Raw genomic sequence first — 72,089 nt, forward strand, 5'->3', positions numbered from 1 at the left:
TTCCATTTTTCCAAATCTGAGAGTCACCGGCCACGTCGGTGCACTATCGTGTGTGGAGAGGCATAACTTTGATAGCAACAGAATGAAACTTGGATCTTGATTCATGTGGGGTTCTCATATCTAAACTATTATGGTGGTGGTGATTTGTCATGTGTGAGGAGGCAAAACTCTGATAAAGGTGCAAAGGAACTCAAATCTTGACGTGGTTTTCTTAGATTTGGATTCGTGTGGATCTTAGACTGAACTCAAAGGGGTTGGGTGGAAGAAGTTCATGAGGATCTGAGTTAACATTGATGTTAAGGTTCTGCTTGTCAAGGAGAAGCAAGTTTGAAAAGCTCTAGGTTTATTTCAAGGGAAATTGATGATGATGGAGTGCGTCAATGTGGTGTCGAGGTTCACGCAGACTTGTAGAGGAACGGGAATTAATGGTGGAAGATGTTGAAAAATTATATTTATTTTATTTTGTTAATTTTAAAATAATAATGCATATAGTGGTGTGGTTTCAAACTGTCACTACTTGTAATTGATAACTGGCAGGATTCATGACCTAATGGACATCCACTCAATTTGACAAAAAAAGACCCAATTATATAAAATTAGAAACAAAAAAAAACCCAATTGCATACTCAAAAAACTAAGGGACCTAATTGAGCACTTACAATAAACTAAGGTACAAATTAAGTATTAAACCATTTAGTTGCTTTTAAATAAATAAAAAAGTGGTTTCACTTAAGCAATTAATTCAGATCAATCCACATGTATAGATAATTGGGATAACATCACAAGTCTAATAGGTGCCAACTTGCTCATCAATTATGCTATGATATAAATTAAATTAATGAAATTATACTTTTTCAAGAGAAAAAACTTGAGAAAAGATGAATAAATTAATTAATTTTTACATCATTTGAATCCAAAAAGGATCTTGATTACACAATGATTAAAGGAAATGAGAAATAGTTTTATAAAGTTTTTATAGTTATATACGATGATAAATTTAAGAGTTCTTTAGAATATGATTCTCAGAAGTGTTCTTAAATTTAATAATATTCACTAATAGAAAATTTATGCATTAAATTTTATTGATTAAAATAGAAATTTTTATCCTTCATCTATATTTTAAGTTTTAATTTAGTCTTTTATGTTTAAATGGTTTCATTTTAATTTTTTATATTATTTTTATTAGATCAAATTGATTCTTTTGTTAGTTTTTTTGGTACTAGCAATGTTAAGTTTGATTCAAATACTATTTCTCATAATTTACCCATATGTGAATAAGTGAGTCAAGTTTGTATCAAAAGTTAAAGAAAAGACCAATTTAACTTAAAGAAAAAAATAGTTTGTTATATATATAATAATAAAACTTTTTAAACCTAAAAGATCAAACTAAAACTTAAAATATAATAACCTTCATTTTCTGTTGAAGTTCCGCTTGCTCGCAATCACTATTAGTTTGACCGTGACAGACTAGTTATCGAATACGGAAAATTTTGAATTGAAATCGCAAATATTAGTAGCAATTTAAAAAACAAAATTTTCTTTTAGTATTTCAGGTATTTTTTCTGCTCTAACAAGACAACATGACAAAACTACAATCACGTCAAATAATTTGAAGATGCAATTCTTATTTGCAATTTCATGCACTTTTTTCTGCATCATTTGAAAAGCAGGCGTGTCACATAGCTTGAAGCTGCCATTTATAATTGCAACTTTAGTTGAACTAAGGAGCAGTTTGGTTGCATATAAATAAGTGAGAAGAGAACGAAATGGGGAGAAGAGCAAAGCATTGGAGAGATTGGAGTGATTTGGTTGCACATAAGTGTGCTGAATTTTTTTTTCATGTGGTTTTTTAACACACTGCACCTTCTCTCTTGATTTTTTTTTTTAAAATACACCGGTTGAAAAATTATTTTCCAAACTACACTAGGTGCACACTACAGTAAGAAAGTCGGGTTTGATCATCCTGATTTTTATGTTTGATGTTTTTTTGTTAAATTTAAATTATTAAAATAATATAAATGTATTTTTAATTGGTGTTAAAAATACTTTTTTATTAAATTAATTTTTTTAAGAGTTGATTAAATTAATTTTTTTAATAAGAAAATAATATTATTAAATATAATTATTTCTTATATTATTTAATTTACTTAAGATATTTTGTAAGTGAATATTTTTTAAAAAAAATCTGAATTTTGTCTAATAATATATTTATTTTAGTAAAAAAAAATTTAAAAATTATATTATTATTTTACTAAATATAATTTGTTTATTTATGTTATTAAATTTATTTAAAAATGATAATACTTTTTGTTTAACAATTTATTTATAGAAAAATATTATACTATGTTATCAATAAAATACTTAAATAATCATATTTGATTAAAGAAAAATTTAGATGAAGATATGTTAAAAGAATTATTTTTGTTATCATCATAATATCGATAAATTTCATATTTTTTTTTCCAAATTTCATATGGCAAAAAAAATATTCACCTAAAAAATGTCTTAAGTAAATTAAATAATATAAGAAAAAAATTATATTTAATAACATTATTTTTTTTAATTAAAAAATTGATTTAATCAATTCTTAAAAAAATTTAAAAAATTAAGTTGATAAAAAAGTATTTTTAAAACCAATTAAAAATATATTTATAAAATATAATATTTATATTATTTTAATAATTTAAATGAAAAAAACATCAAACAGTGAAGTCTAGGTGAACCTCCACATGTTTTTGTTTCCTCTCTCTTATGAGGAGATTGGAAAAGAATTTTGCAATGTACAATTGTTTTTACTGTCTTGCCCTTTAGTTACACATGGTGGGTAGGTATTGAATGAAACCTATTGGATAAGTATATATGATTTTAATATAATATACTTTTACAAAACGAAAGTTCATTTATCATTCCAATTTTGTCGAAAGTATTTGTACAGTTAGCGTAGGTAGTAGTTATTGAGTTGTAGTATGACTTTGCAGGGTTGACAATGCTCATAAGCCCCTTTCGATCTGTCTGTTATTGTGACTGCATTTTGGTCATTTTGACATTGTTTTAAACTTGACAATATCGCTAATTGTTAGATACTTATTTACTCCAAAATGCTAATTCAATAAGGAAATGTTAAAACTATGAATAAATTAAAAATGACATGGAAAATCTCATATAAAATAGAGAAAATAGTTGAGACATTCGCTAGTTGTTCAACACCACTACCTGTCATTTCAAGTTTGAGCAACTATAATTTTCCTACTGTATCAATAAACTATGAATAAATAAAAAATGTTAAAACTTTGAAGTTTGAACAACTATAAGTTTCCTACTGTATCAATAATTCATATATCTTATTTAATCTAGATTCTGTTCACTGAAATCATTTTACTTAAATAATACATTTAAATTAACTAATTTTAAAGTAAATTAATTAAGAGTTTTTTTTTTAGAAAAGAATATAAATAGAACTTTTTGTAAACTAAAACAAGTACTTTCTCAATTCCTATGAATTTTAATTTGCCACTTTGTTTGACCGAAATTAGATTTTGAACCTGTATGAATACCAATATGTATTTCTCTATAATTACAACATCTGTATTAAATTATTGTAGATGGTACATGTAATCTTTAAAGAAAAAGCTTTATATTATTATAAATTAATATTTTTCCCACGCTTATTATAAAATTCATATTAAATAAGCGTTCAACGCCATAGGCGATTCACGTTATTGCAGCTAGCAGTCCCTGTTATTTATTTAGGATGTATTAGTATATAATTAATTAAAATATTTATTAAATAAAAACTCTTATTATATTATGTTTCTGTAAATTAGGAGTTAGGACAGCCTGTGGGTAGAAACTTAATATAATATAGTGAGAACATCAAGCTTATCCACAAGGACCGGAAGGAGTAGAACCAAGTAATAAGTCATAATGATTTGAAAAATAATAATATAAGTTTAACTTAGTTATTCATACGAGTTAAATTTAAAGTTTGAATTTAATTCATTAAAAAATTATGAAAACCCTCAACTTGATTTTTCAACATATTACTGTTTTAATTATTCATTGCACGATATAAATATTTATTCTCATGCAATTATAATTAATAATAAATAAATATTTTTAAATATATAAATTATAGATAATTAAATTCAAAATAAATAAACACTTTTGAATATATAATTATATTTTAGGTTTATGATAAATAAATTAAATTATGATCTAAAATTATTTTTAACCACTGATATTTTTTTTAAAAAAATTATTGAAATTTAATTTAGAAAAGAAATAAAAGATGATTGATTAAAACAAATATGCGATTAAAAAGATTAAATTAATAGATAGATAAAGATAAAATGAGGATAGTTTAAGATGTTTGGGAGATATATTTTTTATCTTGTTGCAAAAATATTGTATGAAAGTAACACATTTTTTAACACTTATTAGTAATAAATATTTCAAAGTTAGAAAATATGACAAAAGTAAAGGACTTAAAACCCTATATAAAAAACTCAGTTACCCCCTTCCCCCAAATAAATATTATTAGATGCCTCTTAAGCAGATTTTGTTGCATAATATTTTATAGATAAAAATATAGATTAACCACTTTCTTAGCACTGGTAATATTAATATAACTTTGGATAAGAAATTTATAATAACTCATACTTTTATTTCTCAAGAGAATACTTTATTTTAAAAGAGTTCAATCCATAATTATTGTAGTTCTGTTTGAATGTTTTTATTAGGTACTAAAAGAAGAACTTCAACAAGTATTTGTATACATGCATCAGATTGAAATCATAATTTAAGAAAGAGAGTTACTTGGTGCATCTAGTATTTTTGTTGAGGCATCCAACAGGTAGGATGAAATGGTAAAAATGTTCATCACCCTAATAACATAAATAAAGCTACAGTATCCATACAACCTTCTTCTTCCTCCTGTCCCCACCGTCACCGCCACCGTGTGCACATCCTTCTTCTTGTTCATACGGTCACCGCTGGCCCATTCATCTTTTTCTTCTTCCTCTTCTTATGGCCTTCTTTATCCACTTCTTGTTCGTCTTCCTCTTCTTATGACACCTCTTCTTTCTGTCACCATTCGTGTTCATGGTTATTCCTAGTCGTTCTTCTTCTTCCTCTGCTTCCTGTGCCGTTGTAATTCTTCTTCTTTGTCTATGTTTTTTTTTTGTTGAATAATTTTTTTTTCAATTTTTCTTCGTCTAAGTTTATTTTTTTTCAAAATTTTTTTATTTGTCAATTATTATTTAAATTGTTTCATAGTGTAATGTTATTTTGTAATGTTAGTGAAATTTTATAATTTTTTCTGATATATATGTTAAATATTGATTTTATTTACAAAAAATATATTAGTTATTACTAAGATTAGATTAGATTGTTATAATTAAGATTAGATTGGTGAAATAATTAATTTTCAATATTGTTATATTATATTTGTCTAACTTTTTTAAAAAATTGAAACAAATATATAAAAGATATTGAATTTTTTACTTATGAAATATTGAAATCATAATTAAAAATAATTTAAATTTTTTAGTTACAATAAATATTTAAATGAAAAATTGTAATAATTAAAATTTGTTATAAAAATATTGAAACATAATTTTTAATTGTACAATAGATCTGTTAGTTATAAAAATTATGAAACTAAAATTTAAAATTTAAAATATGATAAGAGTGTTAGTTTAAGATAACGATTAAAATTAAATTCAAAAATATATTAAATTTGTTAGTTATAGAAAACAAAAAATTAAAATATATTATTAGCTTAAGCAAATTAAATTTAATCATATAACAAATATTGTATCCTGTTGATATTTTGTCTATTTTCTCTTCCATCCTTCTAAGTTTTAACGGAAGCCATCGTAACAAAAAAGAAAAAGAAAAAAAGAAAAGCCACTGTAAAGGAAAGGGTTTTAACTTCTAAGTGGATCAAATTTCTTGTGAATTGTTTCATCGCGCAGTCCATGTCCCAATTGCCCTAGCCGCGCTACCACACAATACTCAATACCTTTGTTAACAACGGCGATAGTTATTCTTCCCTCCCTCGTCGCTTGCAACTTATCTCTCATTATTTCTCAAATCTAAAAGGTACTCCAATTATTTGTCCTTTTTATCAATCAATAGCAACTACTACATGCTATACAGTTTATTCTTAATTTCCGGAGTAACGATAATATTGTTGATGTTTTATATTTTTCACAGGTTGAGTTTTCGTTACGATGAAAGTGATGAAGAAGGGGAAAAGACCCTCACATAGTGGGGAAAAGAAGAAGAATAAGAGGAACAGGGAACAAAACCCTGATGTTGAGATAATTGTTGCCACGCAGAACGGTAACGGTAAACTATGCTCATATTATGCTTTCATATTCATCGCATTTTGTTGAGCTGTCCCTGAAATAAAGTGGTTGTTTTGTTTCAGTGGATAGTGCCAATGGAATGCATGTTAGAGAGGCAAAAAAGGAGAAAACTTCCATCAACAAAAAGAGAAAGAGCAAGGACAAGAATCTAGTTAGGAAACGAAAACCGAAAGGCCAAGAGGTTGATTTGGATGAGCAAAGTGGTGAGTGATGATTATTAGGTGTTGGCTTGTAGAACTGTTCATTACTTTTCTAATGCTATATTGTATTAATTTTGTTTTTGCTGTTATTGTTTCTCCCTGTTCTGGCATCTAGTATACACCTCTTTTATAAAATTTAAGTAAACTAATGTTCATTCTCAACATCTTTGTTTTTTTAACCAATGGTGTCAGATGGAGTAGTGGACAATCCTCATTCTAAAGCTGAGGAGATCCAAGGGTTAGATGGGCACATAGATTCTGATTCTGGAGCAGCTATCAAACCATGTAATAAAATACATTTTCTGGTGGATTCCACTCTTGCATTTGGAAACTATACATTCGTTTTCACATGAAATTTGTCCTGCTTTTGTAGGTAGGTCAAAGAAAGACAAGAAGAAAAGAAAGGAGGTTCAAGATTCACCGGAAAAGGAGGGAGAAGGGTGCAATCAGGAGGAAGTTTATATTATTTCCTCTGTTGATGATGACTGCTCAAAAGGAATGAAAAGTATGAATTATTTGTTTAGCTGTAGTGCATTGCTTTTTTGTTTGCTTTTAAAACTCCAAACATTATTCATTTAAAACTTTTATTTAAATGTATAGTTTCTGTATTGAGTCTATTTAAATGTATGATTTTTATGTTAACTTTCATCTATAGATCTCTTTCATCATTTGCCAATTACCATCCACCCCTACCTTCTAAGTGTGAGCATTTAGACAGATTTTTTAAATTTATTCTTTCAATCTGTTGACAGAATGGATTGTGATGCATCCTTGTACTTTCTCCATATTTGTAACCTATTTCTACTGTCTATTAATGATCATATATGAGATAGTTTCTGACTGGGGACTACTCAAACTACAGAATGGATTATGGAATACCATCAAAGCAGACCAGGATTGGATGTATTGCAAAATCAAATCGATGACTTTATAACTGCTCAAGAGGTGAAACTGGAAGAGGTAAGTGTGTTGACGTGCACAAGATCAAAACAGAATGATTGGATGCTCATGTTAAATTAAACCATTACTTCGAAATTTGGCTACTTTATGCATTTTGTTTGCTAAATTGAAGTGTCAGTGAACATTTATCTGTGGTTTTGATTGACTTGGAAAAGGCCTATAATGCTAAGAGAAGTTTAGCCAAAGGCTCTCAGGGAGAAAAGAGTTTTTATTGCTTATCAAGCTTATTTATGCTGGGGGTTACAACTAGTATCAGGATACATGGTGGGTAATTGAGGATTTTATTATAACTAGGTTTACATCAAGGGTCTACTTTGAGCCCTTATCCTTTTACCTTGTTTTTGGATATGCTTATTAAACATATCCCAAAGCTAGTGCTACAATGTGTGCTTTTTACAAATGGTATAGTTTTAGTGTGCAAGTGGAGATCGATTATGGTAACGAGTAGTGTAGAAAAGATTTGGAAGCACATTACTTCTGATTATGTATGAACAAAATGAAGCATGTAAAATGGAAGTTCAGGAAGACAAACACTAGTGCCAATGTAGAGGTGAAAATTGAAGATCACACCATTCCACTAGTCTCAAAGTATCTTGGATCTATTATACAAGATATTGAAGAAATATAGACTTCAAGTTGGGTGAATGAAATGATGATATGTCTTAGACTCTTAGTTGTTATTTGTGATTCAAAAGTGCTTCTCAAGCTTAATGAAAATTTTATGGCACAATCACAAAATCTGTGATATTGTATGGTATTATATGTTGAGTGGTAGAGAGCCAACAAGAGAAGCCCAGTTAGTGTGGCAAACAGGATTGTGGTTGTAGTGAATAAGTGGGCATAAAAGACAATAGAATCTATAATGAATACTTTAGAATTTAGATAGAAAGCAAGGGTAGCATCTATTGAGGAAAAAATGGTAGAATATTGCCAAAGGTTGTTTGAATGTGGGAGAAGACAATAGAAGCCCCACTAAGGAGAGTGGATCAGAAGCAAAGTAGCCCCTATAGTTAGAGGTGGAAAGAAATCACAAAAAACTTTAGGCAAAACCATTAAAAAAGGCTTAAATCTAAATGGAATTTTTGAGGTTTTGAGTGATAAAATAGAATGGCATCATTTGATCCATATATCAGGGGGGGCTCTGTTGAATTTGAATTCCCTTTTCAGTGTCTGACTGAAACAAGTTGTCTGTGACTATTGTGTCCCATTATATCAAAATAGCCTCTTTTTGTGATTTTTAAATGTTTAGCCTTTTATTTCGTAACTTATGAATGATCCCACATATTTTATGTTTTTATTTTGGTTTTACATATAATGATTTTTTTTATCAATGCAGGAAAGAAAAGAAAAAGAAGCCCTTGCTGCAGAAGGGGGGTGGACAGTTGTTGTGCACCATAAGGGTAGAAAGAAAACTACTGATTCTGAGAGTGGAATTGCAGTGGGCTCTGTTGCTCAAGCTGCTGTAGAGAATAAAATGACCAAAAAGAAACATAAAGAAGTTGGTCAAGATTTCTATCGCTTTCAAAGAAGAGAAGCACAGAGAAATGGTATAATTCCTTTTATGAAATTGACCTCAATTTTTTTTGTGTCAACACAAATGTCTAATTAAATATGGATCCATAATGTTAGTATATATTGAAAGAAAAGCATAAAGATGTTATTTTAAGAGCTTTCTATCAAAGTTTGGATTTTTTTTTTAGCCTCTTTGCATATGCAAGGGTAAGGCTGCGTACAATATCCCTCCCCCATACCTTCGCATAGCGAAGAGCCTCTGGGCAATGGGGTACGAAGTTTTTATGTCATTTGCTTTTCTTTTGTTTCTAATGAATTCCTTAATCCATAAAAAAAGGAAAACTAAGATGTTTTTCCATGTCTATTCCCACGAACAGATATTTTTTTACTGTCCCTTCTGTTGTGCCTAAGATTCACAACTCATTTTGTCAGTAAACTAAAATTTTATACATGAAAACACTACCTGTTTCTGGATGTTCATGAACAAATGTGATGTTTCTGTGGGTGGGAACACCACTTAAGGAATTATATGAATTTTTGTAGAAATCTTGTGCTTTACCCGAATGTCATGTTTCTGTTGTGTATAAGATTTTAAACGCATGTTTTTGCTCAGTTAAGATTTTATGCACAAATGTGTGCCATAAAAGAATGTTTCTGGATGTCAATGAAAGGGATGTCATGTTTCTGTTGGTTGGAATTGCATAAGGAATTGTACGATTTTATGTAAAAGTATCATGCTTTATACCTCATTTTGCTTCTTAACTCTAGTTTTTCTGAATTAAAACTTAGTAACTTTCTATATTGATTTTGATTAGATTTTGTTATTGTTAGCTGTCAAACTGAGATAAACCATTTTTGTTTTTCTTGCAGAAATCATGACACTGCAGAGCAAATTTGAGGAGGATAAAAAACGTCTGCAGCAGATGAGAGCTGCCAGGAAATTTAGACCTTATTAGACAATGTTTTTGGCGTACAAGGTTCACAGTAGTTTTTTTGGTGGATTTGGCGTACAAGGTACTTATGTAGTCTTGAACTTGAGTTATGCCATTGCTCTTAAATTCAAAACGAAAGTTCATTTATCATTCCAATTTTGTCGAAAGTATTTGTACAATTAGCGTAGGTAGTAGTTATTGAGTTGTAGTATGACTTTGCAGGGTTGACAATGCTCATAAGCCCCTTTCGATCTGTCTGTTATTGTGACTGCATTTTGGTCATTTTGATATTGTTTTAAACTTGACAATATCGCTAATTGTTAGATACTTATTTACTCCAAAATGCTAATTCAATAAGGAAATGTTAAAACTATGAATAAATTAAAAATGACATGGAAAAATTCATATAAAATAGAGAAAATAGTTGAGACATTCGCTAGTTGTTCAACACCACTACCTGTCATTTTCAAGTTTGAGCAACTATAATTTTCCTACTGTATCCATAAACTATGAATAAATTAAAATAGAGAAAATAGACTTTGCCATTGTAAACTAGAAGTTTTATATTATTGTATTATCATATCATGTATGATATAGATTTATTGACTTTTACACAAAATCTTAAAAGTCATATAAACTAATTTATCTTTTGTGATTGTTTGATGTAAATTTTTTTTACATTGACAATGCATAATTATTAACTTCATTAAAATATATCGTCAAAAGATGGTGAGCGTTAGTTTTTATCTTTTAGTTTTGATTTCTTTTGAGGATACAAAATTTAAGAGGGGATTAAAAGTTGGCCAAAAATATTTATCATTTATCTATTTTTAGTGGTCACAAATATTTTTTATTAGATAGAATTGAATAAGATTATTATAAGCTACAAAACTATTCCTTCTGGTGGGGTGATTTATTATTGGTCTTTGAACACTACACTGATGCTTTTTAAATTTAATATAAACTATACCAATAAAGCACTGTTTCAAAAGGATTTAATCGGCAGTAAAGAAAACACAGATTTAATCGGGTTAATCAGACCCATTAAATTGTAAGACGAATTATATTTTCAAACTTAAATTTTTGTGCCAGTTCATCGATTCAAAATAAATGACAACTTGTAGTTCTTAGGTTAATGCATGATAACGTTAATTTTTTTAGAGAAATGATAACGATAATTATGTATATAAATATTTGACACTTGTTTTAAGTCGTTGACCATTCGGATATGTTTGATAAAATTAACCTAAACTGAAAGATTAGCGGACACTTATAAGTTAGCAAAAAAGCAAAAAATTTATAGGCTAATGGATTATTGTGTACTTCTTTCAACACGTTTTTTTTGTATATTATTTGTTGAAGTTTATTAAAACTATAAAATTCTAAGATAATGAATTTTTGTGTTGTTTTTTTTAAACTGTAATTAATGAATAGTTGCAAGTAAACGACCAAATAAATTAAAATTAAAAATTGGAGACAAAGGGAATGAAATTGTCTCACTTTTTTTTTTATCGAATTAAAGATAATATTAAAATTTTTTATAATAATTCATATATCTTATTTAATTAATTGAATTAGATCCTCTTTACTGAAATCATCTCACTTAAATGATACATTTAAATTAACTAATTTTAAAGTAAATTAATTAAGAGTTTTTTTTTAAGAAAAGAATATAAATAGAACTTTTTGTAAACTAAAAGAAGTACTTTCTCAATTCCTATGAACTTTAATTTGACACTTTGTTTGACCGAAATTAGATTTTGAACCTGTATGAATAGGGGTGGGAATAGACCAGGCCGGCCTACAGGGGCCTACGACTTGGCCTACATAAAGCCTGACCTGGATTGACCTATTTAATTAAAAGGCTAGGCTCAGGCTTTTTTAAAAGTCTATTTAATTAAATAGGCCAGGCTTAGGCTTATTAAAAAGCCTTATAAGTCTGATAGGCCGGCCTATATATATATATATATATATTATTTTTTGGGTATAATTAATATTTTTTTTAAACTAGCAGATTCCATTCCTATAATTAAGTAAAACTTTAATTACAAGGTGTATTCTAGAGAAAATAAAAATCATATCCTACGTTCCTATACAAATCATATCTTATCATATCCAATTACGTTCTTATACAAAAATTATATCCTATCATATTTACGTTCCTATGCAAAAATTATATCCTTTTTCTATCAGGTTTCCTTTTTTTTTAATTCTCCTATTACGTTCATAAATAAAAGATTTATTGTAAAAAAGCTTTTAAAAAGTCTATCAGGGCAGACCAGGCTTTTAAAAAGGCCAGGCCGAGCCAAAATAAAAGTCTTTGATAGTCTATAGGTCAGGCTCATGCCTCAAAGATTCATCGTAGGCTAAGCTCAGGCCTTTCAAAGCCTGGCCTGGCCTATTCTCACCCCTATGTATGAATACGAATATGTATTTCTCTATAATTACATGTGTATTAAATTATTGTAGATGGTACATGTAATCTTTAAAGAAAAACTTTATATTATTATAAATTATATTTTTCCCACGCTTATTATAAAATTCATATTAAATAAGCGTTCAACGCCATAGGCGATTCTAATGTAGCAGGCATCCAACAATATCCATTCTTCATCGACACACGTTATTGCAGCTAGCAGTCCCTGTTACTTATTTAGGATGTATTAGTATATAATTAATTAAAATATTTATTAAATAAAAACTCTTATTATATTATGTTTCTGTAAATTAGGAGTTAGGACAGCCTGTGGGTAGAAACTTAATATAATATAGTGAGAACATCAAGCTTATCCACAAGGACTGGAAGGAGTAGAACCAAGTAATAAGTCATAATGATTTGAAAAATAATAATATAAGTTTAACTTAGTTATTCATACGAGTTAAATTTAAAGTTTGAATTTAATTCATTAAAAAATTATGAAAACCCTGAACTTGATTTTTCAACATATTACTGTTTTAATTATTCATTGCACGATATAAATATTTATTCTCATGCAATTATAATTTATAATAAATAAATATTTTTAAATATATAAATTATAGATAATTAAATTCAAAATAAATAAACACTTTTGAGTATATAATTGTATTTTAGGTTTATGATAAATAAATTAAATTATGATCTAAAATTATTTTTACCACTGATATTTAAAAAAAACCATTGAAATTTAATTTAGAAAAAGAAATAAAAGATGATTGATTAAAACAAATACGCGATTAAAAAGATTAAATTAATAGATAGATAAAGATAAAATGAGGATAGTTTAAGATGTTTGGGAGATATATTTTTTATCTTGTTGCAAAGATATTGTATGAAAGTAACACATTTTTTTAACACTTATTAGTAATAAATATTTCAAAGTTAGAAAATATGACAAAAGTAAAGGAATTAAAACCCTATATAAATATTATTAGATGCATGCCTCTTAAGCAGATTTTGTTGTATAATATTTTATAGATAAAAATATATATTGACCACTTTCTTAATTTGCACTGATAATGTTAATATAACTTTTAATAAGAAAATTATAATAACTCACACTTTTATTTCTCAAAAGAATACTTTATTTTAAAAGAGTTCAATTCATGATTATTGTAGTTCTGTTTGAATACTTTTTTTTTAGGTACTAAAAGAAGAACTTCAACAAGTATTTCTAATTAGATCGAAACCATAATTTAAGAAAAGACTAAGTCCATTTGAGGCAAATCCTTACCACCAGCTTCTCGCAAGTATTGCGTAATGAATCAGATCAAGACAAATAAACCATCATTTAAGAAAAGACCAAGTCCATTAGACGTCTTCTTACCAACATCACAAGTAGTGCGTTTGAATATCTATTCGAGAAAATAGACAGATAGTAACAGTTGTAAAACAGTTCTATGTTATTGTTTAATAAAAAAATTACTTGTATGCTTGCTTAGTAATTTTTACAATTAAATTATAACCTTAAAAGTCATATATCGGTAATTTTTTTATTAGAGGATAGTATAAATTTTTTACACCGTAAGTAATAATGCATTATGGTTAGACTCAAGAAAAGCACTAAAAACATGCTTTCTTAAACATATTTTTTAATTTTTATGATTGATTAAAATTTATTAAAAATTATAAAATCTAATGAGAACTATTATTAAATATAATGTGAAAATCATAAAATTTTATCATTTTTAATAAGTTTCAATGTGTTTAAAACTTTCTAGCATTTCTCTAAGACATTAATCATTTATTTAATAGTGTAATGATGATATATACTGTTAGTAACAAAAATACTTTTATCAATAACTTATTCTTTCTTTATTTTAACATAAAAAAATTAAAATATATTTTCATCTCTAATAAATACTTGAATTTTTTGGTTGTTCTCACATAAATTTTTCCATTACATTAAATTTTTAATAAAATAATACTTTATTTTGATTGTTGATACTTTTTTTTTTAATTTTTGATAAATTAAAAAAATTTATATTTGAAAAATATTTTTCATACCATATTATAGTCTTTTTAAAAATTATTAAAAATCAAGCATAAAAATCAGTCAGGTATTTAATTAAAGATCATAAACATATATATTTTAGGGAAAAAAATTCACTTAACAACGAATCAAACAGACAGTAGCGTGAATGAATTAAAATAAGACAAGGTGAACAAGGTCCTCATTTTTTAAAGAGGAGCTAAATGTAAGTTCATTCATATATATATAGGTCAGCATGCAATAGAGTTGTAAACAAAACCTACTCATCTTAATCACTTATCATAGCTAGGTTTGAAAAAAAAGTAGATGGCAGGTAACATAGCAAGAAAATGGAGAGACCTCAGTGGCAGAAGCAACTGGAAAGGTCTGCTAGATCCTCTAGACATTGATCTTCGCCCTTACATAATACACTACGGACAACTTGCTCAAGCTACATATGATGCTTTCAACTCAGAAAAAACATCAAAGTATGCCGGCAACAGCCGATACCCTAAGAAAGATTTCTTTTCCAAAGTAGGTTTGGAAAACGGAAACCCTTTCAGATACGACGTGAAGAAGTTCCTCTACGCAACTTCCAAAGCCAGCGACGCAGAAGCGTTTCTGCTCAAGTCCTTTTCGAAGGACTCGTGGAGCAAGCAATCGAACTGGATAGGGTATGTTGCTGTGGCCACTGATGCAGGGAAAGAAGCGTTGGGGAGGAGGGACATAGTGGTTGCTTGGAGAGGAACCATTCAGGCTGCGGAATGGGTTAAGGATTTTCATTTCCATTTGGATCTTGCGCCTGAGATTTTTGGTGGTGATTCTTCTGCTCAAGTGCACCATGGTTTTTATTCACTTTACACCTCGAGTAACCCGGGTTCGAAATTCACTGATACCAGTGCTAGAAATCAGGTAACATTTGTTAAATGTTTTTTTTTTTACCATCTTATTCATATAAAATATCCAATTCAATAATTAATCTCCATTCAAAAATCTGATAATAGTTATCTTTAGAAGAATTCTTTCATCTTAATTATATTTTTTTTATCTACAAGATTCTAATTGAGAGCTTATTATTTAAGAAAACCAAATCTTATACCATGTTTTTTTTTAATGTTTAATGATATGGATCTAAGGGGGGACGAGTACGGACCTTTGGCTTTCCCTATTTTTTTTAAAGAATTGTATAAGTCAACTATGTTTCTTATAAGCATTATTTGCCAACTATATATCAATTTAATTTATTTTGCAAACAGAGTATTTTAATAACTTATGGCTTTGATTTCCTTAAAATATGTTTAAAATGTACTTTGTTAAAATACTATTTGAAAAAGTAGGTAGGTGTGTATTAAAAAAAATACTTTCCCTTGTCCTTATTAAAGGTTTTATAACATATATTCTTACTTGTAGTGAGTTATTATTTCAATTTTAAAAAAATACGATTTAAGAAATAGTTAACTAAACTATGTTAAATTTTATTATTTTATTTCTCCTTAAATATATTTTAAAGGGAAATATTACATCCGTACAATATATTTTACAACATAACCGAAAGAGAAAAAAAAGAAGGAAATAAGAGAAAGATTAAGAAAAGATGCCATCAATATTATAATAGAGTAAAATCAAGAAAGAAAAGTATTGTTGTATAAATTGTTTTAGATTTAATTACCATTTTAGTTTTTACAGTTATAATAACTTTTTCTTTTGATTCTTATAGTGTAAAGTATTATATTTTGTTTCTTATAGTTGTAATTTTTTAAACCTTTCTAATTCTGACCATCAAGTTTTGACTAATGCGGTTTGGAGAAATATGAACAAAATTAAGAAAAATGGATAAGCAAGTTCAAGTGTAGCTAAAAGCCATAAAGTTTCAACTAATGCCATTTATGTTTCTTCAAATGACGTTAATCGAAACTTAGACAACAAGAATAAAAGAATAAAATCAGTTGTAACTATATAAACTAAAATGAGATGTTTTAAATGACAGGAACTAAAAAAAAGTTATTACAAATATAGAGATCAAAAGCATTATATGCGCCTTAACCCCTTCCTTATATGGAAATTCTGCCTACACGCATTACTTCTCAATCTAGCTATATAGCACTTATTTTAATCAGATGATAAACATTGTGTATTATGAAAACTTTACATAACCATGTTTCAATGTTCTTTTTCAAGTATTTCTAGCTAGTTCTGACAACTGTTTTAAATTATATGTATGATGAAAAAATTATGTAGGTCCTTGGCGAGGTTGGAAGACTCGTGGAGGAATACACTAGCAAGAATGAAGAAATTAGCATAAGTGTAACAGGGCACAGCTTAGGTGCTGCATTAGCAACCCTAAATGCAGTGGACATAGCTGCTCAAGGCTTGAACATACCAAAAAACCAACCACAGAAAGCATTTCCAGTCACAGCATTTGCATACGCTTGCCCTCGTGTTGGAGACTCCAGCTTCGAAGAAACCTTCAATGGATACAAAGATTTGCGCTCATTGCGAATTCGTAACGTAACAGATATTGTCCCAATTACTCCTTTTCTGGGCTTTTCGGATGTTGGAGAGGAACTGGTGATCGACACAAGAAAATCAAAGTACTTGAAGAGCGGTGTCAGTGCGCATAACTTGGAGGCTTACTTGCATGGAGTTGCTGGAACACAAGGGGAGAAGGGAGGGTTCAATTTGGAGGTGAATCGTGACATTGCACTTGTGAACAAGAGCATGGATGCTTTGAAAGATGAGTATCTTGTTCCCGTGGCGTGGAGGGTTCAGGAGAACAAGGGTATGGTTCAACAATCAGATGGTAGTTGGAAGATTGTGGATCAAGTTCACGACGATATGGAGTCTATACACTCCAACTTATAAGTTGTTTTCATGAACCATGTTAAGGATTGTTTTGTTTTGTTTATGTTCTGTGCTAATAACCTATTTGCTACTTGTTACTTTAATATGCATACGCCCAAACATATGTTTATGTTCGTAAAGGGTGATGTGATGTGATATAAAAGTTTCAATGAAACATGTATTGTTTTGTATATTTCACCTTCTCTGGTCTGGGCCAATGTTAGGCTCTGCATTAACACCTTGACTAAGCATGAACTCCCTAAATTGCTACCTTTTAGTAATGGTGTGGCGAATATCCTACCTAATTTTGTGAACCATACCCTATGGACTTGAGCATTTCCCATGGCTGCAACAGAGGTAACAAAGAACTCAATTTTGAGATTGGCTTATCACCTAGGACTCAATTTTGACTAAAGCATTTTGGTGTCCACTATGGGATCTTCGATGAAACGATTCTCGTCATCCTTTATTGTTTTTAAGAAGCATGGTGATGATAAGGAGTCGCTCAAATTCGCACTAAGGCGAAGAAGGAATCATAGTCCTTTATAGCTGATGATGAATGTACCGGCTAAACTATGAGAACAAAATGAAGTCTTGTTACACTAGATAAAGATGTTAAAATCGAACCTAGACGAAGACAAGGCAACATAAGGGACATGGGCACCCCAAAAGGTTTCCAACCTTTCCCTTAGGAGATTTTGAGGCTACAATCATGGTCTCTGGCATTGTCGATTCAGTTTCCAACCAACTCCCCTGCAAGTTAATCGTTGACACTGCCCTCTAGCCATGTCACAAGGCCATGATAAATATTCTTGATACCACCACTCTGAGGGCACGCCTTGTAAGATTATGTTTTCGTAATTGTTTTTACAAGTGATTTAATTAAATTACAAGAGGAATTAATTTTAATTTAAGCTTTATAATTTATTAATTATTATGAGATGATGTTGTGTAGTGCTTGTATGTATGTTTATATTTACATATGCGAAAAACCTTGTTTTAGGTGTAAATAGTAAGTCTTAGAGTGTTTGGGTTGAAATGAATGAGCCTTGAGTTGTAGGAATGAAGTCGGTGAATTTAGGAAATAGTGAGGTGCAAATAGAGAGAGAAGCAGAAGAGTCATAGACTGTTACTTGTATTCCAAAGCTGAAACAAAACACCCATGCTTATTTCATTCTCTTCTTTCTCTCCAAGAAAACCCTCCATTGGAGAATTTAAAGCTTTGATTCCCTTGCACAGCACAAAGGACCTTGTTGCTTAATTTCTTTTTTGAAATTGGACTAATTTCAATGGTAAGAGACCATTCTCTTTTCCCTCTCATTTTCCATTTTCGTTTCCTCCATAGTTACTCTTCAAAACTTCATAAAAAATGTTCATTTTCAAGGTTTTAATGTGTTTTCTGTTGATTTTGGGGTGATGTGGATGATGCGGAATTGTTGTAGGAGTGAGAGAAAATTTTCATCTTGGACCTAAAGTCTCCTCCTTTATTCCTCTTTTTCATCTCAAAGCTAATTCATTGAGTTTGATAGGTAAGGAAAGCTTAAACTATCTTTAATCTTATGTTTTATGTGTTGAATAATTGTTTTTGGTTCCTTAAATGTGTTTTAATTCGATGTTCATGTTTGGAAATGAAAGATTTGAGTTGAAATTCAATTTGGGATCCATTAGAGGAGATTTGTCAGCAAACACACAAACTTGCAGACCTGTCACACTTAAGCACACCCAAGGTGACACTTTTGCGAGACAAGGGAGCTAGCTATTGGAAGTTGGCGCTTAAGCGCAAGCTAATAGAAAGGAGAAAAAAATACCATTCTTAAATGCATGGTAAGTCGTGCTTAAGCGTGGGTGACTGCCAAGTTTTGTTTTGTGCATTTCATTTGAATTCCAATCTTAAATGCTTCTAGAAGTGTATGTGAACCTTAAATGGAATGAATGAAGTTGATATGTCTTGTTATTATCATGTAATTCACATTCAAATGTTGACATTAGTGTTGGATATTATGGGAAATTTTCTTATGAAAAGTTTCATGATGTTTAGATGAACTATGTGAGAGTTCATGATTGGTGAGAATGATATGAATGATGAATTGATGATGAATTGAACAAGATGTGAATAATGAATTGATTATATGTTGAATGAGATATGCATGATGAGTTGGTGATGGATTGAATTGTTGATGAAATGAATTATATTGATGACGATTGATGAATGTATTGATGATGTGATATAATGTATGATCACAACATACATGAGTTGATGAATGACATTGGATGTGAGTAGGCATGTAAGTTAGGGGTGCCAAGAAGACCCTCAACCTAGTATAAGAGGTTGTTGTGGTGGCTAACACTGAATGAACTTTATAATGGATGAGTGGACAAGTCCCTATGTAGGTTAAGATCATTGCAGCCTTATCAAGGTAAACCACCACCCATACTCATCTATTTTCGATAAAATCACACTTCCTTCACAGGGTTAACTCGAGTCTCCTTGAATGATCAAATCATAAAGTGCGATTATGTTAAGAGATGTACTTGAGTTAAACTCAAAAGGTAAAATCTTCTGGAAATAAAGAGTCAGCATGGCATAACATGATAATTAGACATGTGCATTGATAATTGTGGCTTGAGAATGATATGTGTTACTTGAGAAGTAATATTAGTCCATGGTTGTTGGAAAAATGGAAGATTTCTATATATCTCTTTTAACATGGTGATCCTATATTTCTCTTATATGTTGTTTTCTTATAAAATGAGTTTACTCTTGCATTTTCTGTTGAATTGTGATGATCCTGCCATTTGACACAGGAAAAGATTATGATGTAGCTTTTGAGGAGCATGTCACTCGTGATTGATATGGACTTTGTGGTGGACTTGGGGACAAGATTCGATCTTTGACCTTTTATTTATGTTTTGTCTTAGTGGGGACCTACTTAGGGTTCATATATATATATATATATATATATATTCATGGATTTATATTGTATTTATTCCCTTAGTGGAATCCTTGAGATTTCTTAGAGATTTGTTTATGATGTTTGATGATGTAGCATTAGGGCACAACTACCTTTATGTTTTGGAACTTGAGTATCTTTCATGGGTGATATTTATATGACATGTTTGTATTCACAAAAAATACTAATTATATGTGTCTTCGTTAACTAAACTAATTTAAGAGTTTCATAAGGAATAAAAGTGAATCCTTCTACATTAAAATCTTAATGCTTCATGTAATGACATTTGGGGTCGGTGCATACCCAAGAATCTCTGGATGACAATTGGATCAGATATGAGAGGCCATTTCTGAAATATCGAGACTCAACCTAATATAGTTGAGGGTATGTAACCCAACATTTTACTTAAGGAAAAATTATGCATACTCACTTAAATGCTTTTGAGCTACCTAGGTCTCTTAACCCTAAGTATGACCTAGCAACAAAAACAAAATTGATTTACAAAAATTCCTTTTCGAGCAATCATTAGCTTCGAGCCTTTCTCGAAGAAATTTGTGATTCAGTTTACAACTAATATAAGTAAAAAGATGATAATGGTTTTCCTCTTTGATATTCAACAACATCCCAAGAAAAGCTTAAAGGACTATCTAAGGGTGTTTCAACGCGTTAGGGTGCAAATGGAAGAGCCCGATAAAAAGGTGTTCATCACAAAGGGCTAACGAGCAGGCCAATTCAGTGAGTCCCTAGTGCACAGGAGAGTCGTAACATGGGTGGAATTAAATCTCGAGTGGCCTTGCACATTGAAGTTGAGGAAGTTATGTCGTCAAAATAATTAAGAAGAAAAGGAGAATAAGTATTATGAATCATGAAGAAAAGGCTCGAAAGCCATACACTATAGCTCAGTCATGGGACTTGTCGGATCTAATAGTAAGAAGGGTTCCTCCATACGGGGAAGGAAAAGGAATCACAATAAAGAAGGAACCAAAGATTATTGAAAAATCACCCTTCTTAATACCAATAGAAATAAGATATTTAATACTAGGCTTTTGACTCAACTGTTTAAAAGTTCATCGGTAATGATAGTAAAAATGATGTACGTTTATCAATGCTTTAGATATGATATCGATAGTTGTTATACACTAACGAGGAAAATTGATAAGGATACCTTGGAAGTATGAGAACATGAGGGGCAAATTTGAGGGAGGAAGTAGGAGATCGATTTTTAAAACCTAAATGAACCATGAAATTAGAGAGAAGTTAAAGACACAAAAAAACATAAGTTAAATGGCTTCAACACCATTAGTGGAGGATTCACAAGTGCGGGGAATTAACAATAATGAGTAAGTTAATACAAATATTTAGTGACAAAAAATATTTAATTTATTCTTTAAACACGTGATCAAATGTTTGATTCTCAAATCCATGTGTATGAAAAAATATTTATTATGCAAAATTAAGTTAGCTTCCAACTAAAGAATATCCTAGGTTCATTAAAAAAAACCATAAGTTATAATTAAATTCAAAGGATACTTTAACTAGTGTCTTAGAAAAACTGTTTATTAAATGTACTTATTTTAATTAAGCAAATATAAAAACTAATATGATTGGTAAACTCAATCTGATCAAGTACTAACTTTATATTTTAGGTTTCGTTTCCTTTGAGTATACAACATTAATGGGAGAATTAAATGTTGCCCCAAAAAAGTTATCCCTCTTTTATGACAAAATTGCATTTTGGTCCCCTAATTTATCTTTAGTTTCGAATTTGGTCCTCCAGTAATTTAATTCACGAATTTGATCCTCCTATTTTGTAAAATCATGCAATGTTGATCTCTCAGACCATAGTTGGATGTTGACCGTTAACAAGTGATGTTGACTGCCACGTGTCACGTTCTTATTGGATGATGACTGTCACGTGTCATGTTCTGATTGGTTAATGAAAATAACAACGTATTTCATCTTTCATGGAGTTGACATCCAATCAGAATATGACATGTGACGGTCATCATTCAATAAAAACGTGACACGTGGCAGTCAACATTACTTGTTAATGGTCAACATCCAATTATGGCCCGGGGGACCAATATTGCATGATTTTATAAAATAGGAAGAACAAATTCGTGAATTAAAGTACCGAGGGACCAAATCCAAAACTGGAGATAGACTGGGGGGTCAAATTTATAATTTTGTCTTCTTTTACTATAAAAAAAAAAATTATTCCTCATCTTTTTACAAGTTTTTAATGTATAAACCATATTTTGAAACCTTGACTCCGGTAAGTTAGACTAAAAAACTAAGAAATGATCAAGTGATCAGTCCTATAAATCCCAGAATCCACTTAGAGAAAAGCTGGTCAAAAAGCTGGCCAAAGAATCGGAAAAGGTAAAAAGAAAAAAAAAAACAATAAAAACGATAAAAAAATGGTCTAAAGTCGAAAAAAAAAACTGTTAACATGTTAGTAAAAAATGTTTAATAATAAATATAAAAATCAACCTAAATTATTTGTCATTTTCTTTTTTATTCTAAATGTAAACTAATTATTGTTATTAAATATTGATGTACATTGTTAAAACTCAGACTAAATTATTATATTATATTTGATTTGAACCTTTTTTATTTCTTTTTGAATGTAAGAACTTATAAAATTATATTTCATTTTTGCTTTTAGTAATATAAAGTTATGGTATTATATTTTTATTTTTATTTTATGTATTATTATTATTACTTTATTAATATTGGTTTGACCATAATTGAATCATTAAACTTTAAAGTAGTGTTTTCATCGGTTTAATTGTGGGTCCAAATTTAAAAATATTGGTATAAATTGAACCATAACAACCAACCACGCTTGAAAATTATTTAATCGGATTGGTCAAACCAATGAAACTTTAAACTGAATCATATGTTAATTGCAGTCAAAACTTAAATTTGTCACATCCCAGTACAACTGTGTTTATAATAAATGACCACTTGTAATTCTTAAATTAATGATAACGTTAATTGTATACAATATATAAATATTTGACATTTTTTATAATTCATTTAGTTATCTTCAATAACAAATTAAAAAATAAAAAGGTGAAAATTGTGTTTTTTCTCTGTGACTCTAGTCTTTTCTGAGAATCTCCTCGGCAACTTCTTTTAAAATAGCAGATTAATATATCTCAATACACTCAATCAAAATTTTACCAAAAAATTTATATTTTAATTTTTAACTTGTACTATTGTTTAAGACATTCGTTAATAAAACTCTATCTTTTTGTATTATTTTTATTCTCCATCATCTTGCTAAATATAGTTCTCAAGGAAAAATATTTTAAATAAACAAGGAAAGGTGATAACTCAGGCAGAGTAAACAACAAAATACAGGTAAGTAATAATTAGTTTCTCTATTAATTAGGACTGACCCGAACCATTAAAGCCATCGAGAAAATGTAAAAAAAAATGAAAAATGAAATAAAACTATGAGCATTTAGGATTTTGTATATTAGTTTTTTTTAAGGGAATCCATTTGATTTTATTTTATGTCTGTTTAAATTTTGTTAAAAATGCTCATTTTAAATTAAACCACTTGATTAAATTGAGTACCGTTTTCTATTGGGTTAGAATTGACCCTTTTAACCCATTAAGGTCGGTTTAGTGGTAGAGTTTGGATAATTTGTATGGAATCTTAATTTATAGTGATATTAACGTACGAATAAAGTAATAAAGTATATGTTTAGTTCTTTATATTATTTCATGTTTTTATTATAAGGTCCAAAGTAAAATGGTATGTTATAACTTATATGTTTCAATTTAAAATATCTCATACATTAATTTTTAACTTGAATATGTTTTTTATTTCCTAAGTTAATGTTTCTTCATTTTTTATTCCTATAACTTTATTTTTCTAACTTTATTCTACGTAAATTGACACTTTTTTAAGTTTGGCCTCTTTAAAAGTCTAATTTTTTATTTTTAATTTCTATAAATGCGTGTTTACTGGAATCAAAATTAGAACAATTGAAACTTACAAGGACTAAAAATAAGAAAAATAAGAGATAAAAATTGAAAAAAATGTAAACTTACAGAGATTAAAATTAAAAGAAATGAACTAACAAGGACCAAAAGTGAAAAATTATTAACTTACAAAGATCAAAAACATATTTAAACTTTAATTTTTTCACAAAAATTTCTTCATTAAAGTTAATTATAGAATGGCATGACAATGAAAGAAATGTAATCTACTAATGTTTGTTAGTTTTGTTTACATGGATAGTTTTAAAATAAAAATTAATTTAAGATAAATTTAATGTTTTCAACTAAATTAACCAAATTCTTTAATCTTGATAAATTAATTAAGTAGACCTTATAATTAGGACTAAAGGTAGTATTTTTTATAATATTTAATTTAATTCCTTATCTTTTAAAAAATTTAATTTAATCTTTTATATTTTTAAAATGAGTTAAAATAGTTCTTCTAAAATAATGACTGTTTTCGATTTTGAGACATAATTTTAAACTATTTTTTGTCTAATTCAAAATGCAATTTTTTTTATCAGATTCACTTACATGAAAACTGATTATGTGACCCAAATTATGTTTTGAAATTTTTTTTTATAAAAATGGTGAAAATGATGTGAAAATAAATCTTACAAGCAATAAAGAAAGATTCTTATATTAGATTTTTCAATATTTCAGATTATTTATTGGAATAACTTCTTAAAAAAAATCAGAGACAATTCATGGTAAATCCTTGCCAGCATTGCCTTTAACGAGGAGAAATTATTTGGTGGTTTGAGTTATCATGATTCTTGTTAATTTTTATATGATGCATAACTAGATGTTATTATTATTTTTTTAAAATTGTAAAATTTGAATACATGTTGTATAAAGTATAAACATTGGTTAGGACTATAAATAGATGATAGTCAAGGACCACCGACATTAGAACATTTATTTTAGCAAATTAAGAAAGACCAAGACGACTTCATTAACAAGGAAGAACATTAGTATGAATGAATTAAAAATAAGACCATAGCAAAACAAGGTCTTGTTTTGAAGAGGACCCGAAGTCTATATAAGTTCATTAATTGGAGACGTGTATACGTATAGAGTATCCAATAGTAATAAAACAAGCCTACTCCTCATACTTAATATATCCTGCCTATAGATTTGAAAAAGTAATGGATACCATAGCAAGAAAATGGAGAGATCTAAGTGGCCAAAGTAACTGGAAAGGTCTGCTAGACCCTCTAGACACAGACCTTCGTCGTTACATAATACACTATGGACAACTTGCTCAAGCTGCATATGATGCTTTCAACACAGAAAAGGCATCTAAGTGTGCTGGAAACAGTAGATATGCGATGAGTGATTTCTTTTCCAAGGTTGGTTTGGAAAATGGGAATTGTTTCAAGTATGTTGTGACTAAGTTCCTATATGCAACTTGCAAAGCTGGTGCCTCTGAATCCTTTATCTTGAAGTCTTTTAACAAGGATGCTTGGAGCCAGGAATCAAATTGGATAGGGTATGTTGCTGTGGCCACTGATGAAGGGAAAGCAGCATTAGGGAGGAGGGACATAGTGGTTGCTTGGAGAGGAACAATTAATGCCGCAGAATGGGTTCAAGATTTACATTTCCATTTGGATTCTGCGCCACTGATATTTGATGATGCTCGTGCCAAAGTACACCATGGTTTTTACTCCGTTTACACCTCAAATAAACCAGGTTCAGAATTCAATGATACATGCGTTAGACATCAGGTAACATCTAATGAAGTCTATATGTCAACTCTATGTGTTATAAGAGCTTACAATTTACTAATATAAATGAGTGTAATGGTCGTAGCACTGAAAGTGATTGTGAATAAATCATATATCATTATATGAAACTACATTACATAGACTCAGCTTTCCAAAAAAAAAAAAATACATAGAGTCCCTTGAGACTTTTATTTATTACACCTGATACTTTTTCATTCTAATCTTATAAAAAAATATTTTAATTTATTGTCTCGTTTGTATTTTTTCAAATTGCATCCAATATTTTTTTTGTTATAGTCCATGCTTTCAAGTAACACTATTCACTAATGATGTTGTATTCCGTGTTATATATATTTCTTTAGGGTAAATTGTGTTTTTAATTTCTCATATGTTTAAAATAATTGATAACATATATTTAATAATTTGATAAGTAATTAAAAACATAGCTGACAAAAAAAAATTACATGTAATTATTCCATCAGACTATTTAATGATATGATAATTAATGAGTTATTAACCTGCTTATTACGTTTTCAATCAATATTGTTACTTGACATTATAAACTAACATAAATAAATAAAAAATAACAGAGGGATGCCACATGCAATGCAAAAAAACACAAAGTGCAAGAGGGGAGGGGTGTCCAGTGTTGTACAAAGCAATAGATTAGGTTTTTTTTGGAATTACAAAACAGAGGAATGTTAAGTGTAGTAAGTAAAAATATCAGGAAAAGTCTAGTAATTTACTCTTATATAAAAGTAGTTTTTTTTAAAAAAAAAAAAAATATATTATATGAAGATTTCTTAATAGAAAATAGTATAAAAAAATGTTTACATGCACTGTTAGCCCATAGACTTCTTTTTTCTCTCTCTATAAATATATAATTGCCATGGATCCTAAGATCAGCATTGGAAATGTTACATAATCATGTTTCAAATTTTAAAAACATAGGTCCTGGAGGAGGTTAGAAGACTTGTGGAGGAATATAATAGAAAGAATGAAGAAATTAGCATAACTGTGATAGGGCACAGCTTGGGTGCTGCACTAGCGACTATAAATGCAGTGGACATAGTTGCCAAAGGGTTGAACATACCGAAAGACCAGCCTGAGAAAGCATGTTCAGTCACAACATTTGTATTCGCTAGTCCTCGTGTTGGAAACTCTCACTTTGCGAAGATCTTCACTGGGCACAAGCATCTGCGAGCATTGCGTATTCGCAATGAAACAGATGTTGTTCCAAAACTTCCACTTAAGCATTTGTTTTTTCTGGATGGATTTTCGGATGTGGGGGAAGAGTTGGTGATCGACACTACGAAATCAAAGTACTTGAAGAAGGAGGTCAGTGCTCATAACTTGGAGGTTTACTTGCACGGAGTTGCTGGAACACAAGGGAAAAATGGAGAAATATTCGATTTGGATGAGAGTCTTCGTGATATTGCGCTTCTGAACAAGAGCAAGGATGCTTTGAAAGATGAATATCATTGTCCCGTGGCATGGAGGGTTCACGAGAACAAGGGTATGGTTCAACAAAAGGATGGTACTTGGAAGCTTATGGATCATAACAAGGATGGTATTCTATTCTTACACGCTAGATTATAGGTTGATTTATAAACAATATTAAAGATTGAGTGTATTATGTTGTTCTGTTCTGTGTGCTAATAACCTCTTTGCTAGTGTTGTTACTCTAATACGTACCCACACACAAACATATGTCTATGTTTTTTAAGGGGTGATGTGATGTGAAATAAAGTTTCAATGAAACAAGTATTTGTAAACCCTATATGATATCTCTCCTTCATTTTATCTTTCTCTGAAATTTGTTGTAAACCCTATGTGCACTGTTTGTATAAAAAATATAATAGCAACATACATATTCACTAGTAAAATGGGACATAAAAAGTAGATGATGCCGTTCTTATCAAGCATACGAACATACACGTATAGAATTAATCTTATATTTTTCGTCCCTAATTATAAGAGATAATTAATTAAGTTATACTTATTAAAAAAATTAGTTAATTTAGATATCAATATTAAATTAATTTTTCTTCAAATTTTTCCTTAACATTAATGAGATCCTATTCATCTTCTCCAATTTTGGGAGGAAATAGAAAGTGATTTTTTAAAGTGGCATTTACTTATATATTAAAATAAATAAGAATATTTTAGTCAAAAAATAATTAATGCATAAAATAGATAAAATGAAATCTTATAGTAAGATATAAAAAAATTTGTTGACATCCAATAAGTGTAATTTAGTTTACAGTACATTCTTAGAGAAGAATGAAACACCTTTTAAGTATGATTAAACTTCAAATGATTATGATTATTGTTAATAAAAAAAAAAATTAATTACATCTTATAGATAAGAATGGAAAAATAATTACAATAATACATAACAATCAGATGTTTATGCATGATTCCAAACACTCAGCATAGCTCGAAAAATATAGTCAGTTTTGCTTCCAATACAGACTTCAGCGGCCATCATACTCATAATAAAAAGAAATGCCATCTAATTAACATAATATCCATAATTTGCGATTCACAATACTTCAATCCACAGTTTAGTTATATCTAATTAACTTGGTCACGTGGATAAGCTCTAGGCTCTAATCACATCTCGAATCAACTCATCGTCTCTTTAATTACCACTACGGCCTTAATCCTCGCCAATGAAAATATAATATCAAAAGTTGTCCTCAGAAAAGTCGGGTTATTATCTGCTACACGACCTACCATTCTTGTTTTACTGAATAATGAATAAAGTCGTGTTATATGTTCGCGTGGGAGAAAGAAAATAAAAAATAAAAAACCACTTTTGGTATGATGGCATGCTTGATTCCAGTATCTGATGTGGAAACACCATCTTCATAATTTGTTGCATAACCCTAAGGATTCTAATTAATAACATTTTTGGACACATCCAGTGATCCAAGGTCTCTGGATGTTGCTTGTTGCTTAAAGTAGTGCTTTGACCTTTCACAGTTTATCTAGAACCATCTTCATGTGTCATATATATTTTTTTAATTTCAGGAACTATTATGTTTATCCCACAATTTGAAGAACTAAAATTAAAGTTTACTCAAATAAAAAAGTGAAATTTATTTTGTTCTCTTTGACTCTTGTCTGTTTTTGCTACTCGCTGAATATGCCATTTATCACCTACCATAGGATGCTTGACGTTCTAGATGTCATTAATAAAGACAAAGGCTACGTACTTTCAATGAAATTGTTTACGGAGAATAATACTATTAAAAAATGACCTTAATTTTTTCAATAATTGGTCCTTTGGAATTAGGAAGTTGTCAGGCTTTTTGATACCTAAAATAAATAATATGTTAAATGATGTACTAAATAATAGATTTCATGTATTGATGCTAAAAGTGAAAAAAAAAAGTTACAGGTTCTTTATAACACCAGGGTTCTGGTGAGTTGATAAGGGATGCAATGAGTCAGTGGCTTCATGGCTTTTATGGGGACGTTAATCTTAATGCAGAATTGCTTGTAATTTCCAATGGATTGATGTTTGCATGCGACAAGGGTTACAGGGAGGATGGTGTGTATTTCAAACTCAAACATTACCTTAACTAGTGTATGATAAAACATTATGACTTTATGAGTTGGTGATCATGCAAGTCTGTTTATCATACACTTTTTTTTTAATTAAACTATAAGTTAATTAAAATGATTTGCCAAACGCAGCATTAACTATTATGTTAGATTTGGTTTCTTTTGAGTATACGACACTTTAATTTGTGGTAGGATTAAAAGTTACCCCAAAAGTTATCATATATTTTTTCAGCCTACACATCAAGTTTTTAACTTGTAAACTACAACAGTATTGTTTAAAAAAGATTCAATCTTGTTAATCAAACCAATGATATTGTGAGCTGTTTTTTTTAAAGCATGAAAGCTTAAATAAGTTTCACGTGGTTAAAAAAACTTGAACAAAAACATAATTTATATACGAACCATAATTTAAGAAAAAGACCGAGTCCATTCGTGGTAAATCCTTATATACCAGCTTCTTCGCCAGTAGCTAACGCGTTTAAACATTTAAAAAAGTTCAACACTAGTATGAATGAATTAAAAATAAGACATGCTGCAAAACTAGGTCTTTTTTCAAAGAGGACCTAATGTCTATATAGAGTATCCAATTCCAATAGAATTAGAAAACAAGCCTTCTAGCTCTTCATTCTTATCGTGCCTATAGATTTGAAAAGAAATGGATAGCATAGCAAGAAAATGGAGAGATCTTAGTGGCCAAAGTAACTGGCAAGGTCTGCTAGATTCTCTAGACATAGACCTTCGCCGTTACATACTACACTATGGACAACTTGCTCAGGCAACATACGATGCCTTCAACTCGGAGAATGGGAATTGTCGATATCCTATGAGTGATTTCTTTTCCAAAGTTGGTTTGGAAAATGGGAATCCTTTCAAGTATGTTGTGACCAAGTTCCTATATGCAACTTCCCAAACCAGTGCCCCTAGAGCGTGTATCTTGAACTTGTTTTCGAAGAAAGAATGGAACACGCGAACAAATTGGATAGGGTATGTTGCTGTTGCCACTGATGAAGGGAAAGAAGCATTGGGGAGGAGGGACATAGTGGTTACTTGGAGAGGAACAATTCAGGCCTCTGAATGGGTTGATAATTTAAATTTCGATTTGGATCCTGCGCCAGAAATGTTTGCTGTTGATTCTCCTTTCCAAGTACACGATGGCTTTTACTCCATGTACACCTCAAATAACCCGGAGGATGTACAATTCGGTCTTACCAGTGTTAGAAACCAGGTAGCAATATTTTTGCTTTTTAATCAGCAAAATAAAATATATTGTATTAATATTAGGTATAGGGTACCTAAAACCCATCTACATGCATAAAAGGTTAGTCACTATTTACTCCAATCATCCTAGATATAAATAGACACCAACCCAAGTTTGTAAATACACTTTACAGATCAGATCCAACATTAGGTAAGTCAATCTTTTAAAATATCTTCGTTTCATGGATTAAAAGTTATATATAGGAACAACATGGGCCATAACTTAACCCATCTGTTATATATGAGCAAGACTGTTCCAGAACCAATGTAAAATAGTGTTTTTTTTGGTAGCGTACATGTATACACGTACTACAAAACTTATTTTAATTGGACCATATGTATTGTATTTTATAAAAATGTTACATAATTATGTATTGAGAATGGATGAAACGATAAGTGAGACTTGATACATATTTTAAGAAAAAAAAATTCAACTTTAAATTAGAGAGCTGTGTTAAGTTTTTTTTTTTTTTTAACTTTCTAAAACTTCAATATACATAACCTTTTTTGTTTTGCAAAAATTAATAGCAACTATTTTTGTTGTTGTCGGTGGGCTTTAAGCTTAGCCTTCAGTTCAGTTGATTTGTTCTCGGGGTCTGCCAGCTTGTTTGAATTTTCTTCTGAAGTATTGACAATGTTTTAGAAGTATTTGTACTATGACAACTATGTAGGTACAAGAAGAGGTTAAAAGACTTGTGGAGGAATATAAGAACGAAGAAATAAGCATAACTGTGACTGGGCACAGCTTAGGTGCTGCACTAGCAACTTTAAGTGCACTGGACATAGTTGCCCAAAAGTGGAACATATCAAAAGACCAACAACCTTCGAAAGCGTGTCCAGTGACAGCATTTTTATTCGCTAGTCCTCGTGTTGGAAACTCTCACTTTGGGAAGATCTTCAACGAATACAAAGATAAGAACTTGCGAGCATTGCGTATTCGTAATAAAAAAGATAATGTCCCAAAAGTTCCGTTTAGACTCTTTCCTTGGGGCTTCACGCATGTGGGGGAAGAGTTAGTGATCGACACTAGAAAATCAGAGTTCTTGAAGAGTGATGCTAGTTCGCATAGTTTGGAGGTGTACCTGCACGGAATTGCTGGAACAAAAGAGAAAAAATCAGATGGTACTTGGCCAATTATGGATCAAATTCATGATGATGTTCAGGCCATACATGTTGAAACAGGTCTAGCTCAGGCGGCCTGAATTATTATAAATCCTTAATTTATAATTGTCTTTGATTTCTATAGATTAAAAAAAATTAATTTTATAAACAGTTTAATTAGGATATTAATGTTTTGTTCTGTTGTGTGTGTTAATGCCCTCTTTGCTAGTTGTTTATGTTTCTGTAAGGGGCGACGTAATGTGAAATAAAGTTTCAATGTAATGAGTATTGCTTGTATATTATATAGTTTTTCCGTTTTATTTTTTTCATTTTAGATCATTGTCCAAAAACCTGTATGCTCTATTTGTATCAAAATATTTAAGGAATATTCATTTGTCCTCTTGATCTCGTCAGAATTTCCAAATTGATCATCACTGTTTAAATTAAAACCGAGATATAAGATGAATTACATTAAGAGATAATGAAAGATGAAAAAAGTCATAAATTTGATCTCATTTGTTAAAAAAATTAATATTTATCAATAAAAAATTATTTTATTTAGAAGGAATATAAATAAGACAGTCATTTAATTATCATTCTTGAATTCATGAAAATCTCATTTAACATAATTAAACATTATAAGTATTTAATATAACATATATGCAATATTTCCCGTTTCCTAAAGAGACCCAAATTTTCCTATCTACAGCACCCATTAACTAATAGTTAGTAGTATCCTTGAAGGAATGATCCTTGCTAGGTCCTAGATAGGATCTTATAGTACCTATCCTATACCTACCTTTAAAAAATAATTTGTACTTGGTCTCTTACCCAAAGGGTAGCAACTTTAATTTTTATCCCATATATTATTGGTTACCTATATACTGAGGCATGCACCCGCAACCCATACTTTAGTTATGTATAAAGTTAATAAATAAGCTAATTAATTAATCAAAATAATTACTTCAAGTAAATTATAAAAATATTTTTAAATTTAAAAAAATATAACATTAAAAGTATTCACAGATAATATTAAAAATAAATAAACATAATATTAATTCGTTCAAGCTCTAGTCATAAACACACATTACAAAAATAATCATTTAACATAACAATTTTTAAAATTAATGTTCTAATTTATAACAAAAAAAATTAATTAAGCTTCAACATCATATATAATTATTTTTCACAAAAAATTATAGATATAATATATATTATTTACTTAAATGACTTATAATATATATATATATATATATATATATATATATATGTATGGTATGTGTTAACTCTTTGACAAGTGTATCAATTCATCAAAATAATAATAAACGATAAGACCGAGTGTCGAGTTCATATGAACTTTGATTGGAATTAAAGTTTATATATATATATATATATATCAAATTTTAAGCAACAGAAGGATTACAAGCAGTTATATTTCATAGTTAGAAGACAAAATTGTAAAATTCAATGATAACAAAGGATATAATTAAAAAGAGAGCAATATCCAAGAGACAAGAAAAACAAACACTTTGGATTTGAAAAATGACACTTGGTGTAGATTTTGTAGACGTTTCGGGTGTTTGACCTACCAAAAGTACTTTTAATGCAATGTTAAGATTTTTTTTCACCATTTAAAGTTATTTCAACTATTGCAGTCACCAATTAAACTACTTTAAACAAGATCTCTCATGTGAAAGAGCCTAAATCACTTGATTTCACTCCTAATCCCTAATAAAACTAAACCAACTAACTTTCTTTAAGAATAAAGATGCATAAATAAAGCTAATTAACACTAGATATGGGTTACTTAGAAGTTCCTTCAAGTTCTTAGAGTAAAAACATTTTCAATGGTTACAACCCTGTAACATACATGTATATGAGTGATCAAATCATAAACAAAGCAATAAACATAAAAAAAGAAGCAATAATACTGAAATAACATTAAATAGATAGTAAAAATCATTACATCACAAAGTTTTTGTATCCAAGTCTCCAACAATGGGTAAGTTAGCCTCTCATGGTCACGAGAGACTCAAAACAAGAAGATGAAAGAAAGAAAATGGAGAAAATGGAAGATGAAGAGCTGCTAAAGTGGATTTTTTTTTCTTCAGAAACGTGTCCTAGACGAACTCTCCCCAATGAAATAATGCACCCCTTATAAAACCTCTCAAAACGTTGCATTGCCATGCTTTTCAAAAAATCATTATGCACTAATCTTACATGTGTGAGCTAAGCGCACATGCATAGTACAACTGACTTAAGTGATTGTGTGTTGAGTCTGCATATGCGTGCTTAGCACACATGTACGTACAGTTGGCTTGAGAAAACCACCAGACACTTGACACGTGTTTCTCCACCTTGGCCTCTCACATTGGCGCACTAAGTATAGTGCTTCAATTCTTCACACATCTTCCAGTCCTTGGTTTATGTACTAAAATTCTACAAAATAAAACAAAATACTATAAATTCACTAACTTTAGCATTCTTAAACTAAAAATGAAAAAGAACCTAAACTCCTATCTTTTTAGGTCAAAAGGAGCATTAAAAGAAAAAAAATTAGATAATTGTTATGTAATTTAAGTGTAACAAACTAAGTATGCAAAACAATTATCAATACATATATGTGTGTGAGAGACATGTGCAGGATAGGATGTGTCTTATAGTATCTGTACCTGCATAAATTCGCAGGTAAATGCTTGTTTCCATACCTAGCTCCCATATACGGATCATTGCCCTCTTTGTTTGCAGATATCTTTGCAGGTATCAGTAAAATCTGGGTAACTTTGACATTCCTAAAATTTACCCCATGTTTGATAGAAAAAAAAATGAGGGAGAAAAAAAATTGAAATTTAAATTGGAGAAAAAGTAAAAGGAAAAAAAATTAAAATTTTTATTCCTTGAAGTCAACTTTTTTTAAAATTTTCCTTCTATTTTTTCTTCAACCAAATAAAAAAATATCGTCATACATATTTTCTTTCCTCTCAAATTTCTTTTCTTTCGATTTCATTTCTTCAAAATGGACCTCACTTAACACGGGAGAGTATTGCGGTCCACATACAGAAGAAAATAGTAGACGTCCCATGAGGGGTGTAATTATAATACGAGGTTTCTCACATACGGTTCCTCAGTGAAATATAATATCAAATGTTGTCCTTAGTAAAGAAAAAGAACTTAATTTAATATTATTCACGCTTGCTACTTGCATAAAACTTGTGCCATTTATGCTATTTGTAAGAGTTTGGCAAAATCACTTTCCCATGCTTTGCTTGGATCTACACAAGATTATGTATCCAATAATACTCTTAATCGGCCACAAGATATGTGAAGACGATTAGCAATTTGATTAGCGTGGTTAATAGAAAAAATGAAGTGGTTGCAACTTCAAGGATCGTTTTTTCTTTCTAAATCAATGACGTCGTTCTCGGCAGCCATGCGTACGTCAATTCTCTGTATTATTTATGAATAAGAATATAAAAATCCATGAATCGACAAAGGAATATGCGAGAATTTCCTTCAACATGATGCAAGTCTTTCTTCCTATTCCCACCTGCTAAATAATAGTCTTACTCAAACAATTTAAGGAACTAAAATTATAGTAATAGTTTACTCAAATAAAAAAGCGGAAAATGTTTTGTTCTCTTTGACTCTTGTCTCTGTTTTTATGGGGCTCGGCAACCTTTTCTGACTAGGATATTGGTATACAATTTCTTACCTGCCATAATAAGACGCTTGACGTTCTAGATGTCATTAATAAAGACAAAGGCTACTTTCTTTGACATTGTTTACACAGAAAACTAATACTCGTAAAAAATGACTTCGTTTCTATGGGAGAGGATTATAAGAACATAATCAAATAATTACAAAAATAAACATAATATTTAACATTGTCAATATATTCAATCGTTATTTTGCTAATAGAATTTTTTGTATTAAATTTTAACTTATATTTTTCAAGACATTCGTTAACTCTTTTACGTTTTTGTAGTACTTTCTTAATCACCCTTCTAAATATAATTCTCAAGGCTGGGAAAATATTTTAGACAAACAAGTGAGGGTGTTAGCTAGGTGATCACTCATGTGGTGTAAACAACAAAATTTAGGTAAGTGTATTAAGCTTCTCTATTATATTAGGATTGACTAAAAACATGATAGTCATCGACCAAATGTTTAAAAATAAATAAAATAATTGAAAAATCTGGAAACAAATGTAAACATGTAGGGTTTTGTATTTTTCTTTTATATATTATGAAAGAACATAACTGAATTTGGAGGGAAAAACAGTTCTGGAAAATTTTCCTTATTGATAAAAAAAAATCACCAAAACATCATTACAAGAGTTGTTATAAACACAAGCAAAGCTATGGTTTAGAAGATAACTAACTAACTAAGAATGTAAGTCAATAACTAACTAACATAATTAGTTATTAACTAAAAGACTAAAAAGAAAATAAAGGAAATACAAATGGTAGAGAAATTATCTAATCCTAATATCCCTTCTCAAGGTGGACAATGTTTGTTCTTTCATGAAAAAAGGGATTCTTTGCAAGCTGAATTGCAGATTCATTATCAGAAAAAGTGCAAAAATGAACAGGACTAGAGAGATGAAGATCATCACAAAGATACTTTAGCCATTATAATTCACGGGTAAGAGAAGCAAGAACTCTATACTCAACTTCAGTAAAGCTCCTGGAAACTGTTGATTGCTTCTTAGCCTTCCAAGAAATCAAGGAATTACAAAAAAAAAAAAAAAAAAAAAACACAATAGCCAGTGACTGACTTGCGACTGGACATGTAGCCCAATCAAAATCAGAGAAAGCTTGGATCTTCATGTCATTATCAACAGGATAGAAAAGACTTAAGCCTAGAGCACCCTTCAAATATCTCAGAATTCTTAAGGTATCCTATAAGTGAGGAGTTCTAGGCTTGGAAACGAACTGACTGACTTGTTGCACAACAAAAGCAATGTTTGGTCGGGTATTGGTTAAGTAAAGAAGTCTTCCAATAAGTCTCCTGAAAGAAGTGACATCCTCTAGAAGATCTCCCTCATCAGAGTTCAATCTAACAGAAGCATTGGCAGGAGAATTGGCTGATTTGCAATCAGTAAGACCAAATTCATAAAGTATTTCTAAGCAATACTTTCTCTTATTCAAAATCAAGTCAGTCTTAGATCGTGCAACCTCAAAGCCCAAGAAAAACTTTAAATCACCCAAATATTTGATGTGAAACTGATCATGAAGCTGCTATTTGACTACTTTGATTTCAACTAGACTATTTCCAGTAAGGACAACATCATCAACATAAACTAATAATGTTGTAAAGGAAGAAAGAGTTTGTTTGACAAACAAGGAATAATCTGAAATGCTTTGAACATAGCCAAGTTGAAGAAGGGTAGAAGTCAACTTTTGATTCCATTGCCTACTAGCTTGTTTGAGGCCATACAGAGATTTATGCAACTTACATACAAGACTAAGATCATAAATGGGCATACCAGGGGAGGTTTCATGTAAACCTTCTCATGAAGGTCTCCATGTAAAAAGACATTATCCACATCAAGTTGTTGAAGAAACCAATTATTTGCAACAGCAATAGATAAGAGAAATCGTACAATGGTCAATTTGGCAATTGGGGAAAAAGTTTCAAAGAAATCAACCCTTTCTGTTTGAGTGAAACCTTGAGCTACCAACCTAGCTTTATATCTTTCCAAGGTACCATTTGCTTTGTGCTTAACTTTGTAAACCCATCTACAACCCGCAAGAGGTTTTCCTGAAGGAAGTTTAACCAAAGACCAAGTGTTGTTAGCCTGAAGAGCCTGCAGTTTTGCCATCATAGCTTCTTTCCAGCAGTCAAGTTTGTTGGCCTCTTTGAAGGAATAAGGCTCAGGATGAGCAAATATAGACATGCAAAAAGAAGTATGATTAGTAGAACATTTAGAATAAGAAAGAACATATTGCAAAGGATAAGGAGTTGTAGAATGAGTAGAAGCAAAATGAGAAGAAATATTGCCATAGTGGTAATCAGAAAAATAACTAGGAGGTTTCTTGAGTCTAGTAGAAAATCTTACAGGACTTACAGTGATTGGAAGTGTACCATTGTGAGAAAAAAATTCAGTAGAAGAAATGGACAAAGGGTCTATTACATGATTCTAATCAGATAAATGTTGATGAGAATCTTGAGTTTGAGTAGAAATATCAACATCAACAAGGGAATCAAAATTAGACAAATCAGTAGAAATACCATCGGAAGTTCCATGATCAGTGTTGTCAACAACAAAAGGAAAAACTTTCTCATAGAAAATCACATTTCTTGAAACAAGAAAGGAATGAGAATAAAGATTAAAGAGAAGATAACCTTTTGTACCAGTTTTGTAACCAATGAAAATGCACTTGGAAGCTCTTTTATCAAACTTAGTTCTGCCTGAATCCAAAGTGTGAGCAAAAGCCGAGCAACCAAAAGTTCTGAGGTTTGAGAAATCAGGTTTAGAACCAAAAATAAGTTCAAAACGAGTTTTATTATGAGGTAAAAAAAAGGATGGTAACCATTTGATAATATAGACGGCATGTCTAATAGCATAAGACCAAAAATGAATAGGGAGTTTAAATTGAAATAACAAAGCACGACCAACATTTAAAAGATGTTGGTGTTTTCTCTCAGCAATACCATTATGTTGAGGAGTCTCAGGGCAAGAGGTCTCATGAAAGATGCCATGTGAGTTGAGAAAATCTATTAAACAGATTTCCCTATCATTATCTGATCTGAATTTCTTCAATTTAACTGAAAACTAATTTTGAATGAAAAGTATAAAATTTGGAAGAACAGCTTTAACCACGACTTTAGTCTTTAATAAGTAGATCCAAGTGAATCTATTGAAGTCATCAACAACAGTTAAAAAATATCTATGACCTTCAAAAGAAGGAATAAAATAGGGACCCCAAATATCAACCTGAATTAAGTCAAAAAACTTTGAACTAACAGTAGTACTAAGTGAAAAGGGCAACTTCTTTTGTTTAGCATAATGGCAAATGTCACAAGACTGAATAGAATCAAATGAAATTTCATTGTATTGAGAACATAGCTCTTGCAAAACTTTATTTGAGGTATGGCCTAGCCTAGAATGCCATAACATGGTACTATCAGTAGCATTTACAATAGAATCTGGAGTAGAATTTTTGTCCAAAACAATACAAGAATCTGTAGAAAAAGAAAAAGACTTCAAATCACTGGAATCCTATAGATGAAAAAGACCATGGTGTTGCATAGCTACTCCAATCATCTTGAAGTTGGAGGTCTGCACAATGAGACAAAAGGATTTACAAAAAAGAACTAAGCAATCAATGGTATGAAGCAGTTTAGAAATGGAAACTACGTGAACAAAAAAATTAGGAACATACAGAACATTCTTCAAAAGCAAATCACCTAAGTGAATATCACCAACAAAGAAAGCAGTAACAAAACTATTGTTAGGAAGTCTAACGTGAATAGGTTTGATTTTCTTAAGAAAGGAAAAAGAAGATTTATTAGGACATATGTGATCTGTGGCACCACTGTCAAGAATCCAGAGAGAAGGGTCAATACCTGACTGATTAACCATAGAATGTTGAATGTGATTAATAAAAGTAGAAGAATCCTTGGTTTGTTGAAGAAGAGCTATGATGGCATTGTATTGGTCTTTGGACAAACGAAACTGATCTTAGGTTGAACTATCCTCCAAAGCAACAATTTGTGAAGTTATATCAAAATCTACTTCAGCCATGCTAGCAGAAGACTTGAAATTTGAAGAGCCTCCTTTACCATGATTCCTATATCCAACAAGAAATCCATGCTTGAAAAAGCATGTTTCAATAGTATGGTTGGTTTTTCCACAATGAGTACAAAGCTTATTGCCTTTAGGTCCTTTACCAGAATTACTAGGAACCTTGTGATTATTGGAAAAACTTTTATTAGAGAAGGTGACATTGTATTGTCATTGACTGAGGAAAAAGCAACAGTATTCGTAGGTGATTGTGAAGTAAAATCACCAATAAACTCTCTTTCATGCTGATGTATAAGAGAAAAAGTTTTAACCAAGGAAGGCATAGGTTCCATAACCAGGACTTTGAGATTTGACAGATGCATACAAATCATTAAGGCCACGCAAAAAATGGATCACACAGTCATCTTCACGTTCTTTCTTAAGTTTGGAAATGAGCCCACAGGAACAAGGACTAGAACATGTACACAACAAAAAACATCTATACATTTCTAGTTCTTTGCATAGAATCTTTAGACGAGTATAGTATTCAGAAATGCTTGAGCTACCTTGCTTACAATTTTGGATTTGATCTTGAAGATCATCAATGCGAAACTTATCAGAATGTGAAAATCGATCTTTGAGATCTTTCCAGATTTAAAAAGCTGAATCCATTCACATCACCGATTGTTTGATAACAGGACTCATGGAACGAGTGAGCCATGACATCACCATGCAATTGCAACGCCGCCAAGCTTCATGCATTGGATCTGTTGGTGGAGGACAAGGAAGTGTGCCAAAAAGAAAATGGTCTTTGTTCTTGGATTCAAGCGCCACAACCATATCACATTCCCATTGATGAAAATTGCTTTCTGTCAATGGTGGCGAAACAAGAACAACGACAGTATTTTCTCCAGGATGAAGAAAATATGGATTGGCAGGATTGACAATGTGATCAGAAGTTGAATGTTGATTGTTAATAGTCATGATCGATCAAGAAAAGCAAGAAGAATCGAAAACGAAATTGAATTTCAGATGAACAAACACAGAAGGATGATGAACGAAGAAGGCTTCATGTGAAGGGATGATACCTTGAAAGAACATGAACTGAATTTGGAGGGGAAAATAGTTTCTGGAAAATTCTCCTTATGCATTGATAAAAAAAAAAATCACCAAAAAATGATTACAAGAGTTGCTATAAAGACAAGCAAAGCTACGGTTCGAAAGATAACTAACTAACTAACTAAGAAGGTAAATCAATAACTGACTAACAAAATTAGTTATTAACTAAAGGACTAAAAAGAAAATAAAGGAAATACAAATGGTAGAGAAATCATCTAATCCCAATATATTATAAGTCTAAAGTATTCATTAATTTTTGTCCTTGATTAATTTATGCCAAATAATACACTACTATAATGAGGTCTATCCGACTCTGCTTTTCTCCTTCATTAGACTTTAGTCTAAAATCTTACTCAAATGCTTGAAACTCAATTCTACTCATATCAACATAATGTAATTGAAATGTAGGATTTTGTTATTAATTATCCATTTTTATTTAATTTTATTCCTATTTGACCTTTTTTTTATATAAAAAACGTGTTAATTTGTGCTAAGGTTGCGTGTTTTTAATAATATTCATTTTTCCCATAAAGAAATATGTTGATTTTAAACGGAGAATTTAATTAAAATGCATTATTAAGACTATTTTTTTTAAGTCGGCAAAGAAGAAACTTTTATATAAAATATAGGCATAGGAAGTGCCCTAAAATTATTAAGACTATATTTGCATTTTGAGTGTTTCAGTGTTTTGTGTGTACACACATAAATTATAATCACGTAAAGTGTCCTAAATGAATCTGCATACTTTATTTTTATTACTGGCAAAACATATTTATTGGATTCTTAATAATGCACAAGGAGTGTCAAAATGTAGTTTAGTTAAGCCCCTGTGAGACAATGGGGGTCCTATAGCACGTAGTAGAGATATATTTCCTCTCTCTCTCTCTCTCTCTCTCTCTCTCTCTCTCTATATATATATATATATATATATATATATATATATCATTTATCATGGAAATAAAAATAGCTATTTATAAACCATGTTGTGAAACTTAGAAATATTTTGTCAAAAAGTGAAGCAGTTATCACATGTCAAAGCAAGAATAACAATTGTTGATTCCAATTGCTTGTTTCTTATATATACTGTTGGACTTTTAAATTTTCATACAAAAGAAAACACTTTGCTGGATGCTTTTGTTTTTGTTTTTGGATCGAGTGCTGCCCTTGTAATTGGACGAACATAATGAACTGGTAGCTGGTGGGCTATATCATAGACGAAGCAGGAAAGGGGTTGCTACTCTCACATCCTATTTGCTATTTGCATCCCCACTTTTTAAAATTTCTATGGAAAAACATACCTTCCGTTATTTTTTATTTTTTTATTAATTTAAATTTTTAATATTCATATTTAATAAAATAAATTTAAACTAAAAATTTAAATCAAGCTACTAAAAAAATTCAAAATAGAATATTATTAAAACAATATGTACTATAGAAATAATATTCTGTTTAATAATGTACAAATGATAGTATGTTTTTGTTGAAAACATGTAAGAACTCCCATTGGATATGCTCTTAGAGGTTAATGTCAAGAAAATAATTAAATGATATCAGATGATCGTGGTGATAAAAATTTAGCCAGCCTTAAGGAGTTGTTCTTTGCTTCTCACTAGAAATCTTATGTTAAACAATACAACAGAAATATGAGTTTCTCTTTGTTTAACTTTTTTTTCTTCCATTGGAGTAGATGACATGGAGTTGTTTAAAACATTTAAACCATAAATAATATATTTTTCAAATATTATAAGACCAGTAAAATTAAGTTAAGCACATACTTTAATAGTCTTACTATTGGAGTGATTTTTTGTAAATTATTTAAATATATGTAAAATTATAAAACTCATAAAATTAAAATAAACAGTCCATCTATATAACTATACATGCTCTTAGATTGATTCTTTGCAATTTGTTGTTTTTAAAGTGATTCGTTTTCGTCAATTGAAATTGTTCCTTGAAGATATTATCATTTTTTATCTGTTACTAGGACATTTGAAGAGAAAAAACTATTTTATTTATTTATGTATCATTTTAAAATTTTATGACGTCTTAATTTTATATTCTTAAAAAAATAATAGATAGCAAATAAAAGACATATAAATAAATATAAAAAAAAATAATTACTGTTTATTTTTTTATGCGGAATTACTGTTTGAATTATGTATTATAAGTCTATAACCCTAGACAATAATAAATAGTAAATAATTTAAAAGCTACTCTTACGTACGTTGACATATAGTGACAAAGTACTTGTAGACAAATTAATTAATTAATTAATTAATTCTTGGTTTAAACTCCAGGCCCAAGTTCGTAATTAAGAGATGGTTCCCTAGTAATGTCATTGAATTACCATTAAATTTGCATGATCAGACCGGTCTACAGGAACCTACGACCTGACCTACATAAAGTCTGGCCTAAACTGATCTATCTAATTAAAATGGTAAGCTCAGACTTTTTTAAAAGCCTATTAAATTAAATAGATCAGATTTAGACTTATTAAAAAGCCTTATAATATATATATATATATATTATTTTTTGGGTACCAATATATAATATTATTTTTTGGATACAATTAATTTTTTTTTTGAAACTATCAGACTTTAATTACACATTACTACTTCATAACTTTTATTCCTATAATCAAAGACTTTAATTACAATTTAGGAGTGAGTCATGTGTCATTTTATATTCCTCATATTTATTGTGAAGAAGACTTTTAAAAAGGCTATCAGACCAGGTCAGACTTTTAAAAAGGTCAAGCCGAACCAAAATAAAAGTCTTTGATAGGCTATAGGTCAGGTTCAGGCCTCAAAGATTCATCGTAGGCTAGGCTCAGGCCTTTCAAAGTCTGACCTGGCCCTGACCTATTCACACCCCTAACTTAGAGTAGACAGAATAGCAAACAAGGATCAAAGTACTTGGGTATGAAGAGAGAAAGAGGTTGTTCATGCAGTCACGAAGATATGTTACTCTTAGAATGTAAGACTTAAATTATTTTCAACATTTACCTTGGTTGGAGGAGGAGGCAGAAAGAGTGAGTAATCTCTATCTGCTTTGTTACAAACCACAGTCACGGAGCCCTCGACTTCAATTCAGACACTCATTCTGAGACAAATCTAGTACTATACTACTTACCTCACACCCAACCACTTCTCGTGTTCAATTCCCCACTCCAGCTGTTTTCTTTCTGTATTTTAATGTTATGCTATGGAAGTTTTCAACCATATGAAATAATAAAGGGTGAAATGTATTTTGGCCTGAACACCATCTGAAAGAGGAAAGGAGCCTATTTTAATTTTATATGAATTTAGACAAAATAAAACAAAAAAAGGACCAATTTTGCCCAACCCAATGGGGGCAACAAGCCAGGCCGAATAAAACACAACCGATAAGAATTTTGGGTAGGGACAGGAAGAATTAGGAGTAAATTTAATATAAATTTTTTATCTGAGGCAAAAGTTCCTCAAAGTAACATCAACACAAACTCAAATTTATTCCCCTAAAACATGTTAATAAGGAAAGTGGCAAACATGTTTATCAAAATCATAATCAAATTTTATTAGTTCTAAACTCAAGTTTTGTGATTCCAGTCATGGAACCTAACAAGCTCCAAGCCAACTTATTTTTAATGCTTGGCCTGTTAGGTTAGACGATCTATTTTGACAAATCTCATATTAATCCTTACCCTTTGTGCTTGTTTGGAATCTCATCAACAATGCTTATTAAAAATTCACATAAAATTTTATCAAAATACATGAAAGTTATTCTAAGTAACTTCACTTTAACTACGTCCATTTTCCCATAACATAAAACCAAACACCCCATACATTTTAAAAGGGCGGAATTGCACTTTTTGTCTTTCATCTTTTATATTTTTACAAATTTTATTACTAAATTATGAAATTTGCATATTTTGTCACCTAACTTTTAAAATTTCACCCATTTTGTTATCAATTTTTTTTTACACATTTTGTCATCCAACATGTAAAATTTTGTGCATTTTATCATTTAATTTTTAAAACAAAATTGTTTAACAATAATATAGGAGCAAAATTTTGAAAATTGAGTAACAAAATGTGCAAAATTTGAAAATTAAGTAACAAAATATGCAAATTTGTGGCAAAATTGACCAAAATGTGAGAGATGAATTCAAAAAATTGTAATTAAGCCTTTTAAAAATGGTAACTTTGGTCCTTGTATTTCTAAAATATAATAAATTGCATTCTTGATCCTATATTTTATTTTGATTTTATCAAAGACTAAATCTACCACATTTTAAAAAAATCAAAAACCAAAATCATTATTTTTAAAATATAGAGTAAAATTAATTTTAATTAAGTCTTTGAGAAATCTACACCACATTTTATCTCATAATAAAAATACCAACTATAATGACCTGTATAATGGGCTGAAGTAACCAATTTTGGCAATCCTATTATCACCCGTAACCTTTGAGTGAAGGAATTGACACCAAAAGTCTTTCTCCGATGATCATTTGTCAAATTCAAGTATGTGTCAACTAATCGTCTTAAAAGAATTGAATAAGGGACTAGGTGAAAATGATTTTACATTAGATCTCTAAAAAATGATTGAAATTAATTATGATAAATGATCATACGCGCAATATTTCAATTAATCTTAAGTGGGAAAACATTCAAAGAAGAAAATGGTTGTTTTGATGATAATTAATGATGCATAGATAATGAAATCATGAGTTTGGAATATTACTTTCTAGCTTGGGTCACATTCTTGACAAGTCCATATAATTCAGAAGATGACCCATTTTTGCTTGGCAATGATACAATTTTTCCATCTTATTGAAGTATTAGACAAAAATAAAAGCAAATTTGGAACTGTGGAGCTGTCTAGTAAGATTATTACATACCTCATAGACATAGTCACCACCATTTTGCTTTCGTTAGCAACTGCAAGTGAATGCTGAATATGACCTTCACGTACCAATACCTCATGCAATTAATTCTATTTCCCGATCCTAACGTGAATGTGAGGGCATGGCCCCTACCCGCTCTTCTTGCTAGGCAAAACGGTAACAACCCTAACCTCAAATCACAATCACTACCCATATTGCTAACTATTTGAAGAGCTTTTGATCGGAGCAAACCCTCATGCGAAGTTATGAACTATATACATTTAAATTTCCTTGATAACGAGACTATGTGATTATATGGTTGGACTCATGCATGACATTCATTGAAAGACAGATCATGCACCAACTGTGTACTCTTGTGGGCATTGCCCATGTATACAAAAAAGTGAGATACAAATTTGTTTTTTTCTTAAAATATTTTAGTGTTGCAATATGAAAAACAAAAGGAAAGAATACATGCTTGTATAACTTATTAAATGTATATGTACTTATAAATTCCTAAACAAAAATAAACAATTTTTTGGTAAAGAGATTTGTGTTATTTTTTTCCTCTTTAAACATATAACACTATTGTGCGTAACTAATTATATATAATGACTATTTTACGTAAAAGAGTATGTGTGCCTTACATTAACTCTTGCTTCGTTGGCCACGCTAGCTATCTACAAATGTATAGCCATACAGAAGTTGTCTTTCATGAATCTCTTTATAAAATTCACAAATGGACTTCATCGATCAGGACCACTTTCTGGTTACTCACTAATAGCCCCACCTCCATGACACATTCCTTTCATGCTAGCTTTTTCTACCCTCTCCATATTCATCGCGTTAATCTGTTCTTTTTATTCTTCTCATTTACGTATTAGATTCATCCTTTTTCTTGTTTTGCCGTTATAGTACAAACAATAGAAGTAAAAGTTAAAGAGTAGTTTAATTTTTATACGGGTTACACGTTGATCAATATTTAGAAATTATCATGAGCATAATTTTTAAAGTAATTATTATATATAAAACTCAAATCTATAATTGGAAGAATTATAAAAAATATATATAAGTATATTCTAATAATTAATTAATTTGAAGTTAAATATGGTTGCATCACACAGTCCTCTAATATATATATATATATATATATATATATATATATATATATATATATATATATATATATATATATATATATATATAAAGCTGGCAAAACAAGAAGACAAATGATGTTGATATATGTATCATAGAGTTGATCCATTATCGGTGACTATTCAGCTATACGTGCATGCAGTGAGAATGATGTAACACATCCCAGTGTAATTCCAAAGCAATGCTTCACATGATAAATTCATACACAACTTCTCACCTAATATTATTGGTGGTTGAAAAGAACCAATTTTTTTTTTGAAAGGTGAAAAGAACCAAAATTACCATAGGTAGACTCTAATAAGGTGCTTGTAGCCTATATGTCAAGTGCATTGTTTTGGAAATATGACGAAATTTTCCAACTAGACATTGCTTCCGGAATTGGCAAGTCTATATATGCCAAAAAGGCTAAAGTATGAAAACAACTCTCTTCGTTTTTTGTTTTCTTTTCTCTATTCAGATGGTAAAATATTGCTCATAACCATTAGGCCCCTTACCAACAATAGTTTTTTTTTTTTTTCCAAAAAATAAAAACTAGTTTCATCCCGAAATTTGATTTTATTCACACGATTTCGAAAATTCAATATCAATTCCCTGAAATATTAACTTTAGTTCTTGAAAATGATTCACTTATTTCACGGTAATCCCCTAAATTTTAAAATCCAACACCAAATTCAATTCTCTTAAAATAATGATGCGCGCTATATATCCAAGTTAGAGCATGTTTGAACAAGAAGATTATAATTTGATTAATTAATGGAAAAACCAGAATTGTACTATTTAAGCATGTTTGTAATTTATATTGTAATGTTTATGATCTATAATAATTGTAACAACAATATCTGTTTTTCGTCTCCATATTTTCAGATTATTTACCTTTTAACTAACATTATAAATTACAAGGCTATAATATATATATATATATATATATATATATAATATTTTCATATTTTATAATGTTCACCTAACCTATCAGAACATAAAACTTATTGCTTATATAATTAAAAATAATAATTAATAATCAAGTATATATACAAATGATTATGAAAACCTTTTTTCCCAAATTAATCCACGCACACTTTTTTTTAGATTAAGTTGGCCCAAAAATGTTACTACTAATTAAATTGCTCATGCAATAACAATTAAGATGGCCACATGACTTTTATCAAAACGAAGATGACATATAAGCTGGTATTATTATTGAAACGTGAAATAATTAATGAATGTATTCTTAAGCCACGAACAGAACCAATCTGTATATATTATGGTTTGATATAAATCTAAAGAATGTTTCAAGTTAATTAGGATTATAATGAAATGACCTGTTAAGATAACGAGAGAAGTTAGAAAATCTTTAAATTTATATTTAAGAGAAAAAGAAAAGAAAGAGAAATTTCAAAGATTTCATTCCTTAATGATAATATTTTATTATTTTTTTAATTAAATAAAACAAAATGTATTGTGTTACTTATTTTTCTCAAACAAAAAGGGTTTGCACATTGGTGTAAGATTTCAATTCACAGGTGAGAGAATGATCTATTTAATAAATAATTCGTGTTTGATTATCTTCATATATAAAATTTTCTTGGATTAGTGATAATTATATATTGTAAACAAGATTAGTCATTGATCTAGTTAATTGATGGACACTCGTAATCACGGGCTAGTACAAAAAAATAGGTATTTTGCCATTTTTTAATGTAAAAGTTATTAAGGCTATGATGAGTAAAACCAGTTAAAAAGTTAGTTGGAAATTGAAAAGTTATTAAATTATAAATGATAAATAGTCATTTTTGTTCCTAAATGTGCAATTCATTGACTAATGTGTTCCTAAAAGATGAAAATACAAAATTTAATCCCTGAAAGTGTAAAAAGTGCGACAAATATATCTGACCGTTAACTTGTGTCCGTCACTGTTAACAAAATAATTTATGTGACACAGAGGAACAAATTTGTCACTAAAATGATTGTCAATGTGACCATATTTAATTATCAACATAAGAGCACATTTGTCATATAATATTTTTTTGACTTTTTGTCTTTCCAGTTGTCTGCTCACAAATGCGTGCGTCCATGAAAGATAAAAATAAAAAATTTAGTTCCCAAAAGTGTAAAAGGTACAACAAATATATCCAAACATTAATAGTAGATTATGACTAATTATTATAATTTGAAAAAAAATATAATGATTGTGACAAATTTTTGTTAACAAACTCGTAAATTAAAATGAGTTTAAAACAAAAATGAATACTCGTTTTATAAACTATAAATAATTTTTTTACATTCTCATGCTTGATGAAAGATTCAAGTAAAAATAATGCTTATTGTAAAACATTATAGTTAAATTAGATCCATGAATAATTTTTAGGAAAATTTGCAATTGCAATGACACTTTTAATTTGTAAAAAATACTCACTTCCTTTGGAATGATTTTTTTTTAAAGTTATGATTTTTTAAATGATTAGTCAATAAAAAATAATTGTGTATGATTTAAAAAAAATAATTTAAAAATTAACAAACTTTTATTATTATAATTTGTAATTTGATGTCATTGCCTATACTAATAGACATTCATATTTTTATTATAAAAAATTTATAAAAAAAATTAAATAAATAGTATTTGATTAAACAGAAACAATGATTTTCTTATTGTTTTACAGGAAATTATTTTTTTCCGTGTTGATAGCATTTATTCAAGAATTAACATCCAAAGGATTTTTTTTTATAGTTGAAGAAAAGTAAGAAGAATTCGCCAGAATAATAAAAATTCACTTCCATTGATAATATTTTATGTATGTCTCAACCGTTGATTAAGCTTAAAAATTATATAATGAAAATAGACATTTATCCGTGTAATATAATTCTCCCTAAATTTTGTTGCAATCATTATAAATTTTTCAAAATTATAATAATTAGTCATAATCTATTATTAACGTTCGGATATATTTGTCGCACTTTTTACATTTTCGGGGACTAAATTTTGTATTTTCATTTTTTAGGGACACATTTATTAGTGAATTACACATTCAGGGACAAAAATGACTATTTATCCAATTATAAATGTTTGGTAAATCAAGTTGTTGAAATAGTTAAAAAGTATAAAATGATAGAAATATAAAAAAAAATCATTATTTATTTAATAAGAGTAATTAAGATATGGGATAAATGTACTGAGGATAAAAATAAAAAAATATATAAAAAATTAGAAGTTAAAAACTAATGTTTTAAAAAAATTTCTTGAAAGCTATGTTTGACAAGATATTTCAATAAACTTCTAGATTTCTTTACTAGCTAGAAAGATTATTTAATTGTTAGGTAAACAAGTTTTTTAAAATAATTTTTAGCTTTTTTAAAGCACTATTTGAAGTAATTTTTATAAAAAATTATCTTTCAACTTATTATATTTTCTTCCATTTCTATGCTCAATATATTTATCTAATTTCCTGATTATTCCTTTTTAAATAGGTCATAATTTTATAATTTATCTATCATTTTACACTTTTCAGTTACTTCAATAACCGATTTTATTAAACATAACATAAGTAGCATTTGAAAAATGCTAGAAACTATTAAAAAATTATTTACTAAATAGTTAAACAAGTTTTTCAGTTAATAAGAAACACTAGAAGCTAGTTGAAATGGTTTGTCGAGCATAACTTACTTTGATTATTTGATAAACAAATTTTTTTTATATTTTATTCCCTTTCTTATTCTTAAATATTTATTAAATATATTTATTATCCATTTTTAAAATAAATCAGGTTTATTATTTTTTGTTTTTTCAATTATTTCTCCTACATGTTTTTTATATGACACTATTTATTTTGACAATTATACTATTTATACTATTTAATTTATTATATTAACATTATACTTCACGAATTTATAATAATAAATATTAGATTTATTTTATTTTTGAATTTTTGAATAATTTTATATTAGGTGATTTATTTTAATAGTTACACTAATCAACATCATAAAAGTACATTGTATACTTAAGTGTGTGTTTTTTTTTACTTTATTTTAAATTTGATTATTTTTTTAAGACATAGTATACTATTAATAGTAGAATACATAATATGAAAATATATAATAATTGAAACTAAAGTAAGATGAGAAAAATTTATCTATAAATAACTAATTACAAGAGTTTAAAATTAATTAAAAACTAAAATTATGACACTTCAGAATTTATTTTTATCCATAGAATAAAAATAAAATTTATATAAAAATATCATATAAATATGTCAATTTATATTTTTTAAGTAGTTCAACAAATAATTTTACAAACACTTATGATTTAATAAATTATGTTAAAAGCTTTTAACTATCAATTAGTTTTTAGTTTACTTAGTTTAACTGAACATAACATAAATTAAAAATATTTTATAGTTATTAAAATAATTAATAAATATAGTGATAATAAATTACATATTCATTTTCTATATTTTTATTTAATTAAAACTTCATATTTTAATTCATTTTATTTTTAAAAAAAAAATAATTTGATTGAAAATTAAAGTAATAGTATAATATAAAAAAAATAATTGTATTACATTAAATGTTAGAATACAAAAAGAGATAATAAATGATAAATTATATTATAGGGTTGATGATTTGAAAAATTATAAGCTATGAGATTAAGTGTTAGTTTGGGCAGTATAAAAAAAAAGACTATGACATAAATTTGTTTACCAAACGCTTATTGGCCAAATAAATTTTTAAACTAATCAAATAAATTAAAATTTAACAAAAATAATTTACCAAACATACTCAATTTTTTTTTTTTTTGAAACTCAAATATTGCATCTATCATGTGATTGCGCACGAGGAACTTAATATATTATCAAGGTATTTTTATTGACAAAATCACACTCAATTTAACAATTTACGAGGATTTGAAGTTGAATTATAAAAACTAATATGAAATATATATATATATATATATATATATATATATATATATTCAAATATCATAATTAATCTTTTATAAATGTAGTGTGAAATTTTAAAATCTGTTTATGTGTTTCTCCCATTTTATTTTTGTAGTAATGTTTTTCAAGATTTTTGTGCGCATGTTTCTCCGTTTTTATTTTTATACTAATATTTTTCAAGGTTTTGTTCGTGTGTGTTTGTAATAATATTTTTATAATATTTTTCATTAGGTATGCCTTATAGACATTTGATATTAATTAGGATCAATTTGATGGTATCATATTTCTTATATATTTTTTGTGGTGTAAAAAAAGGAGCCAAAGGCTCCCAAACTAAAAACCTCTAAATAACTGTAAGGTAAATGTATCAACCAATAGGCTCAAAAGAATAAAATCAACTAGAACTTACAAAAAAAAAAAAAAGCATTTTCCACCTGCAAGGACAAACTATGCTTAGCCAAGGAATCTGCAACCTGATTCCCTTCTCTTCTAATATGAACAAACCCAACTAATAAACCACAAACTGCAATATCCTTAGTATCCTGCACCAGTCTAAAGCAACAATAGCCCGTCGCTACTACTACTTGTGAATCAAACTACATAAAAAAAATGATCAAAACCTCGATCCTTGCTAACATTAAACCTTTCTTGATCCCCTCACATTTCTTATATATTTGTATGCATAATTGTTTTAACCTACCACTACAGAAAAAAAAAAAAAGAGATTTTTATAGCGGTTAAAATTACATTCTAACAGTTAAAGATCATCACAAATGAATTTCCTTTTTATGCTCCCTCGAATATAATGTACACCTAACCACAAATCTTATGAAAGGCTCCAGAAAAAAAAAGGATATAGAGGACTTCCAAAGCTCCTTAAATATTGCATATTGAGACACATGTAATGTGCTCAAACAAAGGATGATCATTGAGCAACCATATAAGAATATTTACACTACACTTTAACTCAAAACCTTAAAGTTCAAGTTTATGGTTCTTCTTTTCGTTTATATGGTGCTTAACTTTTCCACTTCTACTTGATATGAGACTTTATCTCATACTTGTACTTCAACATCAACTTCATATAATGAGTTAAAATTGTGAGTCTCCATCCCAATAAGCTTAACTTATTGATCTATTTGGTTGCACCATAGTTTGTATTTCAAATGTAATTGTGAGTCTCTTCATCTAACTAATAGAATCTTCATTGAAATAAGCTTCACTTATAGACTCTTAATTCAAATATCCCAACAACCTATTAATCAATATTTTCTTAAAAAAATGAGTTAAGCACAACCAAATGTTTTTACCTATCAATTGGATGTATTTTTACCTATCAATTGGATATACATCCAATGATTGGACATTGTCCATCCTAATTTCACTTCTCCAACAAGATGACAAATTAATTTGACCATCATTATGAAGAATGATTGGGTAATAGGATTTTTGAATGACAAAGAGTGAACACAAGCTGATTATGGCAAATTGATTTGTCATCTTAAGTAATGTATATAACACATTATCACAAACATTCTTCTCAATATGTATAATACCAAGATTATGGCATAAAAATTACCCTTCCAATAAAGGAGGTTAAAAAATATCATCTTCTTCTTCCATTGCTTTGGTTTTTCATCTTCATGATTTCACTTTCCTTTACTATGTGATGCAATACATTCATGGCATCAAGTTGTTCCAAAATTTCTAACCCAAATAATAATTTCTGTGCATCCCTTTAGTCATTTATGTCATCCAATTGCTTTTTATACAATATAAATGTATGATCCCTCTCCAAAAATTGTTGATGACCCATAACACACCATTTGTTACTACACCTTAATAGACAAAGAAAAACATCAAAATTTGAAGTTGAACAAACATAACTAATATAAATATTCCAATTAGATAAAGTATAAAATCCAAGAAAATCACTAATTGTCCACATAAAATCGCTCACATTCAAAACATTTTTTTCAAAAAAAACCATGAGTTTTTACACCTTTTGTCAATAGCTCATTCAACTCCTAGATATTAAAGGTCGTATGTACACATTTATCTTATTCCGGATATTATTTACCCAAGATAATCATGGAAAGAATTAAAAAAGATTATTTCATACACTCTAAGAAAATTGATTGTTTGAAATTAAAATGACTAGTCAGGAGGATGAGATTGATCAAAATAGTTTATATGATAGAACCTAAAACTATATTTTTTAAAGAAAAATACCATAATTGTCTCGACTGATTCCTAAAACTATAATCTTAATTCAATCTCGTTTACTCATAAGTATTTTTTTTATATAAAAGCTTCTCTAATTTTGTTTGGTTAATTTCTTATTACATCAATGCTTATAAAACATAAAGTAAAAAGAAAACAAGTACTACAAATTACTGTCCATTTGAACGATAACCCACCCCATCTCCCAGCAGGTTAACCATCATCACCTAGACACCTTTTGACTAGCTCAAAACAACGGCAAACAAACAAACGACCAAACACGACAATTACAATAAATCGCGAAAATATCACGACACAGTACACGTTACTCCGAAAACTCGTACAAGATCAAACCGTTACCATGGTCATGGTCATACAAAGAAATAAAAATAAACATACGAAACCAAAAGTAATAAAACGAACCGTTACACGACCGTTCCCAATTGAAGTCTTAGTTCCCTTCAAACTAAACTCAACCAAAAAATAAATGCACGCATGATAACTCGAATACAGACACTTGGACAACATTAATTTTTTTTTTCAAACTTGTTCTATATTGTCTTTAACAAAATTTAATAATATTTTATTTCTTTATTTATTTTTATATCACCTTTTTTCCCTCAAAAAGATTCAAGAAGAAAAGACCGTTCATCGTTTACTGTGCCCTTAATTTTTCTTCTCCCTCTTCAACACCATTCGTTCTCCAGTTTCTCTATCTAACTATCTACACACAGACAACGACGTCGTCTTTGTCATGTTTAAAACTCTTGCGAGATCCATTCAATCCTAAACACTGAAGAAAAATAGATAAATAAATAAAACCATGGTTGCGGGTAAGGTAAGAGTAGCAATGGGGTTTCAGAAGTCACCGGCGGCGGCGCATACTACTCCTCCGCCGCAGAAGAAGCAGCCTCCTCCTCCGTCGCCGTCCACCGCGAAATCCTCGTCTCACAAGTCCTCATTCTCTCGCTCTTTCGGCGCTTACTTTCCGCGCTCTTCCGCGCAGGTTCAGCCTCGGCCACCGGACGTGGCGGAGCTGCTCCGCCTGGTGGAGGAGCTCCGGGAGAGCGAGTCGCGCTTGAAGACGGAGCTGCTGGAGCACAAGTTGCTGAAGGAGTCCATCGCCATTGTCCCCGTTCTGGAGAACGAGATCACCGCGAGGGAAACCGAAATCGAAAGGAGCAGAAGAAGAGCGGAAGAAGCGGAATCAGAGAACGAGAGGTTGAGAAAGGAATTGCAGGAACTGAAGGTGAAAGCAGAAGAAGAGAAAAAAGAGAACGAGAGAAAAATCAAAGCGCTGGAAGAGGAAATAGCAGAGTTGAAGAAAACGGCGTCGTTTAGTGGTAGCAGTAGCAGCAGCAACAGAACAGAGGCATTGGAGATTCACGAGCAAGAAGAAGCTACACATAAGCTCGTGGAGGTATCGTTTAGGTCGAATCTGATGAGGAGTTTGAAGAAAACAGCGTCAGATCTCGGAAGCGGGAATTTGAAAAAAGAGGTTTCGGAAATTTCTGAAAGGCCACGTCACTCGCGGTGTAACTCGGAGGAACTCGTTGATTGCTCTGACTCAGTTCTGTTTGGTTCTGTTGGGTCACGGGCGCCACGTGTTCCGAATCCTCCGCCGAAGCCTACGTCTTCTTCTTCGCCGTCGTCACCGTCGAGCGTTTCCTCCGGCGAAACAGAGCGAAGGATTCCGCCACCGCCACCTCCTCCGCCGAGGAAGCCTGCGTCGAATGCGGCGGCGGCACCTCCTCCACCGCCGCCTCCGCCTCCGGCGAAGGCGGTAAGAGTGGCTCCGGCGAAGGTGCGGAGAGTGCCGGAGGTGGTGGAGTTTTACCACTCGCTGATGCGGAGGGACTCGCATTCGCGGCGAGACTCTGGCTCCGGCGCAGAGATGCCGGCGACGGCGAACGCTCGTGACATGATCGGCGAGATCGAGAACCGTTCGACTCACTTGTTGGCGGTAAGTGCACGTGAATTTCGCCGTGTAATTACGCGTTTGCCACTGGCCATTTATTATGTCACTGTCTGCTGACATCTGCAGTAGTCGCTTTTCTTGCTTTATTTTGAATTGGATTTCTTCATAGATAAGACAGTAATCTGATTCGAATTTTGCATGCCCAAAATCGTAAATATGCCCCAAAATTATGGCATTTTGTGGAATTCCATGTCAAACAGGGAAGAAAAGATTCTCCAATTACTGAAACCTAGTGTCATAGTAGTCAATTAGTCAAAGAAATTATAGTTGATTTTAGCTGATTAATACCACTGATTAGGGCTTAATAATATTCAACAATTTAGCGTTAATTAAGGATCTTTCAGGTACTGTCTGGTCAATATTGTTAACATTGTTTATTTTTACAGATAAAAACAGATGTGGAAACACAAGGAGACTTTATTAGATACCTGATCAAAGAGGTGGAGAGTGCAGCATTCACGGACATTGAAGATGTGGTGCCTTTTGTCAAATGGCTTGACGACGAACTCTCTTATTTGGTACTTTTATTTTTAAATGTTACTAGTGTTTCTTCTTTCATTTGCATGAAAATTGTAGTAAAAAATAAATAAATAAATATTATATACTTCTATTGTTTATATGATTTGTCTGTTTTTGTTGTTTAAGGTGGATGAAAGGGCAGTGCTGAAGCACTTCGATTGGCCAGAGCAGAAGGCTGATGCTTTGCGTGAAGCTGCGTTTGGTTATTGTGATTTGAAGAAGTTGGTATCTGAGGCTTCGTCTTTCAGGGATGATCCTCGGCAGCTGTGTGGTCCAGCTCTTAAGAAGATGCAGACTCTCTTAGAAAAGTGCGTCAACATGTTAATTGTCCCCACTTGCCTTACTTATTCAATGTCAATTAAATGTTCGTGTGAGCACTCTCTAATGTCAATTTTTCTTAAATGATCATGACAGATTAGAACATGGGATTTACAATATCTCAAGAATGAGAGAGTCGGCGACAAAGAGATACAAAGTGTTCCAAATTCCTGTGGATTGGATGCTTGACAGTGGCTATGTCAGCCAGGTAATTTCCATGAAAGTTATATTATGTTTTGCAAGCTCCAGATATAGCATCAGTTATAGGTTAATATAATACTCCTAGGTTAATTAGGTTATAGCTTAATATATAATACACATGATGATCCAAAATCTTTCGAATTATTTGAAGAATGAGCAAGAATTGTGTTTGCCCATAATCTTCATTGAATAATGGTGGAAATGGTCCCGCTCATCAGTTAATATAAAAGGTTTGTATTTAAATCATTTGTGTTGGATTGACCCAACCAATCTGTAATTTTTTCTTTTAAAAAATTAGCATCGTAAAACTTTACCACATTGCATGTAGACAAAGTAGCTGATAGCGAAATGTCAAAGAAATGGTTATCTTTGCTGATAGGACTTCGACTTCTATTTCTTTGTGCTGATCTGCACAAGCACATGGAAGTCCTAGATCTCCACAGTCTATTTGTTTGTCTGCTTCATCTTTTTAGGGAAATTCTCTTTGCCCATCATGAACTTTATGTTTTAATTATTTATATGAAGAACGAAATAAAAGATCCTTTTAATATGATTGCCTATATATGAATAAATGTCACATGCATGTGCAGAAGAATGGATAAAGCATTACCTCACAGTAGATTGCTATTACTAATTTTCTTACTACAAAGTGAAGAATGTTGGTTAGCTAGCTCACTTCATTTATTGTACCTGCAATGTTAAATTGTGACAGATCAAGCTGGCATCTGTAAAATTGGCTATGAAGTATATGAAGAGAGTCTCTGCTGAGCTTGAAACAGGTGGTGGTGGGCCTGAAGAAGAAGAGCTTATTGTCCAAGGAGTTAGATTCGCGTTCCGAGTACATCAGGTAAATTTTATTCCCCCAACATGTTTGAACAATATTGTACAAAATTGACATGTTAAAAGGAGTGTTCCTAGCATTTCTTATTGGAATAATAATGACTAAGGAGCTGTTATGTGTGGCAGTTTGCTGGAGGTTTTGATGTGGAGACAATGAGGGCGTTTCAAGAGTTGAGAGATAAAGCGAGGTCATGCCATGTTCAATGCCACAGCCAGCAACAGAAATTCTTTTGCAGGTCTGCAACATATGATGGAGCAAACTCAGCTTCAGAGAATTAGTTGCGCCCTCCCCCCTCCCCATTTTTCTGTATTTTGTAAATAGAATGGGAAATAGTATTAGCCATCCTTAAAGTGTAGAACACATTCATAAATTCATGATTCATGATTCGATGATTCATTACTGGAAAAACGCAAATCGGGTTCCATTCTAGCACATGTTGCTGTTGCGAATACTTGAAGGGGCAAATCTGCTTCTCTAATCATAAATTAGTTGCTGCTGGGAAACAAGATAAGATAGTAATACAAATTCTTTTCCAGCTTTGGTAAATGTTGATTCGAATTACTTGAAAAATTCGCTTCTCTAACCAAATCCTGCAATTTTTAGTGTTTTTTGTTGTTGGATTTTGTTCCATTATCACTGGTTTTTCTTTTACTGCAAATAAATTTTGTTACCATTATTATTTATTTACTTTTCTATTCATTAAGTGCACAGAATACAGATATGTTTGGTTTTAGGCGTTGTCGTTTGCAAACAGCAAATTTCATGTTAGGAAACACGAAAGTTAGAAGATTTTTTTCCCATAGGCCAAATGGACATTTGAGTTGTTTTGTATGAGTATTATACTTTCATTGATGAACTTTGTTACTACGAGAAATATTAATAATATAGGTAAAGGGATAATAATATATCAACAATTTTCAAACTGTGATACCGCGATTATTCTTCCATAATTCAATCACCAAAAAGGTTTCGTCCATAATTTTGAATTTTCTACGCCTCCTTCGGATGTGGTTTCTTTTTGTAGTACACCTTATGAGTTATGATTCCCTAAAACGTTTTCTATTTTTTTTGGTCCAGAAAACCCGTATGTAATAATTGTACAGCCACTACTGGTTGGGTAAAAAACAACATCAAAAACAAAAACAGAATCCCTGATAGGCCGGATCACATTCAAGTGCAGTAAGCATACTTTTTACTAGTAGGGTGTAGCTTCTTATAAACCTTTTTTTCCCCCACTTATATATATATATATATATATATATATATATATATATATACTTTTCGTATTTTTAGTATTTCTTTCTGTAAAAAGTACTTCTTACGGAGATTAAAATTTGGAATATGTATCTGAATGCTGGCATACTTTCTGGAAATTAGTTTTAAAAAGCATTAATTTAATTTTAAACATTAATTTTATAAATATGTTTTGAGTTGTGATAGACATTTTAGAAATTAGTTTCTAGAATATTGAATTTGTATTTAATACATTTTGAAACTAACTTTTGAAATGTTCACTACAGCAAAAATAATAATTCTGGAATTTAGCTTCTAAAATGTATTAAATATATTTTGTAAACTAATTTTGTAAATGTATTTAATCTCTTTTACGTTATTTTTTCCTGTATTAATCTTTTAATTTAACGCTATGTACGTATATAATTATTCTAATATGTTGTTAAAAATAAAGGATTAAGAGTGATGAAAATTGACACTACTGTACGTTTATTCCGATTCGGTCATAACTGTGATCATGATCTACATCTAGTCCTCAATAACTATCTTGAGATTTTTCCACTTCAATATTTGTTTACATACATATCATCAATCCTTTACATAACATCTACATTATGTATTTCCTTTTGCACAAATAATAAAGTTCATTGTTGCATTCGAGTAATATATTGGATTTCTCATGAATGAGATTCAACATGCATGGTAGTGTCTCTACATAGCAAAGCCCTACAGAGGAAGGAGCATTTGTATGGAAGGATGCCCTAGACAAAGTATATCAATAACAAAGCATATCAACAACCCATTTGTCTGCACCATCCTAAAGGAATCCACAATTATCCTGTTTCATCAAACTAACTGACCTTAAGGAAAGAATTTGATGTAAAGGTCATCAAAATTCATACCACTCGGTTTTAGAGATAAAAATGTCACTTACCATCTTCATGAGGAAGATTGCATGGAACATTGCATGCAGAAAAATATTTTGTGAAAATTTTCTAAAAGCATCTTGATTTGCATTAACCGAGAACAACTGCTGGACCTAACAGTACTGCAATCAACTGATCAATTAAGGTAATTAAGAGCCACAAGATTCCAAATATCAAGACCTTCATAAACAAAGGAAATGAATAGAAAATCTACACGAGAATATTGGAGCTTTCCAAGCCACTGGAGCTATATGCAAATGTGCTATGGTGTGTTGTTCAAGATGGAGAAGCCAACAGAAGATGAAGTTGCTATGTTGTTGTCTCACAATGAGTCAGCGCCACCTTACATAGAAGGTGCTTCCAAATGTTCCACATTGCTTGCCTCTATCATCATACTTCCTTAGTCCAATGTTTTTGTTTAAGAATTGATTTTTCTTTGCTTCACCATAACAATATATTTTTGCATTTTTTTTCATAACCTCTACAACCTTTTTGATTGATTCATAGTTTTACAAAATTATTTTCAAATCTTTGTCATCACATTCATCTAACCCTCAACATATTTCGTCTAAGTCTTTCACTAAACTAGACAAAGTTTTGCCCTATGCTAACCCTATTCAGTCATCTAGCTAACTACTGAATTTGATTCATTTATTGAAACATTTTCGCATTTTACCTATTTCCTACGCTGTATAGATTATGCAACAAAGCCTGAAGCTCAACATTTTGTTGAGAAACTAGAAGTTGTTCATGAAGATCGATCATAATATTTTCTCAACGTCTTGATGAATGATGATCATAAGCTTCGTCTAAATTATATATTGGCTACTAGTTTCTTGGAGGCTGGAGCTTCGTCAAATTGTTATTAGGAGTTAGCTTGTGCATTTGAAATTGCAGGAAGAATTGTGGAATGACCCTAAACATTTGTTTTGTATGGTTTCAAAATGGGAGAGACAAAGATGAAAAATTGAAGACAAAAAGAGATAGAGAGAAGAGAAAGATGAAAAAGAAGAGGTGAAGTAGGAAGAAGAGAAACCCAAAAATAAGTTGCAGAATCAGAATATTCTTGTCAAAATGGGAAAAACATTTAATGTAACATTTACTACATCCCCAACATTTAAAATTGATGGAAAGGGAAGAAAATTTCCACCACTATATTCTACATCGTCTAACATCTTTAAAAACACAAATTGAGGATAGAAAAACATTGGATTCATAAAGTCATATTTATTTGCAATATAATAAATTTTGAAACATTCTCTATATTCCTTGTAAGTACTTATATATATTAAACTATCATTTATTGTACTTGATCCCTATAAGACAATAGTCTAAGGTTGCGTTTCTCTTAGAAACTTTGCATTGTTTGTTGAGCTTGGAAAGACTTGCCTTTTGTTTTTGGAAAGGCAAATATAAAGAATACTTGATTTGATCGGTTGAAAAGGCAATGCGTAAAAGAATATTCGTAAAAGTAAAAATATAATTCTTATAAACATGTCTTTAAGCTACGCTTGATTATGAAGAGATAAATAAAGTAAATAGAAATTGAAGAGATATGGTTAGAGAAAAGAGAAACAAAATAAAAATAAAATTATTGGATTATTTGATTTAAAAGAAATATATGAAAAATAGAGTTGAAAAAATTGAGTAAACTGATTAATATACTATAATACACTGAAAGACCGTGTGTGATACTAAAAAAATCAAGGCAAACATAGAAGGGCAAAATTATACATTCACTACTAGGAGACAAAAGTTGTTGTGTGTTGGACTCACCACATATTAAATTTTATTTTTTCACATGAACTCACTCAACCAAACTGATCTCATTTTACTTGTCTTCCCTGATATAAATTTGTTGCCATTTGATTGTTATTAAAGACAGAATGTAGTATAAGGTTATGAGATAAACTAATATAAACCTCTGTATTCTTTTTCTCTATTCAAGACCTCTTTTATTTTTAGTAACATTTTTTTTAGCTGATTATTTTTACTAACATAAAGGAATCGATTTGTGAGAAAAAGATTTAAGTATTTGATATATAGATACACTATGAGACAATTGCACTTCATCCGTGAGATTACACTTGATTCATCTTATAGACATTGTTAGATTTTGAACTTTTGTTCCGTTTAAGTGACATTGTTAGAGTTAAGATCTTGTTCCATATGAGTGTTTTAAGAAAGGTTTTCAAAAATATTTATAATTTTTTTTAAAAAAATAAACAATTTAACAACTTTCACGTGTTGTCTTATGCTTTACACTCACAATAAATAAGAGAGAAACTATAAACATTTTAAAGTATATATACTGTTAGAAAATAAAATAAAAATGAAAGAAAATAAATACGAAGAAAATGCACAGTTTTAAATTAAATAACAAAATAACAGTAGCAAAATAAATTTAATTGACAGTACATGAATAATGCATTATAACATACAATAAGCACAAGGAAAAAATAAATTAGGGAAAAAAAGATATAGTATGGGTTGAAGCGCTTAAACACTATTTTTAGAGAGAAAACGCCCCCACTGCACGGGTAAAAAATTCATATTGCGCTCCTCTCCCAAGATACGACAACCCATTGGTTTCGATCGTGTGCAGCGAAAGAATCCCCGAACCTTATGAACAAACATGCTCTTACTCTAAAGAAATAAGTTTTTATAAGAGAAGAAATAGAAAATTTTGGGAGAAAAAGATGAGATTGTAGTTCTGTCGATTTTCTCTCTCTAGAGAGGAAGATATATATAAGCATTTATGCAACAACAGAATAATATGACTGTTGGAAAATATAACCGTTAGACAACAACTTAGAGGTATCAAAACAACCTTAACAAATTGTTGACTCATTAAAACAAAATCTTAAGAAAATCTAAAATAAATATTTTATTTTATAAAATAGAATTAATATAATTAATATATATTTATAAATTTTAAATTAAAACACAAATATTTATCAACATTCCCCCACATAATTTAAAATTTTAAAATATATTTTCTAAAAGATAATTTGTATAAAAATATAAGAGAAAGAACATGTGATATTGTATTTCGGTATAAGGAACCTTCCGGGTTTGAGCCTTATACCTAGTGTTTATGAACTTCCATCCGAGAAAAATGTAGTGACTTGATTGTCTTGAACTACATATTCTTTAACCGGACTTTAGTACACAACCCCTACAATATTGGTGTTCAATTAGATTCTAATCAGTGATAGTGCGTTACACGGCCTTGCGCTTGTATCTTGTTTCGTGAGTGTCCCTTAGAGATTAGCCCACATCTCATAGTGGCGGCCCCACCACCACACTCACTAGGTGAATCCTCAAAGAGTGGGTTGTGACCCCCACCCCTACAATAATTGTCATCGGATTCATTAAGAGGTATCTTTTAAACCAAAAATACACATATATAAATACCTCAATCTTAATATTGCCACAATTTATAATACACCTCGTCATAGGAATGAGAAACGGAACAGCTCCGCCAAATTTCATTTTGGTGTACTTTAGTCAACAAACAATTTCGTTGTTACCCGTTGAATTCCATTCATGGGATCACCAATCACATGGAGACGGGTGTCCATTGTTGTAACTAAATAATGGGCTTTAATCTCATTCCCCTTGACGACTCAAATACTTGTTGACATGTCAACCTTTTTGTAAGCGGATTCGCAATATTATTTTCTGACCTGACAAAGTCAAGAGAAATGACAACATGAGAAATCAAATTTCTTATAGACTTATGTCTCACTCTTAAGTGTCTTCTTTTTTCATTAAAATTTTGCTAGTCACTTTAGATATAACAATTTGACTATCACAGTGCATTAGCATTGGAGGTATACATTGCATAATACATTTTAAAGAAATTTAGTCTCACTAGTAGTAGTATTTAAAACAATAATTTTTGCTTTCATGTGAAATAATAATTTTTCTAGTAAAATTTTCATGATACTGCACAACCAGTTAAAGCAAAGACATAATCACTCGTCAATTTTATTTCATCAAAATCAGAACTTCAATTTTATATCACTAAATCCTTCAATTACTTTCCAATCTACCAACTGCATGGGCAATATCAGACAGGCCTAGAAAAGTTTGTCAAATGCAACAAAGAACCGATATTTTGAGAATATTTATGTGAAGAAATTCTTTTACTCAAATTTTTCTTTAACTTGATGGATGAGTCATAAGGAGTAAACGCATGTTTCACATCAAAATAATTAAACTTCTTCAATAGCTTTTCAACATAATAAGATTGGGTAAAAAATCATACCATCATTTTTCTCTATAAGCTTAATACCCAAAATCACATCTACACAACCAAGGTCTTTCATATCAAAATTTCTAGACAAGAAAAACTTCACATCATTTATGAAATTCATTTACTATCAAATATCAATATGTTATCCAGATACAAACATAAAATGACACGTTCATTATTATTAAATTGTTTTACATACACACATTTATCATTATCATTAATTTGAAAATCAAACAAAAGAATAACTTAATCAAACTTTTGTGTCAATGCTTTGGAGCTTGTTTCAAACCATACAAAGATTTAACAATTTATTTTTCAAGAAAAAATATTTTCAAAGAAAGTCATATCTCTAGACTCCATAATAGTACCATTAGAAATTTCATATACTTCTGAATTAATAACTAAGAATCTATAAGTAGTATTATGTAAAAAATATCCAACAAAATACAATTAATATATTTTTTTAATTTTCCTTTTTTATTATTAAAAGGGATATTAACCTTTTCTAGACACCCTCACACTTTAAGATGTTTGGCCTTGTTGTAGTGAGATACATTAGACATCCAATCAAGCTCCTATAATATCCTTCATCAATGTTATCAACACATTCTTCCTTGCTGAACTTCTCCTTTTGATTCATTGGTGTGCTAACAGATTTGCATTCCTCTATTTGAAACTTCTTCAAATTTTCTTTTGCATATTTCCTTTTTTTCACTTTTAGCATTCTTTCAAGATGACAATGATCAAGTCTCTTGTGCCAGAGTTCCGTGGGTGTGACTTGAGTGAAATAGGTTGTATGCTCCTCCTCTGCTGGATCAAATGAAAAGCTTTTACCTTTCATTTTAACCCTTAGAACTTCTCGACCAGCAATGTCATAGATAAAACAATGTTGATGTTCAAAGGACACTTTAAATCCCTTTTTAATCAACTGATCTACACTTAGCAAGTTTTGGTCAATGTTAGGTACATAAAGAACATCTGATATTAATTTGATACCTGAACACGTTGAAATTGCAACAGTTCCTTTTCCATTTACTGGAATATAGCCACCATTCCCAATTCTGACCTTTGAGACATTAGTTGGCTTCAAATCCTTGAATAGAGTCTTATCATATGTCATGTGGTTCGTACAACCACTATCAATCAACCAACTTTCACTTGATTCACTACTCAAGAAGCATGTGGCCACAAACAGCTGGTCCTCCTCGAATCTGAGCTCCCTCATCATGGTGATTTTTGTTGGGGCAGATCACCGCTTCATGCCCTATCTGGTTGCACTTGTTACATTTTGCATCCGGTCTCCTCCAACATCTGAAAGGTACATGACCTTTTTTGCCACAATGATGACAAGGTGGATAATTTTTCTTTTTATCCTTACCTTTGTTTTGATTGTTTGCACTATTTTCGTTGCTTGCTGGTTGATTCTTCTTGAAAAAATCATTTTTGCTTTCATCAACTTCATGATGTTTGGCGGGCAAAGCACCTTCGACAACACGATCTTGCCTCATCAACCTTCGCTGCTCTTGAGCTTGCAGGGCATGTAGCACTTCTGCCAATGTGATTTTTGACAGATCCTTTGTATTCTCCAATGAAGCTATAGATGCTCATTACCTCTCCGGCACCGTTACCAAAATTTTCTCTACAATTCTCGAATCAGCAAAATCACTTTCCAACAACTTTATCTTGTTGGCAATACCCAACAATTTGTTTGAGTATTCTTTGATTGTCTCTGACTCTTTTATCCTTTGAAGCTCAAATTCCCTCCTTAAATTTAGCACTTGCATGCTTCGTATTTTATCATCTCCAGCATATTCCTCTTTCAGATAATCCCAAATTGCTTTGGGTGATTTAAGAGTCATGATTCTGGTGAATATCATTTGTGAAACACCAGTGAACAAACATGACCTCGCCTTTGCCTTCTACATCTTTCTTTCCTTGTGATTTTTAATTTGGGCCATGGTGGGATTTTCAGGCAGCGGATATATTTCATAATCCTCTTTCACAACATCCCACAAATCCAAAGACTCCATGTAGGATTGCATTTTCACTTCCCAAAGATCATAATTCTCTCCATCAAAGATTGGAAGAGTTATGTGGGAAAAACTTGCTTCACCTTCCATGGTAGAGGTCCCGTAAGAATAAGGCTCTCGATACCAATTGTTGGTTTTGTGGAGGAAATTATAAAAAACAGAGGAGAGAAGAGAGACAATACGTATGCGGATGAAATATAATTATTCTATTCTGATTCAAATTATTCTCAGCAGTGATACAATAAATAACAAAAGATAATCTAATTAGATAACAAGATATTAGCAAAACAAAATATTAAAACTAACTTGCTCCTTAAAGATAGGAACAACTTATTGACTAGGCCAATCCATTAAAACTGACTTACTCCTAAAATATAGGAAACCAACTTATTTACTAAATCCTATTTTAAAAACTGAAAAATAAAATATTATGCAGTTACAAAAGTATATCTTCAACAATTTCCTCAAGTAAAGTGGAAGTGGTTGTTGCTTATTTCAAGGGCACAAAGTTTTTCTTGGCAATTTTGCTTCAAATTAGAAGGACACAATCATTCAAATGTAAGACAGGTGTAAGACAGCTTTACTTAATTAACCTTTGTCATGTGTCCTAAATGATTTGCAGGAATCTTTCTATGGGGAACTTGCATGTGTGTTGGAGTTTTGTTGCTTCAGTAAAGCTGCAGTGAGAGCAAAATTTGCATTATAGCTTTTTATGTATTTTAATTAAGAGTAGTTGTGTTCTCCTTTCATTGTTTCTGCATGAATGTACCTAGTACTTTTGTTAGTTACGTTAAGATTACTGATTGGTTGTAAAATGGATGGTTTTCAGGTTTCAGGTTTTGGATGTAATTTTTCCCGTTTTAGATCTGATTTTCAGAAACTAATAGTTATAACTTCTATGATGTAAATGTGATTCTTTCCTTTTGAACCAGTTTCCTAACACGCTTGGCGTCTTTCGGAGATGATAACAAATTCTTAAAAAAATGCCTATCAGATTTCTATGATTATGTGGATTAAGATTTCTAAATTTTCTCCGATTATTATACTATACATTTCAAAACACTATTAAATACTTTTCTACACTACATTCTTATAAAAAGGACCTGGAGGTAATAAGATTTACTAAAACTGAAATTTGCAAGCTTTTATTAATATGAAAGATTCAATATGAATTATGCATCAATCAATCATTAGTACAATTCCAATTTGTAATCCAATAAACATTACTATCCCCTTCTAAAGTACTTTTCCCAATTTCTGGACACGTGTAACAATTTGATCACCCTGACTAACTTAGTTTGCAAGTCTGTCATAACTATTCTTCAAGAGTCCTATAATACAATTGAATCCATTCCTTTAATTACTAGAATATAACATTAATATATAACTTCACATAAATAGAGCTGCATATAGAAGTTCATTCCAAGTATCAGGTACTCCTGGTAGGCACCAATGACTGCAGTCATTACCCGTATGATCCAAGCCACCATAGGCAGAAGGGTGGGCATCTTTTCGTAGTTGTGAGAGAAGTGTTATGTCAAGTAGATAAACTTGATTCTTCATGTTCTTTAACACTTTGTTCACTATGTTTGCTGCAGGAGGTAGACCAGCAGGATATGTTGACCCTGCTGATGGTTCTAGTTCTCCACTACAACTCTTTCTTGGTTGATTCCACTCCTGACCTCTGAATCATGAAATGAATTTTAGTTAATGGTATGTTATTAACTGGCTAGAGAATTTTGAAAATGTTTAATTTCAGCTATTGATAGACATATAGAATATGATATAAAGACCCTTTTGAATAAACTTCTCTATAATTACTTGTAAGAAAAAAAAAACATAAGGTAACATGAATTGAACTTCTTTCACATGTTAAAATTAGCACTTAACTTTAAAAGAAGCTTCTTTTTTTTTTTTTTTATCTATCTTCTCCTAGAACTAACATGTATAAGTTGATTTTAATTTATGGAAAAAACTCAGAACATTTTACATTCGTATTTTATTTTCCCGTAAGTATCTACGACGAAGTTTATTCAAACACGACTATGTTCTAGTTTCAATTGCTTGAATTTTGTAGCATTTGGTGTAACTTTTTCTTTAACGTCTCTTAAGGAAAAAAAATGGATAAAACTTAATTTACAAGAAACTTTAAATAATAAAATATTTTTTTTAAACAAAGGAAAACTTAAAATCAGAACTTGCAAGAAGTGAGCTTGTATTTTTAAGAAGAGAAGAATAAGAAGGAATTGGGCCAATGAGAGTTACTTACTGATAATGAGTAGGAGAAATGCCTTGAAAGAAAACTTTAGTTTTGGTAGAGTCAACCTTTTGATCAACCCATCCAGCCCATGTGGTCATCCCTTTGAAAAATGCATCCAAACGATCCATATCCTTTACTAGATTGGAACCGTTCCTTATGTAATCCCATCTGAATGTAGTAAACATCAACAACCGTCAAGTTTGAGAGTAAAGCAGAAAGGAGAGTGAATCAATGAGGTCTTACCAAGCAAATCAGAAATCCTAACAAACACAACCTTTTTCTGTTATGTAGACATACATTCACTTCTATTATTAATATAAATAGAGTTGGAACTTGTCTGGATAAACTTTCTCATAAACACTTCAAAGAGAAGAAACAAAAAAAAAATGAAACAAACTCTTTTATAAATAAAAATTGGCTTATGTAATCAATAATGTGTCAATTGATAAATAAATTTATTTCTTAAGCTGTATTTAAAGATTTGATTTATAGTCAATGTTTATGAAAAAATATTTATTAAGAAAAATCAATTACTTAAATGAATTCCGATATCTTATGAGAGATTAATTTTTGACTCTTGATTAAAAGATATTCAAATTAAAAAAATTAACTTATGTATCTATAACTTGACTAATTTTAACTCTTACAAAATATTATTAGTTTTCTTTCTTTTTTATAAGTTCTTATCAAAAAAATTATGCAAATATACACTTAATAGCATCATGTACAAGAAAGCATAATACCCTTGAGAATCTCCTTTGTGGGTCCACCAATGCCAGGAGTTGAAGATCAACATGTCCATGCCTGTCCAAGCATTACCAGCTTGTATGGAGTCTAGTGTGAGCACTCGCCCAGCATCTTCTTGAATTATGTCCACCAAATATGGTGTGCGATATAGTTGTATGGTTACTCCATAGTCCTGCAAAAGCACAAACCCATCAACTAGTATTGTTAGTTACCACAGTTCGTTCCATTTGGGTTGAGATTACATTTCACATTCAAACAGATTTAGGCATGATTATCAAACTCTCGAGTTAATTTATTAATTTTTACGAATTTACTAGTTCACTTGTATTTTGCGAGTTGACTCTTGAGTAAACTTTTTTTTTAGTAGAGTCTGGATAAACTTTAATTAAACTTAGTAGACTCTCGAGTTTATCACCGGGTCAACGAATTAGCAAGTTAAAAAAAATTAGACCAAAATGTAAGTCATTTTTTATTATTTTCTGTTTGTTAAGCATTCAACATACCTTCATTTAACGTGTTATTCTCCAATACAAAATTCTCACCTTTAATAATATTAAATCTTTATTCTCTAATAACATCAAACTCTCCATGAGAATAATCTACCACTATTATAACATTTATAAGTTATTTTCTAATGGTGATGTATTATTACTAGACTTAATTGCTTAAATATGCTGAAACTTTATGATTTACTATTTTATTTTATTATATTGTTAAAATATTTAATTAATATGTTATTTATAGATATTTTATTATTATTTTTATATGAAGTAGACTCTTACGAGTCTACCAGTTGAATCTATAAAATTCTCATAAATATATTTAAACTCTCGAGTTTGATAACCTTAGATGTGTAAGAAAGAAAGAAATAAAAAGGTAACACAAGTTGAGTTCACGAGGTTCAATTCAATTTACAAAAGAAGAGAAGTGTGAATGCATAAAATATTCACGTGGAAAATAGTAGCTTAGGAAAATAGTAGCTTGTCTAAAGTTGATTATCAAAATAATAATAATATTAATAAAAATGTATGAGAAGGTTTTCTTTTATAAGAGTGAGAAAAACAAATATAATTAATTATTAGATCTAATCATGATGAATGATTAATATTAAAAAAAATATACACAAGTTATTTAATTTTTTAAAAAGTCATATGAGTTTATTAAATAATCGTAAGATATTAAATCTTTACTATCTACATATATTATAGCGTGGTCCAAATTTACTTTCCTTATTCTGATATAAAATAACTCTCATACTGTACTCCCAATAACAATACATTTTAGACCAAGTTAATAGAAAATTCGCTTACGTAGCAACTTAAAATATTTTTTTCTTGAAAAGATATAAATATACTCTACTCTGTAATGGCAACCTGTCTTTTAATTGAAAACTGAAAAATGGTATGACTAACATAAATAATATCAATTCCTATACGTAATTTTTCTTGATCAATTGCCTGTAGAAGTAATTGGATTTCTATATTCGATACAGATATATAATCGGGGAATTTAGCTAAATTTAGTAGGTATAATTTAAGAATTTATTGGACCTTGATCTAAACATATACGAATCCTTATAATATTGGCCTATTCTTAACTATAAACATTGGAAAACATTGATTATCAAATTGTACAGCTTTTCCCTTTCTAAGGAATCCCGTGAACTAGTAGGGGCAGGGTTGCTATCTGGCTTCCCCAATTATGATTCTTTTTACTTATTTCCTTCTACGTGTTATAAATTCAAGTCAGAAATTTATCGAATGTTTGCAAACATTATGCATTCTACGGTTTGACATGTTATGCCGTAAATGGATTTTGATTATGATGTAGTAACTAATAAGGGAGATGCTATGCTAATTAAACTAAAGATCTGGCTTAGAATATTAGTTAATAAACTAGAAAAATATATCAATTATTAAAATTATAGAAAAACATAAAAACATCATCGATATCACAATTTTATACATTCTGATAAAAAAAAATATATTATTTGAATTTTTTAAGCAATGATCTAATGTCTTAAGAATATTGATTAATATTTGTCTAAATTAATGATTGCAAGAGGGCCTCCAACTTGTACTCACAGGTTGGCAAGCACCTCACAGCCTGTCAAGTGATTTCAGATGTATCTTAATGGAAAACGGAAAAGCATTATTGGGACCTCTTATTTCTGGCTTAATCTTGATAAGAATAGGTAAATTGACTGTTTGCCCCACTTATTCAAGCACTCATAATATTTATGTAGAATCAATTTTCATCAAATGATTGCTTTGTATTTTTACTTGCCCATATTTTCAACTTGCCTTTCATGGCATTATCGTTATTCAAATTAAGCAGTGGTTTTCTCTGACTTCTCTTTCTTTTCTTCTTCTTTTTTTTCTTTCTATTTTTGAGGAGAAGTACTCACGTATTCAAGTTTTCCAAGATATAAAAAAAGAATTAATACTTAACGACTACTTATCATGTGAATGATTTCTCCTCCTAATTTCTAATTTTGAGGAATTTAGTACTACTTGCCCTTTATATAGTACTCTTCTATTTAATTGCTACTTAATTATCTTTTTTACCTTAGTTTTTATTAAAGCTTATTTTACTTCGATCCCATTAAATATTTGTTCTGTCAAAACCTAACTTAATACTTGGTTAATATACTTTTAGAAAAAACCAAAAACATATATTATAAAATTTATAATCACACACGATGGTTAATTAACTAACTGAAGAAAAATGAAGACACACGTGAGAATGTTGTATTAACCAGTGGTTTTGTGTAATAAAAATGGGAAAGGAGACAAAGAGAACAAAATGAAAAGCAAACCTGGAAGGTCACAGTGGAGAGTGCTTGTCTCCTCACAAAG

General features: G+C 30.2%; 7 protein-coding genes across 8 annotated transcripts in view; 5 read left to right on the forward strand and 2 right to left on the reverse strand.

The window, feature by feature from the left end:
- The first annotated feature begins 5,904 nt into the window (after positions 1 to 5,904).
- On the forward strand, positions 5,905 to 10,275 carry LOC114419611 (ribosomal RNA-processing protein 7 homolog A-like). 2 transcript variants are annotated; one of them, XM_028385331.1, is made up of 8 exons: positions 5,905 to 6,102; positions 6,217 to 6,351; positions 6,434 to 6,574; positions 6,764 to 6,856; positions 6,945 to 7,076; positions 7,434 to 7,531; positions 8,868 to 9,078; positions 9,914 to 10,275. In XM_028385331.1, exons 2-8 carry the CDS (start codon positions 6,234 to 6,236, stop codon positions 9,997 to 9,999), a joined length of 879 nt encoding a protein of 292 aa, XP_028241132.1. In that variant the 5' UTR covers positions 5,905 to 6,102; positions 6,217 to 6,233; the 3' UTR covers positions 10,000 to 10,275. The 2 variants fall into 2 exon arrangements, with proteins under 2 accessions (XP_028241132.1, XP_028241133.1); XM_028385332.1 differs by having other exon boundaries at positions 5,906 to 6,102; positions 6,217 to 6,345.
- Positions 10,276 to 14,686: 4,411 nt separating this feature from the next.
- LOC114419612 (phospholipase A1-IIgamma-like) lies at positions 14,687 to 17,465 on the forward strand. Its single transcript, XM_028385333.1, has 2 exons — positions 14,687 to 15,338; positions 16,665 to 17,465. The coding sequence occupies exons 1-2, from the start codon at positions 14,754 to 14,756 to the stop codon at positions 17,286 to 17,288; spliced, it is 1,209 nt and encodes a 402-aa protein (XP_028241134.1). The 5' UTR covers positions 14,687 to 14,753; the 3' UTR covers positions 17,289 to 17,465.
- Positions 17,466 to 25,332: 7,867 nt separating this feature from the next.
- On the forward strand, positions 25,333 to 27,772 carry LOC114420305 (phospholipase A1-IIgamma-like). Its single transcript, XM_028386241.1, has 2 exons — positions 25,333 to 25,962; positions 26,914 to 27,772. The coding sequence occupies exons 1-2, from the start codon at positions 25,384 to 25,386 to the stop codon at positions 27,559 to 27,561; spliced, it is 1,227 nt and encodes a 408-aa protein (XP_028242042.1). The 5' UTR covers positions 25,333 to 25,383; the 3' UTR covers positions 27,562 to 27,772.
- A 2,270-nt stretch (positions 27,773 to 30,042) lies between these two features.
- Positions 30,043 to 32,292, forward strand: LOC114419613 (phospholipase A1-IIgamma-like). Its single transcript, XM_028385334.1, has 2 exons — positions 30,043 to 30,760; positions 31,464 to 32,292. The coding sequence occupies exons 1-2, from the start codon at positions 30,191 to 30,193 to the stop codon at positions 31,992 to 31,994; spliced, it is 1,101 nt and encodes a 366-aa protein (XP_028241135.1). The 5' UTR covers positions 30,043 to 30,190; the 3' UTR covers positions 31,995 to 32,292.
- An 8,002-nt stretch (positions 32,293 to 40,294) lies between these two features.
- LOC114420678 lies at positions 40,295 to 40,606 on the reverse strand. Its single transcript, XM_028386510.1, has one exon. It carries the CDS (start codon positions 40,604 to 40,606, stop codon positions 40,295 to 40,297), a length of 312 nt encoding a protein of 103 aa, XP_028242311.1.
- A 13,964-nt stretch (positions 40,607 to 54,570) lies between these two features.
- On the forward strand, positions 54,571 to 58,344 carry LOC114419615 (protein CHUP1, chloroplastic-like). The gene is made up of 6 exons (XM_028385335.1): positions 54,571 to 55,880; positions 56,282 to 56,413; positions 56,541 to 56,722; positions 56,829 to 56,940; positions 57,646 to 57,780; positions 57,900 to 58,344. The coding sequence occupies exons 1-6, from the start codon at positions 54,741 to 54,743 to the stop codon at positions 58,050 to 58,052; spliced, it is 1,854 nt and encodes a 617-aa protein (XP_028241136.1). The 5' UTR covers positions 54,571 to 54,740; the 3' UTR covers positions 58,053 to 58,344.
- Positions 58,345 to 67,347: 9,003 nt separating this feature from the next.
- LOC114419617 (protein trichome birefringence-like 38) overlaps positions 67,348 to 72,089 on the reverse strand; it is a 5,666-nt gene continuing 924 nt past the window's right edge. The window contains exons 2-5 of the mRNA XM_028385338.1: positions 72,050 to 72,089; positions 69,228 to 69,403; positions 68,494 to 68,652; positions 67,348 to 67,908 (exon numbers count right to left, since the gene is read on the reverse strand). The exon at positions 72,050 to 72,089 is cut by the window's right edge and continues 132 nt beyond it. Of these exons, the coding sequence (XP_028241139.1) occupies positions 67,614 to 67,908; positions 68,494 to 68,652; positions 69,228 to 69,403; positions 72,050 to 72,089 (670 nt within the window). The 3' untranslated portion in view covers positions 67,348 to 67,613. The remainder of the gene's footprint in view (positions 67,909 to 68,493; positions 68,653 to 69,227; positions 69,404 to 72,049) is intronic.

This window comes from Glycine soja, chromosome 7, assembly GCF_004193775.1.
Source record: "Glycine soja cultivar W05 chromosome 7, ASM419377v2, whole genome shotgun sequence".
NCBI classification, from domain to species: Eukaryota; Viridiplantae; Streptophyta; class Magnoliopsida; order Fabales; family Fabaceae; genus Glycine; species Glycine soja.

Bases quoted from the DNA above. Each gene is read 5' to 3' on its own strand.
- LOC114419611 (XM_028385331.1), top strand. From the start codon at position 6,234: ATGAAAGTGATGAAGAAGGGGAAAAGACCCTCACATAGTGGGGAAAAG. The intron at 6,352-6,433 runs GTAAACTATGCT...GTTTTGTTTCAG, and splicing joins TGCCACGCAGAACGGTAACG to TGGATAGTGCCAATGGAATG. The intron at 7,077-7,433 runs GTATGAATTATT...CTCAAACTACAG, and splicing joins CTGCTCAAAAGGAATGAAAA to AATGGATTATGGAATACCAT.
- LOC114419612 (XM_028385333.1), top strand. From the start codon at position 14,754: ATGGCAGGTAACATAGCAAGAAAATGGAGAGACCTCAGTGGCAGAAGC. The intron at 15,339-16,664 runs GTAACATTTGTT...AAAATTATGTAG, and splicing joins ATACCAGTGCTAGAAATCAG to GTCCTTGGCGAGGTTGGAAG.
- LOC114419613 (XM_028385334.1), top strand. From the start codon at position 30,191: ATGGATAGCATAGCAAGAAAATGGAGAGATCTTAGTGGCCAAAGTAAC. The intron at 30,761-31,463 runs GTAGCAATATTT...ACAACTATGTAG, and splicing joins TTACCAGTGTTAGAAACCAG to GTACAAGAAGAGGTTAAAAG.
- LOC114419615 (XM_028385335.1), top strand. From the start codon at position 54,741: ATGGTTGCGGGTAAGGTAAGAGTAGCAATGGGGTTTCAGAAGTCACCG. The intron at 56,723-56,828 runs GTGCGTCAACAT...TGATCATGACAG, and splicing joins ATGCAGACTCTCTTAGAAAA to ATTAGAACATGGGATTTACA. The intron at 57,781-57,899 runs GTAAATTTTATT...TATGTGTGGCAG, and splicing joins TCGCGTTCCGAGTACATCAG to TTTGCTGGAGGTTTTGATGT.
- LOC114420305 (XM_028386241.1), top strand. From the start codon at position 25,384: ATGGATACCATAGCAAGAAAATGGAGAGATCTAAGTGGCCAAAGTAAC. The intron at 25,963-26,913 runs GTAACATCTAAT...TTAAAAACATAG, and splicing joins ATACATGCGTTAGACATCAG to GTCCTGGAGGAGGTTAGAAG.
- LOC114420678 (XM_028386510.1), bottom strand. From the start codon at position 40,606: ATGACTATTAACAATCAACATTCAACTTCTGATCACATTGTCAATCCT.